A 60,948-nucleotide genomic window follows, 5' to 3' on the forward strand; every position below is an offset into this window, starting at 1 on the left:
ATCTCAGAGTAATCAATGTAAATACAAATAATAATACACAAATTAATAACGTTCTTATTTTTATGGATTAGTTTTAAAAGTAAATGATTCAGATGATGTTATAACCCGAGAAACGAACGAGGAAACTCGACACAGCACTAGACATAATTTTTCATGAGTACACAAATGATATTTGCTCACATTATTAGACATGATTGCAACGTATAGAGTGTTTGGGAGGGAAAAGGGGAAGAGCGAGGTTTCCCTACGTAGTAAGTAACTCCCCTACTATGTACAATGATGCAGATCACTTATACATTCATATTGCTTTCAATTATCGATGAATGTTTGTGCAAAATTAATTTAATGAAAGATTAATTTTTCATACTTCATTATAACGGAACAATATAAACAAAAAGCTTAAATGCGAAAAGAGTTCGATCAACCCTTTACTATGAAACGTAGTTTATTAATCAGATGCATAAAACAATTATTTGGCATTGAAAATTTTCTTTTGCATTGTAATCGATAAAATTATTTGTATTTATTTATTGTTAATTTGTAGTGGAAAATATGATAATTATTTCGTTTTTGAGTGAATTTTTCTCATCTTTCTAATATAAATGTGAAAGAATGAAAATGTTTGCATGTTTGTTAAAAATAAACGAAGAAACAGCTGAACGGATTTGAATGAAATTTGGGACACAAATAGACCCTGTCCTGGATAAAAACATAGACAACTTTTTATCTCGGTAATTTGCTGCCATGAGCAATCATATTTTTTTTTTTATTTTCAGATAGATGGCGCTAGCATCACAGGCGGCACTATTAATCGCTACAGTGTTCTGGATAATTTTGTACTAGCAAAGGCTTTTGATGCGGGTGAAGCCACGAACAACACTTAGTTAAGCAATAAATTTAGATAACAAAGGCCAAAAGTGCAAGTGAGCCATCTGATGGTAAGTTATAAACACCCACAATACTAAAGAAATTATTATGAGAAAGAAGGCTGTAGGCTTCAAAGTCTTTCACATTTCGGAAAAAATATATAATATAAAAACCGCGATAAAATCTCAAAATAGTTTTATTTCGATTTCAGACATTCGCGAAAACATAAAATATCATTAAAGAAATTGTTGTGAACACGCAGTCACCCTTAATAGATACGACTTTCACTGAAATGTCCCTAAAAAGGTCTATAACAATTTATTCCAATATCCTATCACAAATACCCTTTCGTACATATTTTTCTCAAGATATTCAGCTTGTTAGTAAGTTATATAAATCGTCATTCCAAATCTATACTATTATATAAAGCTGAAGAGTTTGTTTGTTTGTTTGTTTGTTTGTTTGTTTGAACGCGCTAATCTCAGGAACTACCGGTCCAAACCGAAAAATTCTTTTTGTGTTGGATAGCCCTTTGTTCGTGGAGTGCTATAGGCTATATATCATCACGCTATACCCAATAGGAGCGGAGCAGTAATGGCTCATCTCAGGAAATACCGGTCCAAACTGAAAAATTCTTTTTGCGTTGGATAGCCCTTTGTTCGTGGAGTGCTATAGGCTATATATCATCACGCTATACCCAATAGGAGCGGAGCAGTAATAGCTAATCTCAGGAACTACCGATTCAAACTGAAAAATTCTTTTTGCGTTGGATAGCTCTTTGTTCGTGGAGTGCTATAGGCTATATATCATCACGCTATACCCAATAGGAGCGGAGCAGTAATAGCTAATCTCAGGAACTACCGGTCCAAACCGAAAAAATCTTTTTGTATTGGATAGCCCTTTGTTCGTGGAGTGCTATAGGCTATATATCATCACGCTATACCCAATAGGAGCGGAGCAGTAATGGCTAATCTCAGGAACTACCGGTCCAAACTGATTTTTTTTTTTTGCGTTGGATAGCCCTTTGTTCGTGGAGTGCTATAGGCTATATATCATCACGCTATACCCAATAAAAGCGGAGCAGTAATGGCTCATCTCAGGAAATACCGGTCCAAACTGAAAAATTATTTTTACGTTGGATAGCTCTTTGTTCGTGGAGTGCTATAGGCTATATATCATCACGCTATACCCAATAGGAGCGGAGCAGTAATAGCTAATCTCAGGAACTACCGGTCCAAACCGAAAAAAACTTTTTGTATTGGATAGCCCTTTGTTCGTGGAGTGCTATAGGCTATATATCATCACGCTATACCCAATAGGAGCGGAGCAGTAATGGCTAATCTCAGGAACTACTGGTCCAAACTGATTTTTTTTTTGCGTTGGATAGCCCTTTGTTCGTGGAGTGCTATAGGCTATATATCATCACGCTATACCCAATAAAAGCGGAGCAGTAATGGCTCATCTCAGGAAATACCAGTCCAAACTGAAAAATTCTTTTTGCGTTGGATAGCCCTTTGTTTGTGGAGTACTATAGGCTATATATCATCACGCTATACCCAATAGGAGCGGAGCAGTAATGGCTAATCTCAGGAACTACCGATTCAAACTGAAAAAATCTTTTTGCGTTGGATAGCTCTTTGTTCGTGGAGTGCTAAAGGCTATATATCATCACGCTATACCCAATAGGAGCGGAGCAGTAATGGCTAATCTCAGGAACTACCGGTCCAAACTGAATTTTTTTTTTTGCGTTGGATAGCCCTTTGTTCGTGGAGTGCTATAGGCTATATATCATCACGCTATATTCAATAGGAGTGGAGCAGTAATGGCTAATCTCAGGAACTACCGATTCGAACTGAAAAATTCTTTTTGTGTTGAATAGTCCTTTGTTTGTGGAGTGCTCAAAATCATATATCATCACGCTACGACCGATAGGAGCGGAGCAATAATGGCTAATCTACGGAACTACCGGTTTCAACTAAAAAATTCGTTTTGTGTTGGATAGCCCTTTATTTGTGGACCGCTATAAGCTATATATCATCACGCTATGACCAATAGGAGCGGAGCAGTAATGGCTAATCTCAGGAACTACCGGTTTGAACTGAAAAATTCCTTTTTGTGTTGGATAGCCCTTTGTTCCTGGAGTGCTATAGGTTATATATCATCACGCTACGACCAATAGGAGCGAAGCAGTAATGAAACATGTTGCAAAAACGGGGAAAATTATTAGTTTTGAGAGCTTCCGTTGCCTGCGCTGCGTAAACGGTTAAAGTTATGCAACAATGATGTATGACGGGATTGTTCCACTTAAAAAGTTCTAAAAAATATATTATAAAACAAAGTCCCCCGCTGCATCTGTCTGTCTGAACGTGTTAAACTCAAAAACTACCCAACGTATTAAGATGAAATTTGGTATGGAGACAGTTTGTTTGGGAAGAACATAGGCTCCCGGGAAACTTCTACTTTTATAACGGAAAACTTTAGCCTGAAAAACTTTATAACGCGGGCGGAGCCGCGGGCAAAAGCTAGTCATTTATATAACCTGTTACGTCTTGGATACATTAAAAAAAATAATTGGTCTCTGTGTTAAGTAACGATAGAATTTAATTGTTAGTCTGAGGTTAGATTTTTGTTAGTTTTTAGTAAATCATATTTTGTTGGTAGCAGTAGCGAAAGGTCCATATAACCAAGTTCCTGCCGGCTTCCATTTTTATATATATTATTTCATATAATAATACATATAATATTATTTCATATTCTTTATATATATATTAATATAAAGGGAAGCCGGCAGGAACCTGGTTATTCCTACTGCATGTTGGACGACTTGAAAAAGGTGGTGGGTGGCGGATGGATTCGAGTTGCTCAAGACCAGGCTAAGCTCACTTAGGGAGGCCTACGTTCAGCACTGGACGGCGGCAGACTGAGTGATTGATTATGTAGAATCTTAGTATCTTTAGAACGATTTGCAGCCGAATTAATGCATATTAGTACCTATATGTTGTGTTGGATTCCGTTTCTGGAAATTTCACCTTTCGCCACTGGTTGGTAGGTCGTAGGAATTTTGCAAGACTAGTTGGTTTGGAATCAAATTTTGTCCATTTTTATCGCTGAGCAGGAGTGGGTATTGTTTTGTTAGCATATGCAATGCTTCGTTCTTTTAATGGAAATATGATGTATCAAACGAACAACCACAGCGCTCTGATTTTTCTTTACGGGCGCGGCTATATGACTCCATAGCACGTAAGCAGAGTGGAGTTGGTATAAAGAGTCAACTGACTAGAGATGGTTATCGCCAGTTATCACAATTATAGCGGCCTGCTTGAAACCGGTTATACTTACTATTACCGGATATATTTACTCAGGTTGATTCCAGAACGCGACATATACGTGAGCCACTATGACGAGTTTCAAATCAGATTGGATACAAATATCCTGCCACCTCCAAATGTGTAATTGTTGATTGGTGCTTATGTTGTTTAAAGAGCCAGACTTTACCAAACGACCATTTTTGTAATTGCTTTGATTGACGAGACGAGCTTGCCGTTCGCCTGACGATAAGCGATACAACCGCCCATAAATAGTAGAAACACCATCCAACACCGTGAATTACAAAGTATTGTTTGGTATTCCACTGCACTCGCACTGAGACATGAGATGTTAAGTCTTATTATTTTCAGTAGTCACACTGACTACAATGTCTTTCAAACCGGCACACAAGAGTGACTACACACTGCTGTTTGGCGGGCGAAATAGACTTTACGGTGGTACCTATCCAGGCGGACTCTCACATATAGACCTATTAGTACCATACGCGAGATGTGGACGCATTCTTCTTTTGCATGAATAGATAAAACAAATTCCATCGATCCATTGATTAGTATGCCAGTCACTAGCGACGTGTAAGCAATTAGTGATGGAAATACTTTTTTGCTCCACATAAATGATTCGTATCACGACTCTCCGGAGTTCGGTCGGCTTATTTATGGAAACTTCGGAGGGTGTCAACTCCGTGAAAGTTGGGAAGTAGATTTAGTTGGTGTTAAACTAGATTTGTTCTCTATGATTGGGGAATTTTAAGAGCTCTTCGTGTAGTCAGTTTTGGGAGAATCTTTGAAAGAAGTAAATCGGTTAATTTTTTTTTAAATGGTAGTATTTGAATTTAATAAATCAATAGATATTAGAATTCATTAGGTACTTATTACAAATTTATGGACGAAGCCGAATGAGAAAATTAATTTGCAATGAAATAATTTCGTCAATATTAACTCTACCATCAGTTCGGAAAGCAGTTCTCATCAGAGAAGAACGGTTAACAGTCTCTAATGTTGCATTTTCAAAATCTGTTTAATGTATAAACTACAATGAAAAATAAATCCCATACGAGTGCACAAGCCTTTCAGGAATCGTGAAATATTCGAATTTGAAATTCTTCGATATCGAAATAGCAGCCGAACGCTGATTCATCATCATTGGTTTATAATACAAGTAAAAAAACTATTACTGTATTTTCATTCAATTCTGAAGTGGTCTTCCAGCATAAAACCCAACATTCTAAAAAAGACAAAGTAAATGAAACCAAAACTAAGCAAAGAACAAACTTAAACAGTAACTACGCGATAAAGTGCGTATAAATTCTAAAGTCAACACCAAAAAGGCTCGTCTCGGTTTTTTATGAATCGTTTCGAATGATAGTCTAGCCCAAGTTCCATAAAGCAGCATCAACGATCGTTTCGACGCGAGTGATGGATTTATTGCAGATTTAGAGACGTAAACGTTGTTCGAAAATGTTCCCTTTTGCGAATGGTGTGAATTTGGTTTTTCATTGTAATAAAGGAAGTATAGAAAGTGAATATCTTTGTAACATTTGTTGGGTAAAAAGTACTCTTTTATCCTTTGTTCTTACCAATAAATTACAATCTTGATTGCTTTATTGCTCTTTACAAACGTTTAGTAACACAAATTTCTGCCGCACCATTAAGCTGTGGAAAAGTTTGCTAGCATTCTTATACATTCCTTTTTACTTGGGGTCCTTCAAGCGGATCGTGATGAAGCAGTTAAGCAGTATCGACCATCTGAGGATGTTTCGGCGTCTTCAGGTCGTGGCTGTCGGCATCTCTTCACTTACCATCAGGTGCAGCAAGGACACTTTTCTATGCTTTCACAACTCTGACAAAGTTTTACCCAGATAAAACTCCCGCTATATATGTATTTCCCTGGGATATAAGGTTGGTTATGTGCTATAGTAGGCAATAATCTACGTCAGTGCCAATTTCATCATAATCCATTCAGCCGTTCTGACGTTATTAAATAACAAACATCTAAACTATATTTCAACATTTACAAGCCTCCTTCTAAACACGTCAACGAAAATTATTTCACAAAACAAAGAATAATGAGCAAATGATTCCAAACAATGCCAATTATTGTAAACACGGACCCCTCTCGGGGGCATACTACTTTCCTCGTCCTAAACAAACGCCGAAGACAAATGGAGAACTTGTAAATAAAATAAATCAACAGGCTTACAAAAACAATGAATATAAATTTTGATTATTTGATGTAAATAATTAAATTTTGGAAGCAGCTGGTGATAATGGTTAAAGTTTGAAGATGGGCTTAGTAGTGTAGATGGTTACGAAGAATCTGAAGGCAGAGAAAAGCACTACAATAACGTCAAAATATTAGCCGCTTATTTGTTTTTAAATTATTTTTTTATTACTTTGAATGACGAGACGAGCTTGCTATTCACCTAATGGCAAGTTATACGACCGCCCATAAATAGTATAAACTCCATCCAAAACCTTCAATTACAAAGTTTTGTTTGGTATTCCACTGCGCTTGCCATCCTGAGACACGAGATGTTAAGTCGTATTACGTCCAGTAGTTACACTGACTACAATGTTCTTCAAACCGGAACACAACAGTGACTACACACTGCTGCTTGTTAGCAGAAATAGACATTGCGGTGGCATCTAGCCAAGCGGAGTGTCCCGTATGAGAGACCTACCACCAGTGTAAAATAGTACTGTAGCAGTTTGATGTAACGTTTTGAAGACGTATCATTTATGGTATGATGTCTTCAAAACGTAAACGTGGCATGGCATGGATTTACGAGACGGTATTATTTCAGCTGCACAATAAGACATCGATTGCACAAAACGTAACGCAACTAAATACGTTTATTGAATGTTGAGATCGAAGTTACCGCCATAACTAGATTTTATATAAAAATTGAAATCATTCGATAACCTCATGTTTATTCTGGGAACTCAATTAGAAATAGCTTAAGTAGATTCTTAGAATTCATCTCAAATCTAACAATATACGATAAACAACTCCGTCGATTGAAAATTGAATCGGATATCAGTAGGAAATTTCATATTTATGCAAACTGTTGCCGTTTCACCTAGAACCGTGACGCAATATTCCGTATATTGGAAACTTAACAGCAAATGCAGTTTTGTTTTTTTATATAAAGGAACCTCTGCAGTTTGTAATTTTACTGAAGTAAATGCAGATATTTTTGTAAGTCAGGAATGGCGAACCTTTAACAGTTAACGTGGCATTATTTATAAAAAAAAATGAATGAATCCTCCTATCCGAATTTTTTCGGCCAAGGCAGCCAATCTCAACGGAGATCAGCCAGGTACGCAGAAGATATAGTGCACAAGTGTGTGCGCAATACACAGGTGCAATCTCTGTTCCTTCACTCTGATAGTTCGGTGAGACGAAAAATAAAATATATGGCCTGTGAGGCTATACGGGTCATCCAGGACCGGTCTTATCTATCCGAGTGCCCCTTTTTAGTGACTTATTTTATGACCCGAATGTTTTTTTAATTTTTTTTATGGGTATCGACAATTTGGCTTCTCTGCACTTGATGTTAAGCGAAGTGAAACCCAAAAATACATCTACCATGTTTGGTATATTACTAGCGTGCCTAAATTATTTTGTCATGAGCTACCATTGGCACGCGTGCTATAAGTTCACCATCCCTGTTGTAGGCGTTTAGATCGCTTGAGTTCGTAGTAATAATTAAAGTTATACATGTAATGGGCGAGGCTATTGACAATAAAGTCATATTGGCCCATGTAAGTTAGCTGTTCTAGGATCAACCTTTTTTATCCGATATTACAAGCCAGCATCGTTGTGACTGCTGGCGAGGGATAATCTTTTCATCAATCGACACAATCTGATGCTTCCTCATTCATCCAGGTGCAGTGGAACCACTTTATTCTGACCGTATAAAAATATGTCGGACAGAAATATCAATCCTTACTTTGCACCTGGCCAGGATATAAAACTCATAACGTAGATTCGTAGACCGAGTATGATGCGATAAGACTTAGACGAGTCAATATTAAGTGTAGAGTGATTTTGATATTGCGTTAATGAATGAAACTAAATACTCGTCCTTACTCTGTACAAATTATGCCAAAAATCATGCATAAATAAATAGTATTTTTGTACCTTAAATCCCAGTTTTAGTTTTCTATTTTTTGATAATTTTGTAGTTTATTGCGAATATGGGGTGTGCGTGAATATATTTCTGACTGTAAGTATGATGCTGCCGCTCCAACAAATTCTCTTAGGGTAGTAGTAGTGGCATTAGAGCGTTACTTTTATTGATATTTTTTTTTCCGATGTAACTTCCTTTGTTATTGTACACATACGATTCGAGTAACTGATTGTTAAGTGTTATTTTTAAGAAAATAAGTATGTATTTTCATTTATTAACGCAATGTCAAATGACTCTGTATTTTAAATATTATCCAGTAGATTATAATAAGGATCGGAATAATAACAAATGTAGGTACAAATTGGAAAAACAAATAATTACAAAATTATTTGTACTTCACAAACAATAGACATTAATCAGAAGTTCAACGAACCGTTACATACATATAAAATTAAACAAATGAATGATTTTTTTCATTTACACGTGAATATTAATTGTTTTAACGTTTTCTCTTTTGTCTCATTTTTAACTTTGATTAGAGGTTTCTGGAACAATATCCAGATAAATTAGCGGGTGACGGTCGACACCGAAATATTTTTTACGCCATTATTAATAAAAAATGGTTACCTTAGATATGTTTAAAACTCATGACATTTGAGACCTGCCTTAAATAATCAAGATAAAGCTACACTTCAATCCACCCACTCACAAATTCTGAAACAAAGATTACGTTGCCTAGTAGAGAAAGAAGTAACGTGAGTAATAAGAAATCTAAATCACATTGAAAAATCCATTAGATATTATTAATAGGAATTAAACTCGCCCCCTTTTTAAGGAATTAAAATAGCAAAATGCGGGTGTGTTACCTCTAGCTATGCTAATAGTAGGATATATTTTACATCCGCCTGGATAGTGAGCACCGTACACAAGGTGCTAAAACCCGACATAGTGGCTCACGTAAGTGTGTTGCGTTCCGGGATCAGTCTGTGTGGCAGGTTCCAACAGGCCGGCATAATTGTGTCGACTGCCGAGTGGTAATCATCTCTCATCAGTCGACATTCTATTGGACCACACTCCACTTACCATCAGGTGCAGTGTCACTTTGCCGTGGTTGTAACTATCTTTAAGCCGAAACGATCTTTTTGTTAAATCTAGTTCTAGTTCCTATAATTATAATTGATCGCTGATATTATTGCGCTAAAGGTATGTTTTATGTTTATTCTTCGATAAGTGATGTTGATTTTTAAAAGATATTACGTTTAAATTAACTTTTTGTTGTGTTTTTCTTACCTATCTGGTGACATCCCCCTTTTCCCTATAAAAAAGCTGACAGTAGAAGCGGAGGCATGATATTTATTTGCAAAGTATTTATAAATTTTCCAACTAGTTGCTTAATTCATTTAGAAAGCTTTGGTTTGTCATGTCAACTAAATACATGGGCTTTAAACCACAAAGGTAAACTATATTGCTATATTAATTATATTTCCGGAACTAGAAAACAATATGTAGAGAATATAATAGAAATTGTGTTTGATATTCAGCAAGTTACAAATTAAATTTACATATAATTATATTTGATGATAAAGCCTGCACAAATAAATGACTGGATGCATAAAGCATTAGAACGAGCTCTGTGGCGTACCTTGGAGAGGCATATGTGCATTAATAGACTGCAACGGGCTGATAATAATAATAAAATAATAATATTAGCCCTGTATTATATACTGTCCCACTGTTGGGCATGGGCTTCCTCTACTACTGAGAGGGATTAGCCTCTAGTCCACCACGCTGGCCTAGTGCGGATTTGTAGACTTCACACACCCTCGAAATCCCTATAGAGAACTTCTCAGGTATGCAGGTTTCCTCACGATATTTTCCTTTATCGTTAAAGCAAGCGACAATTCACAAAGAATACATAGAAAAGTCTAAATATTTAGAAAAATCAGAAGTGTGTGCCATTAGGTTTTGAACCAAACTATCGCCAATAGCAAAATTAACTATAGTAAATACTTTTATTCCACAAATATAAAGTTAGACTTTTAATCCAGAGAAGACTAGAGCATATGAAATCGTAAACAGAAACCAATATACAATAGGTGTAAACCTATCTAAGCTATTATTTTTAATAAACGCTTTTATGGACGATGGACGAAGCCCAAATACGACCAGCTTACGCGCGTCCTACTTGATCGCTTAGGCCGATGTGATTTACCATCCGATATAAACGATACTGCATTGCGGCTATCATTGTGGCATCAATGACGTTATTGTAATGATAAGATGCAGCATGCTGTTCATTGGTGATTACATACTTTTATTCTGAAGAAGGTGCCTTACCAAAAATATTACTTTCTATGCATAATCATCATCCATAATGCTAAGTCCACTGTTAAATATCATCATCATCATCATCAGCCGCAGGATGTCCACTGCTGAATATAATCGCACTAAATTCATTCCAGTATTTTATAGCTCTAGTTTTTAATTACTAAAAATATAATATAAAGTTATCTGCTAGCGTTACTGGACACATATTAGACAAAAAAAAAAACAATAATATGATGACACAAAATTATCCCTCCAATGCTACTGAGAGGGGTTAAGCCTTATTCCACAATGCTAGCTTGTTGTAGGTTGACAGACTTCAAACACCTTCGAAATATAATTTTTTGGAGACCTGATCTACTGAACATGATCAATCTTACTTATAAAAATCGCACAGCTATGTTTAGTTAAAATACAAATTTACTTGATCAGCTGTAAGTCAAACCCGCCATCTTGCCTATTAATAAGGTTTTAAGTAGGCAACCGGTGATGTTTTTCATTCTTAAGCACTTCTTAATGCTAGAACAAGTTTATAAGTAAGACTGAATAAGTAGGTATAATTATTTTTTCAAGCCGTCATTGTTAATATCATGAATACGATTTTTGTATTGTACTTTAATAACTCTAATTAAAGTTTCCTCGACTCAAATCGACTAGAATTCTTCGTTTAATTCAAGGTCCTGGCCATCATTAATTATAAAAAAATATTCTTTCATAAATCCTCAATACCTTTCTCTTACACCTTCAAATTAAAAAGAAAATTAATCACGTCCCCAAACATCTGAAACATTTGAACATTCTCTATAAATTCAAAACCATTGGATCAATGGCTAACAAAAAATTATATTTATGAGGTAAATGATTTGGTCTGGGATAAAGGTACATCGCCCTTAAGGGTATAAATTTTGTTATAATTTTAATCTGCCACATCGTATGAGCTTCGGAAGGGGTCCCATTGGACCTATTCGGGATATATCGAGATCGACAACGAAATAAAATTGTTTTATCCCTAGCCTTGTAGCGAGCGTTCATCTCTTGGTTGAATTTTCGGCATCTTTATTATGTCTGAATTGCATTTCTAAAGTTGAGAATGTTATTTAGTTTTGAAATTTATTTCGCCATATCACTTTTCTTGCGAATCGAAATTGAATTTAACTGTGACATTCGTGATTAACTTGAAAAATATCAAATACACAATATCTTAAAGAGGTGAATATATTTCTTAGAGTTGCATTAAAATAAATGAGTCTATTAACGAAACATTATATTGCAAATCGTTTTCTCACGTTCCAAAAAACTTGACCGAAGCGCCTTCTGGGATTTGTATATTGGCCGATCACTTGTAGATTCGATTTCCACGTAAAATTAAACTTTGACTTAGGTTTTTATTTCTCGATTTTGATGGATTGGACCCAGAGGGATGATGATGCTTTAGCAAAATTCGAATTCCCTAATTATATTGTCTAGTCTTTTTAAAATGTAGGTATACTATTTTATATCTAGAAATACAATTATTTAGTAATATAAAACGACGCATATCATCATAAACAATACCCCAATTCGCAATACATTAACTGAAAAGTATAACATAACTGGATACAAACCTGTTCAGAGCAGCGGCACAGTCCATGCATAACAAAATAGAACATTATCATATGGAAACAAGTAACAAACTGATTCTGCTGATATTAATGGCTTTAATTTTTAAACAAAAGACGAGACGAACAAATTCGTTTGATGGTGAGTGATAACTGCCAAGAGTAGCTTTTCCACCTGAAATGTAAATTATTAAGTATTGCTTGGCATTACACTACCTTGTAAGACATTGGATGTTAAGACTTATCCTTTTCAGCAGTCTCCATGTACACTGTAATCGCGATAGATGCATATCAACTGTGTGTGTGTGTATTAATTGTATTTGGGTGTTCTCGACTACTAAATGGACACACTGCAGTTCCCGGTGATTATACTAACTTCATAAATAACATTCTGTTATCCGACTCAACAATTTATTATTATTTTTATATACTTTATTATTACAACACCATCGTTACATAATGTACAAGTCTTATACATAAAAGTACATTAAAGACATTAAAAGTACATTACTAATGGTCCTCGAACTAGGCATTGGCTGTATCATAAGGACCCTGCAATCAATCCACCTATCTATTAATTGACTAGCTTTTGCCCACGGCTCCGCCCGCGTTATAAAGTTTTTCGGGCTAAAGTTTTCCGTTATAAAAGTCACGCTATATATTTTCCCGGGAGCCTATGGTCTTCCCAGGGTCTCAAACTGTCTCCATACCAAATTTTATCCTAATACGTTGGGTAGTTTTTGAGTTTAACACGTTCGGGAAGACCGATGCAGTGGGGGACTTTTGTTTTTATGATATATTTTTGTAGAACTTTTTTAAGAGGAACAATCCCGTCATACATTATTGTTGCATAACTTTAACCGTTTACGCAGCGCACGCAACAGAAGCTCTCAAAACTAATAAATTGTCCCCGTTTTTGCATCATGTTTCATTACTGCTCCGCTCCTATTGGTCATAGCGTGACGATATATATAGCCTATAGCATTCCAGGAACAAAGGGCTGTCCAACACAAAAGAATTTTTCAGTTCAAACTCCTAGTTTCTGAGATTAGCCATTACTGCTCTGCTCCTATTAGTCATAGCGTGATGATATATAGCCTCTAGCACTTCTCGAACAAAGGGCTATCTAAGACACATTGATTTTTTAGTTCGAACCGGTAGTTCCTGAGATTAGCCATTACTGCTCTGCTCCTATTGGGTATAGCGTGATGATATATAGCCTATAGCACTCCACGAACAGAAGGCTATCCAACGCAAAAAGAATTTTTCAGTTTGGACCGGTAGTTCCTGAGATTAGCCATTACTGCTCCGCTCCTATTGGGTATAGCGTGATGATATATAGCCTATAGCACTCCACGAACAAAGAGCTATCCAACGCAAAAAGAATTTTTCAATTCGGACCGGTAGTTCCTGAGATCAGGCATTACTGCTCCGCTCCTATTGGGTATAGCGTGATGATATATAGCCTATAGCACTCCACGAACAAAGAGCTATCCAACGCAAAAAGAATTTTTCAGTTTGGACCGGTAGTTCCTGAGATTAGCGCGTTCAAACAAACAAACAAACAAACAAACAAACAAACAAACAAACAAACAAACAAACAAACAAACAAACAAACAAACAAACAAACTCTTCAGCTTTATATAATAGTATAGATTAGAGATATATTCTACATCAATCATACTAAAATAGATTGAGCGGATGCTTGAATGATCGAATTGAAGGACAAATCAATAAACACATTATTAAATACAATTTAAGTAAGGGTATTCCTGATAACTTTAGTCATCACTCATAACAAAGGAATTTCATTTTAATTCTCCATCCTCAATTCAGATAACACATAACAATCCATCTAAATATTCATGCGAAAATTTCAGCTCCATTATAATTCTAAAATGATTTTTTCCGTTTTGCATTATTCATAAAGTATTCCTAATAAGAAACTTGACAGGAGCGAGTCCATTTTATTAGAAAAACCTTCGGTATACATTTAATGTTTCTTTGTTATACAACGATTAAAATTATAATGAATTTTGTCTTCACCTATTCTTTCAGTTTTATTATCTGGACCTGCATAATTTATGAGTAAATGTTTAGAACAGGGCAAAAATAAATTTAATTTTGTTTTAAACGTTGCTAGATGGTTAAGTTTTGAATCAGCTCTGGCTATTTAATCTAGAGGCGTCAGGTGTTAATCGTTGTGTTGATCAATTGATTCTGTGGTAAAGAGTACTATAACTCTCGTAGGATTATATTGATTATTCAAAATGTTCCTAACTACCTCCTTTTTTATTTAATATTTGCTTCGACTGGCTGTGTATGACATGTGTGACATTTATTTTAAAATCATTACTTGCTGCTGCATTTAAAGAATACACACATAATTTTTTTTAAACTTAGAGGTGTATGCCCTTGTGTTCTGAACCTGCGGACATTCGTCTCGACAGTCTGTTCCATACCCAACTAAGCTATCGCTGCTTTTATAATTGCATATACTTCCATCAAAAACAAACAAGCACGTTCAGGCTTAAATGGAAAACAAAGCGTTTCGAAGCCCGTTAGATTTTAGGTCACGAAGGTTATGCAAAAAGTCGGCCGTTCAACAGTTATGTACATTTTATTGGTTTCCCCTCGATTTTTACGCCGCACCAATACTCAACGTGGCTTCGCATTTTCCACCAGTTTATCTAGGCCTCCCACTCGATGGCTTAGGCCGGTTCATTCTATACACTTTGTAATAGTTTTGATATTACCAGGGTAAGTAAAATTTATTAAACAAGATTTAAATAAATAAAACTTGAATACGTTGAATGAAGGTTGTTTTTTGAGTATTCTGGTAAAATGTTTTGCAAATTGGTACTCTAGAAAACAATATTTTCTTAGCTCTTCATGTTACTTTAATTTGGAGTCGACGACTTTATCCAGTTGTGGAAACGATTTGGAAAACGTTATTGCAAAAAAGACATAGTAACACATTTTGAGTCTTAGCTCCCTTACTTTCTAATATATAGTAAGCAACAAAATCCTTTACCATTGTTTTTTCTTCATAATTCTGTTTACCATCTGAAATGGAGCTTCATTTTAATGAGTTATTTGTTTAGGACACGTTGTTTTATTAACATATCCAATATGTTTGTTGGTTGACTTAGTATCAACAATGTATTCATATGGGAAACCGCAGATGTACTCTTGTTTAGATGTTTTTGAGTAATTAGAAGTCGACATGGGAATAGTGGTATATTTTTAAGAAACTAGAAAAAATATATAACACTTTTGAGAGGAGGAATAGCAAATGTATATTTTTAAATCAGATTTTTATTTATAATTTATGTTATTTTGTTTTATAAATCATATTATTCACAGACCCCATCGAAATAAGGATAAGCAGAGAGGGAAATAGTGCAGCAATAATTTTCCCAGTTTAATTTCGGCAATTCGATAGATGACAAACTTATCCCAATACTGGATATGACTAAATTCAAATGCCAGGATACCATGTCAGAGTCAGATAACTTAAATATATAGCCCACTTTTATCTTTAAAATACTTAACTTTTATTCCCAACACTACTAGGAAGAAAAAACCACGAGCAAAATTTAGCAGAAAACATAAAAGTCCCCTAGGATGATAAACGTGTATAAACACTATCCTTAAATGCATGCAGATTTACCGCATCGATCCTTAGGGAATTATGTAAAACTTTGAATAATGCTTCTTCGCTACTTCTAGAATGTTCGCTTGGAATCATTGATCTCGACCGTTTTACATGAATATCGTACATTTTATTCTTCTATCGTTTTATGAAAGTTTAAAACTTGCCCGAAGTTCGTCTGACCGCAAACGTGCTTGTTGAATACAATGCTGGAGTTAATAAAATCATAATGGATGCTTTTAAAAACTATTTAAATGCTAATGCATCAGCTACTGCCTACCCTTTGGTTGACGCGTGAGCTTGTATAAAGGAAATAAGGTTTAATACCTTGTAGTTTTGGATATCAGATACTGATAAAAGACAGTTAAGGTTGGTTGTCGTAATGATGAAACTTATCAAAAGAACCTTCAACTTTATGTTTTAATATTGAATTAAGATCCCATTATCGACTTTATTTCAAAGTAATATTTATCGTCCTAAATTCACTGGTAACTCGTGGTAATAAAAATTTTGTTACTTAAACATCCAAACCTCAGCTAAATTCGTTTCGACAATAAAGAAACCGAATTCCCCCACTATCTATACGTCATTTCCTCATCCCACTTGCATGAGTCTGGATCAACTATGTCCCACAAAGAAGCCGCTTACAAAAAGGAATTACCTCCATCCTTGGTATCCTTAGAATTTCAATATGACTCCTCCATTTACATGCGAATAAGAGGGAGCTGTTATCACACCGTTGTGTAACGTGACGGTCATTTTAAGTATGGCTATAGTGGGTATAGTGTAGGGATACCAGGGAAATAAAACACCTGCTTTGTGGGCGCTATTTTTGATTCTCGTTTTAAAGTTAACAGTAGTTAGTACAAGAAATAGTTCCATATTTTACTACACCGTGACGAGGAGTTTTAATTTCCTGGTCAGGACTTATGTCCTATGCTGGTTACACCAAGATTTAATTAGCCATGTCAGCTGAGGTAGCGTGCATAGCTGAGAAATTTGCAAATATTACATAGGTTAGTTTACAAAAAAAAACTTTTTTAGTAAAACGTGTGTTCTTTGAAATGTATATAATAGTAGAAATGCAGACTTATTTGATTTAAACATCCATCTGAATACGAGTTAAGAAAAAATACGTCAGCTATGCGAGATAAGCTAAACTCAGTTTTATTTTCTTGAATTCCCTTGAAAGGCTTCTCAAGGACATTGTCAGATCGATCAGGTCTTTAATTCCTTTGAAATACTAGTCTGCCCAGGGTTTCGCTAGCACGAAAATCAGTTGTGACAAATATTTAAGGTAGCCTATACCTTTCCTTAGGATTCAATCTAACCCCGTAAAATTCATCAAAAACGTTTCAGTTTAAGCCATGAATACACAACAAACAGTTATTTTCAGAAATTATATTTCTATAAATTGAGAAGATATTAAGTACCCAAAATAAATGTTCTAAAAAATAGATTAGTGAATGTCTGGGAATGGTTTAATCCGATCTCGAGACAAGGCTTATTTGCATGTTATTTTTGTAGTATAATATTTTTCCAGCTATTGACGAATTAATCTTAAAAAACCCCGGGCACAATAAAAACGTTCCCCTGTTTTAACAGTTTCGTCGGTAAGAGCGTAAAAAGAAGATCCTGCGAGGCACCGCGCGTGGCATCAGTAAGCGCGAAGACCCGGGTTGTTCGGTTCGCCTCTCCTAAAGGCCGCCTCTGTGTTCAAGAATAGTATTGGTACTACGTTTGATTTCATAAATACAGCATATGTTTTATTACTTCATATTATATCTATCACTGGATTGTCTGTTGCGACTGCCTTAAAAGAAGCCGAAACCGAACAAAATGGAAAGATCTTACACGTAAAACCACGTAGGCCTTTCAGGGCCACGATCTCCAATAATGAAGAACGCGGCCAAGAACAAGATAAGTATATCAACGGGCTAAAGGCTAATTGAGTTAAGCTTCATACATATTATACTTCATACATATATATTCAAACATTAAAATTAGCACCTTTTCTATGGTTTTTTAACGTAGTTAAAATTTTTCGAAAAATAATGTCGCATAAGTCAATTATCCTTTCAACCATTAATATGTCCACCAAGTACTTTAATGTTCAACTACAATAAACGATGTTAATAATTCTGATCGATCAAGATTCAAACCACAAATCCACCGGATTCCCAGCAGATCGGACCCCAAATTACGTGACGGTGCAAACCGCGCCGAGGTAAATCCCAAAAGACTGTTGGGTTATGTGCAATCCGTTCTGTCGTATACTTCAGCTTTTTATTTTCAAACTAAATGTCGGATACGGTTTGGGTATAGAAAGTATACAGATTGAATTAGGCTTGCGATGTTCATCTGGGAGGTTTTCTTCGTTCATGTTTTTAATTTTAGAAAGGGAATTCAAGGACCATGTGCAGTAGAGCGGTGAATTAGACTTTATTAATGTGGTCATAAGGGCCGTGTAGAGGCGTAAAAGGCCAAACCTTTTATGCGAAATATGTGAAAACGTGGGTTATTGCGAACTAACTTTGGAGTGGAATCAGGACAAGAGCTGAAATGGTGTTCTTCTTCCCTCAGACCGTTCCAATATTGGATAGACACTTAGAATTTTGCCTGCGTACCGCCATCGTTGTCCGAGGAAACAAGCCCGGGAATATAGTGTTAAAAAAACTGACAAAGTATTGCCCGATATGGTCTTGTACCTAACAAGGATAACAATGATGGTAATTGTAGAAAAGGAAAATTAATCCAAATAAAAAAAAATCTAGGATGGGTGATATAAATATAAATCTAGGGTGGTGATGCCAGTATCTTCTAAAGCATACACTACATTTTCGTCCACCCACTGACATTCCAGAGACGCATTCATCTTTGAAAGATTCAGACGTTGTAGAGGACTCGGCAAATATTTGTGCCATTAGTAAATATTTAAGCAAATTCTGTTTACTAAAATTCCTAGTAGTTTCCAACACGTTAATGAATCTAGGCATCATCATGATAATTTCAGCCGCGAATCGTCTACTGCTGGACATAAGCCTCCCCCATTGAGCGCCACAGGGACCGGTTCTGGGCCGCCCTCATCCATCGGACTCCGGCGACCCTCACCAGATCGTCGGTCCATCTCATGGGGGGCCTGCCTACGCTGCGCCTCCCGGTTCGTGGTCCCCACTCCAGAACTTTTCGAGAATCGAGGCATGGTATCAATAAAATAAATAAAATACGAATCTAAGAAGGTTATACTTCCATATTTGAACATAAAACTTTATTCTAAAATGTGGGACGCTGTCGCCGTTTCCGATTTTCGTTTGAGAGCGAAAAGTTGTGTTCCTCAAGCAATCTGTCAACACAGATGTTGCGCTTCGATGGTTTTTACATGTTTACTCGCGGGATGGCGATCTAAATAGCTTTGGATTTTGGATATAAATCATAAAAATTGAAGATGTTATGCTGACTGTAAGACATTTACTTGTGGTAGGTCTCCCATATGTGAGAGTTCACCTAGGTAGATACCACCGCAATGTATATTTCTGCTATCAAGCACTAGTGTGTATCACTGTTATGTTTCGGTTTGAAGAACATTATAGCCAATCCAATTACTGGACATAATAAGACTTAACATCTCATGTCTCAGGATAGCGAGCGCAGTGGAATACCAAACAATACTTTGTAATTCAAGGTGTTAGATGGTGGTTCCCCTGTTTATGGGTAGTCGTATCGCTTACCATCAGGCGAACGGTACGCTCGTTTCTTCATTCAAAGCAATAAAAAAACACATTTTTTAAGGAATGAGCAAAGTGTTTTGTGTCGGACCCAAAAATTTCAGTTTCGAAAATTAAAATCCATGATTAACTATGTTTAATAGCATGGAGAATACTGTTTTAAAAAAGCTATCCTGATAAAGTTTAAAAACATACATATTTATTATTGTATTTTTGTTGTAGTCATAAGTTTAGAAAACTTTCTGCATGAACCAAGTACAAGAATAATATTTTTCGAATAAACGCAGTCGTAGATAAAATTTATTATTTAACCCGTAAATGAATTATTCAAATATTATTGCATTCATGTGTAGCGTGCAAAGACCACGAAATGTATCTAATTTAAAAATATTTGTAGTAAACATACAAATACGGTATTTTGTATCATTTTTGGCATGATATTTTGTTGCACTACACTCAAAGGTCCCTGGAGCTAGATTTATATTCGTATTTCTGCTTTATATTTATTTATGTTTCATAAATATTGGTTTAGATTGAAAGAGTGAGATAAAGAAAGAATACAACAATGTTTTATTTTGCAGCGCAGTTTCCTTTGCATATTTCGTGTTGTAGTTGGATTCTTATGAATTAAAACAGAATTATTGGTGCTATTTTTTAACGAGAAATATTTACGATCCAAAAAATTATTTGCGGATAAGATTTTAATAAGTTTATTACCTACTATTTCTATTTTTAAATCATTGTGAAGTTCCTTGAAGAAATGGCGTTCTTTCGTAAAAGTCTGTTATCAGCAAAAACGTTTGTAGACAAAAGAAACTGTCATTTGATCGCGGCTCCGCTCGCGTGAAATAGTTTATCTGGTATGAAAGTTCCTGTATACATTATCCCGAGAAAAAAGTACTCCATGTTCATCAGAAGGTTTGAACCTATCCCCATACAAAATTTCGTCGAAATTTGTTCAGTGATTAAGCTGTGAAGGCGTAACAGACAGACAGCTACTTTCACATTTACAATAGAGCATGTATCAGGTGATATTATCATGATCGAAGTCAATATCATATAGTCCCTCTATACGCACCGCAGCTTACCAGCTGAATGCAATAAAATGGAATATCTAACGAAGACTGCTAGAAGAAATAAAACTAGAAGTAAGTGGAAATATGAATGCCTCTCGATTGGTTCGGAGTAAATTGTAAGTTATTATAGCGTTCGTATCGTGAATTCCAAGCGAGGGTTTACGAGAAAAAATTGTAATGGATTGCGTTTTTTTATGAATACGGCTAGCATAGATCGAAAGCTGTGAGGGTGCAACTAAAAAAATAAGGATAAATCATTGACGTATATTCTATAGACACGAACGTCCATATAAACTATTTGTTCCAAATTTGAACTAAAACGGCAACCAAAACGTCACTGCTATAACCTTATTCACTTGAACAACAAATAATTTTACTTATTTGACTATTATTTTTTATTCACATCCAGGTTTACACACACTCGAGTTCTTATATTATAAGCCCCGCTCTTACACAACCACAAGCTATCAATATTGACACCATACTAGTCAGTTTGAATAGATTGCAGGTCAATTCAATTGAACACAATGAATGTTCGGAACACCAAATCTAGTACGTAGTACATATATACCGATGGGATAAAAAAACATTGATTATAGTATAGTCAAGTAAGTCTTTCGTATATCATTAAAATAAAACTATTTTGCGAATTTAATCGCAGTTTTTATATTATATCCCGGCGCTTATTCTTTTGCAGCCTTTGTGCTCACGGGGCGGGCTGAGGTGTTGGTCATCCGAAAAGTCAGTTACAATACCTACCTACATATTACAATTATTTATTTTTTAATATTAAGCTGTAGATGTTCCGATCTACACAGTATGAGCTCACGGTGTCTTGAAGTCATCGTATATCATTGGCTAAGGAACGTATTCACTTAGCTGAGTACAGAGCAATGCTATGATAATAGTCAGTTTCTCAATGCTTTCGGCATTATCTTCACATTGCGTTGATATAACACTACGGGTGAATCCGACTACATACTACGTAAGTAAAATCCTTTTCTTTTCGATTAATTCAATATGTCTCGCGTAAGTTTTAATATTATATCTAGTGTGTTATCCAGTTGCTAATCAAGGAAATACATGCATGTTCCACTATTCAATGGTTCAAAGCTTACGAATAAAAGAAATATAGGAACACTACAAACATGCTCACTATTTGTACCTATATAGTCACAATAAAACCCGGCATGAGGATAACGATCGAGATCTTAATAGAGCAGTGCTGGAATTTGTGAGGGGAACAGCGAAACAAACTAATGTATTGTTTAGGCACTTTCTATGTTTGGATTTTTTTTATTGTTTTGAACGACGAGGCGAGTTGCCGTTCGCCTGATGGTACGCGATATGACCGCCCATATACAGTAGGAACACCATCCAACAATTTGAATTATAAAGTATTGTTTGGTATTCCACTGCGCTCGCCAACCTAGGCGTGAGATGTTTAGTATTATTATGTCCAGTAGTTACATTTGCTACATATTGGGTATTTTTTTTTAAATATTCTCTTTATGTTTGACTGAGAGTGAATCAAATTTATAGTTAGTTACATGAGCATCAATGTATTTTTAATCTAAATAATTTTATAATATTAACAATGTATGTAATAATACTTTCCTACTAGTCCGAACAAAATTGGAAATACCAAAATTTATTCATTGATTACTGCGAGGCAAAAATCCAAACAAATATAGACATGTATTTTAAAAAAAACGGCTACACAATCATAACATAGAGAACAATGAAATATTACAGCCCTAATAAGGAACTAAGTTAGTAATATTCATTACTACAAGGAGTAAAACGCTTGTAATTATGTCAGTACTTGATACATCTTCACAAACTGTCATATAAATAGTTTATATTTCTTTTTTATAGGAGAGTTTATTAGTGAGATATCTTGCGTCAACGTCGTGTGACATGACAGGTAATTAGTGATTCTGAAGGTAAAACCGGAGTCTATGCAGCGTGGGTAATGTACACAGTTTAGCCTAAATATCTCTCAGGTACACACAATATTCCGGTATAGAGAGGGGTAACCGGAACTTGTATACATTTTAAAGTAATCCTGATTGTAGTAGCCATGTTGTGTGGATATTTTTTTATTTTATTTACTTTCATACATCAATTTATAAAGGCGGATTAAATGCTGAAGGCATTCTTTACCAGGCAATATTTGAGTGATTAGAGATGAAACAATATATTATGTAGGGGTTTTAAAACAATATACTATGGAAAGAAAAATATACTAAAAATAGTATAGCATAAAAATAAAAGTATAACTACACGGACATACTGAATAAACGTTATAAACAAATACCATATAATTATATAAAAACAAATCGACGGTCCCTACGTAAAGTATCGAATCTGCAAAACTGTATTTTGCAGATGCAATACTTTACATAGGGACCGTCGAATATATATCGCATATTACCAATGGCGATAAGCACTTCGATCCTTATTGTCTTAAATAAATACAGTTTATTTTAATAAGGTTTAAATATCGATACGGAAACGTAGGGACCGTCGAAATATTAAAATATAAAATACATATAGCAAAATAATAGGACGATTATTGAGATTTTTTATTTGTTTTTATGACTAGCGCAGTGCAACGCCATTTTTTTAGACGTGCACGATTAAGTGACCCCACTGCACCTGATGGTAAGTGGAGTGGGGTTCAATAGAATGTCGACTGATGAGAGATGATTATCCCCCTGTAGTCGATACAATTATGGCGGCCTGTTGTAGCTGGATGTACACACGCTGATCCTGGAACGCGACATACGTATGTAGGCTACTATGGCGGGTTTTAAAATCTTGTACAATGGTAGCTATCCGTGCGGATATGAAATACTATATCCTACCATTAGTAAATAAAACGTAATTCATTACACTTAATTCAGATTTTGAGCAGTGTTGCTACAGTTTATTGGTAATAATGTCACTTAGTACATTATTCGTCTGACAGTTGCTGGGTAATCTTATCGCTTAATACGTTACTCGTCTGGTCCTTTTCTATTAATAGTGTCGCTTAGTACATTATTCGTCTGACAGTTGATGAGTAATCTTATCGCTTAATACGTTACTCGTCTGGTCCTTTACTGTTAATAGTGTCGCTTAGTACATTATTCGTATGACAGTTGCTGGGTAATCTTATCGCTTAATACGTTACTCGTCTGGTCCTTTTCTATTAATAGTGTCGCTTAGTAAATTATTCGTCTGACAGTTGATGAGTAATCTTATCGCTTAATACGTTACTCGTCTGGTCCTTTACTGTTAATAGTGTCGCTTAGTACATTATTCGTGTGACAGTTGCTGGGTAATCTTATCGCTTAAGGCGATACCTCTTTAATCTGGGTAACTAAACAAGTATTGGCAAGTAAAGAATTTAAATTCACGTCTAGTTAGTGATTAGTTCTCGCAGTTGAAGAAAAATGTAAAATAATTAATAATCATGGATATTTCTGCCTTTAAAATTTCGTCATATTAAATTTGAAAGGCCGAAATATCCATGATGTTTTCTTCAACTGCGGACGTGAATGCCAATACTAGTTATTTGTCTCGGTACTCGTCTGGTCCTTTACTGTCAATAGTGTCGCTTATTACCTTGTTCGTCTGGTAATAAAAAAATACAGACAAAACACTTGATCATGGCCACCCCAATCTGTGTATGTAGGGACGGAAAACAAGTGCTGTGGTCGCATTCATTACGCGAACAAACAAAGTTTGTAGCGTCGTGGCAAACTTATGCCCCGAGCAACCAGCACTGGCCTAATTAATTGGCGTATACATTCTGTTTTTCCTATTTAGTTTTATGTTTATTAGTTTGTAAGCCTACGAAGATAATGGCGGAACTGTTTGGGGAATGTGTACGGTTATGCGGGAACTTCGGTAATGTTTGGCGCTTGAGAATTTTGTGAATTAATTTCGTTTTATTTTCATACGGTTAGTGTTAAGTGTGACAGCGTTATGCATCATATGTCTTCACAAATAATGTTTCTTAACCGTGGAAGTCCTAAATCGTGCGTTACATTTTTTTTTTACTTTATTTGGAAAACTACAGAAAAAATCCTAACACTTATAATTAAAAACATTTTAACTAGCTTCACTAGCAATTTTATTGACTAATGTTTATTTTTGTTAGGCACCGACTCCAAATTTGGTAACCAGTATATAGGTAATTTAAATTATTTTTTGGTCTTTAGTTGTTCTGAAGGCGGTTTAATTTTTTATTAATTAATAATGAACAGACGACTGTTTTTTTTTTTATATCCTTAATGTAATATATAAATAAAAAATCATCAAAAAATCATTTTCGTATCATTTCGCGAGACAAGTTTCGCAGTCAAAACGGCTGCCAAAACGTTTTTAACAATTTCCCAAAAAGAACATTATTTTTTGTGTTAGGTCAATCTCTTATTGAGCGTGCGTCGGTGCGATGTATTGTATAGAATGTCTGAGAAAATTGTACAACTAATAAAATACATAAAAATAAAAATTAACTCTTTTATTATGTGATTACAAACTAAATTTATTATAACGACATCTTACGGCACATTCCGAAACTACTTTTATTTTAACGATGCTTAATCCTCCTCTCTATTAGATTCATACGTTACTATTAACAGTCTTTTTACAAGACAGCCGCCCATTACCTTAAATGAATGGCCTGATATACTCCGTAAGGATCCATTGCATAATGACACAGGGCCACAAATTGTCCAAATTTATGAGGGCTAAGGCTAGACCAGCAAAAAAGACGCCACATACGTCAAGCTTGGTGGACGGACCGGAGTTCTTTGTATAACTTATTGCGGTCGGGGATTAAAAACTAACTGTGTATGACATTATGAGTGAGATCATAAATTTTGTACTAGAATATAAATAAATATGGATAGCTTTAGAAATAATTATTCTTTAGACTCTGACATTTTTATAATGTATACCGTATATATATAATAGTATACTTACAGTTCTCGCTGAAGTATCTTGGTATTACACGCAGATTAGGAGTCTCGACAATATTATAATATAGTGGTACCTGGTGGGAAAACTCGTATAATGAACTAGGTGTTGCTTGCGGCTCCGCTCGCGTTAAAGGCCCCCTACAAAAGTCTAAAAATCACTGTGTCAATTCATTCTATCTATCGATATAGTGCTGCTTATATATTTTACTATTTACCTATTATCCAAGAAAAATATATTATAGATGTTTTATTCCGGGAAAAAATACACGTGGGTACACCCAGGAGCAAAGGCTACTCTAATAATAATCCCACAGGAAATCAAACCCCAAATATGATCCTGACAACTGCGAACGTCTGACTAATCGCACGAGTGTAGTTTTAGCGACTAAATCTAACTTTTGAACTCATTTTATATTTACAGGTGGTCAAGCGACAGGGTTGCCTAGCATTTAAACTGTATATTTATTCTGATGAGCCCCTCTCAAATGGATCGATATTCAGGTTATTTTGTATACGTGGACGGTCAAGTAACTCCACTACACCTGATGGTAAGTGAAGTGGGGTTCAATAGAATCTGAGCTGACGAGAGATGACTACTCCTCGGCAGTCGACGCAATTATGCCGGCCTGTTGGAACCGGATATACACAGGCTGATCCCGAAACGTGATACACTTACATGGGCCACTATGGCCGGTTTCTGCACCTTGTATATCAGGCGGATACAAAATATATACTATCATCAGCATATATGTGTTCGGATAATATGTACAGTGTGGCACTCTGTACCCTAAGACATTAGACATTATCTCTTAAACGAAAATTTCTCTAATAAGTTTCTTCACGTCGCTTTTATTTTTAAAATTGCGTGGGACGACGACCGAGAAATGTCGCTATTTCTTTAAAATGTAATCTTAGCATTTGCTGCACAGCAGCTTAGAGTTAGTCAGCTTTCTCAGCTTATTGTGATACTGTTTGCATTAATATATTAATTACTAGAATTTTCTTCAAATTTAATACCTTCAACTATTTGAAACATATTTTATTATGCTTACCTTACTCTTGTTTCTTATGGACAACTATATTTTTTTGGATATTTTGTGTGCTCTGCGTCGAGTAACGCTCGATGGCCGATTGTAGACAAATCTTTGTGCTTTTTCCAATTATTATTATAAAAAAGAAAATTTTAGTCAGAATTCAATTTATCTTATTTTACTCTAAATGCCTTTACAATAAGGTAACTCTTTCATAATATGTTACGGTCCATCTGAAAATCTCAATTTCTGTGGGCAAAACGTGAAGCAGTGTTTTACTTGTCTAAGGAGGCAAACAAGAAGCGGTCCTCGTGATGGGAAGCACTAAGCAGCGTCTATTGCATTTTTGGGTGGCAGGATATATTTTATATCCATCTGAATAGCGACCAGCGTACATAAGGTGTTAAAACCCGCCCTAGTGGCCCACGTAAGTGTCTCGGGTTGTGGGATCATCCTGTGCATATTTGGCTCCAACAGGCCGGCATAATTGTGTCAACTGTCCAGGGGTAATCATCTCTCATCAGTCGTCATTGTATTGGACCACACTCCACTTACCATCAGGGTTAGTGGGGTCAATATCCGTGCTCGATTAAAAAAATGCGTCATATCCTTGCACCCAAGTGTAGCTGAATAAAAAAAGTCGTATCTTTGTACTCAAATGTAGCTACTCTAACGTATAAAAAATCTCTACCAGAGGCAGTGTGTTCAAGTTAAATCAGCTATTTTACCTAGTTACAGGAATGTCTCAGCCAAATATGTTCCATATGAGATAAAAATACATTTGGTGGTATTACGTCCCCCCAGCCCCGCACGCAATATCGCGAAAAAAGACAGCACCGTTTCGCATTCAAAATGTGCTTAATTTGCCGTTTTGTCTGATTTTTAGTGAGTTCACGTATTTCACGTGTTATTGCTCGTTGAATATCGGACGGGTTTTGAATATTACACGCATAGTGAATAATTATGGCAGGGTTATAAGTTTTGTAATATTTTCAATTATAGATCATTTCATACACGAAGACGCGCCCTAATACTTTTCCTAATCGCTTACAGTGTACGTGAGTAGTATAAAACACACGCACACTTCGATGGCGAGCATCAAGGCTAAGGCTTGGATCAGATACCGTAACCTACTTTGATTCTAGATCATTTTATATACGAAGATGCACCCCACTACTTTCTCTAATTGCTTACAGTGTACGTGGCTAGCATAAAACACACGCACACTTCGATGACAAGCATCTAGACTAAGGCTTGGATCAGACACCGTAACCTATCTGGAATTTTAGATCATTTTATATACGAAGATGCACCCCACTACTTTCCCTAATTGCTTATAGTATGCGTGAGCAGCATGAAAGCACCCGCACACTTCGAACGTGATACTATATACATAGAATTAGATATATTTTTCTACAGAATTTCAACCTTTCCTGGAAAATGTCTTACTGATTACTTTCCTGGGATAAAAGTGAAGTTTATAATTATGTCAGGACCTGTGTGCCCAATTTTATCTAAACCCTCTTAGAGGTTTCCTTGCCCCCTAACAACCATATTTAAATCCATCGCAATGATAGTATTTAAGAGCTTAACTGTTCCATACTAAAGGAGATCTTGAACCAAAATAAATTAAACCACCATAAGAAACACTGTTGAAAAATAAATCTACGATGTCAAAGTGACAACCCTATGATTATTGCTAGCAAGTTGGTGCACTTTCATTCATATTCAGACCGCCTGCTCACTTGAGACATAAAAGGCAATATTAGAGAACTCGCATTTCACTGAAAACATGTTATGACGGCGGTGGAAAGGGATAGATGTTTCCCTCTTTTTCTGTGCAAATGAATGGGGCCCAGTGCTTATTTACAGGCATTATCGCTTTAGCACGAATTTTAGCGTTAAATTTAGTATTTTTTTGCTTTAAAAACAGCCCCGTTTACGTATTTGGACCAACTATACGGCATTATACTATACTTAATTATCTTTTTTGCTTTGAAAACCTCCCTATTTGCGTATTGGGGCTTAAATACAGCAACATGAACATGAGACGCGTGGAATTTTCGTATAATCGTGTAAACATAGTAATAATAACATTAAAAGGTATGAGAATCGGCAGGACAACAAACTTATTGAAAGCATAAAAGGATTTCAAAATGGAGTCTTTTTGATCACCTGATTTTTTGTATACTTTTGTATTATATCTGCTATTATTCGACATTGGAATATCACCGATGAATAAACGGTGGCCGCCATAATATTATAGAAGAAGAAGAGAATGGGCAGCACGAATCTCTTTTCACCCTGAAACAGGTATTGTATTCGAACCATCCTACTATTATTATAAATGCGAAGTTTGTGAGGATGGATGTATGTTTGTTCCTCTTTCACGAAAAAACTATTAGACGGATTTGGATGAAACTTTACTGTAATAGTGGTTATACATCAGAATAACACATAGGCTACAACTTATAATGATTTTGTGTAATTTGATCATATTAATATAACGATACATATCAAGTAAGTCGAAAAAAAATATCCCAAAAACTACTTCACACGGACGAATCCACGAGCAAAAGCTAGTATGTAAATGTATAAGTTTGTATATCTGAATAGGTATTGATTCGATTTTGTAAGTATTGCACGACTATATTTACATACTTAAGAGCTGACTTACTCGATACGAATACTGGGCGCATTTTTTTTCTTTTTGCACGGCGAAATGGCTTCTCTGCAACTGATGATAAGTGAAGAGATACCCAAAACCAATACAACCTGCAAAAGATAATTATCCCGGACGTTCAGCACAGTTATGCCGGCTTACTTAGTTTTCTTTTCCATACCTTAATTCTGTATTATCTTGTTTATTCTCTATAGACATATTTTACGAAGTTCTTTTTGAGTATAAAGTACCATTGAGGTTTGCTGTCCAGTATCAGCACGGACTATAAAATAGATGCCTGATATGAGCATAGGCTCCTTCCCTTTCATAATGGTATACATGGCGAAAAGTAGATGCACTGGTTGCGCCTCTGCTGACCCCTTCAGGGATAAAGGTGTGATGTGTGCTTTGTTTTGGATAATTTGTTGATACAAAACTAAACCAATAAGGCATAAATTATAAAATAATATAAGTTTATAAAGAACATCGTTTATTTACGTATCACATTATGAAATTTCTAATAATATCTAGAATATACTATTTGCATTTAAATATACAAATAACATTGAATTACTTACGATAAGCTTAGCACTTGTTTGTAAATCTTAACTAGTTATGAATTCAAATTAAAGTTCACCAATGTTGTTGATAATAAATAATTTGCGGCCATTTTTCGTAAACTTGGTTTAAATTCTACTATAATTTGTAATGAGAAAGTTTTTGAAGATCTTTCAATGTTTGTTAATGCGTCAAGTATAAACCTCTGAAATCTGAATGTATTTGGATATACATTGTAATGGCAGTGACGTCACTCAACGTTCCGCCAAACCCAAGCCGCCATATTGACGCTCACCTTCGGCTGAGCCTACCAGCGAGTTGGAGACCACTCTCACACCCAGCATTACAAGTTCTGTAAGCCAAGATTAGCAGTGGCACGCATTTTATGACAACGAGCGGTGAAGCTCGGTGAGTCTCAGGGAAACAAATTTGTCACTATCCCGCAACGAAGTTTATCAAATAGAAATATAGGGGGGAATCGGAAATATTATACCTATGAGACCGATAGTGAGGAAGGTGTTAATAAAAGTCATAACCCAACCCAATTTTTGTATTAATTATGTTATTATTAAAATAATAAGTGGATTTATGTCAGAATATAATTCTCTCTACTTCAAGATACATAATATTATTTACATAGACCTGGACATATACTATTTTATATCCCAATAAAGAGTGTAGGAAGAAGTTTATTTCAGCAAATTTTCACGCGAGTGGAGCTGAGAATTAATGCTAGTAAATAATAAAAAATTAAAGTAATTTCGTTTATTTTGGCTTCGCTTCGACGACACAAGTTCAAAGCACGATTTTATAATTTACAATTACTAACAAAAATAATCTTAACTTATTATGAACCATGAATTAAGTATATACATACTACGCCATAGGGGCCGTTCAAGTATTACGTAACGCAATTTGGTGGGCAGGAGGGGGTCCTGTGAAACGTTACGATGCGTGACAGGCGCGGGAGGGGGGTTCCGAGCAACGTGTTATGTAACATTGGATTTTTTATTTAAATCAATAATAAAGGGTATTTTAGTGGTATTCCGGTACTTTCCGAAAAAAAAAATATTTTAGAGTTACATAACTTTTGGGGCGGGGGCGTATAGGAAAACGTTACGGCGCGTTACATAGAGGGGGTGGGGGTGGGGGGGACAAAAATCTTCAAAAGTTGCGTTACGTAATACTTGAACGGACTCATAGTATGGGCCTACCATATCGACGATAGTGCTAAAGCAGTAAGTCTGGTGGTTCAACACGCTGGTGAGTGTCAGATCTCCATATACTTTGCCCTTTTCCCAAATCCCAAAAAACAAATTGGTATTAAGTAAATTTTATTATTTATTTTTTTGTACGATTCCGATAACTTGAGCGTATGGTGTATCATCATTTTCTTGTTCTAAGATGGTTCTAGAAGGTCTTTCGGATAGTTCCAGATCTGCATAAATTACTTGATTGGAAACCTGGAATACATGAAAAACATTAGTTAACGCGTTTTGAGCCGAAAAATGGAGGCAAAATTTATCTGGCAGTTAACAAGAAAATTAATGACGTCAAAAAGATGGTCATGGAATAACTCCTAATTGTCATAATGAATTTATTATTACCATGTACCTGTTGTAAATGCATTCATGTTCGCCTACGTGATTATTATTAATTTTATTTTACGAAATAAAAAGTTACATGTTATTTAACAACTTTTAGCACACTAGTCTGTGTGCCAAATTTTATCCAAATCAATACAGGGGTAACTACATTTATCCTGTTCCTGAGAAAAAGGGTCTTGACGGACAACAAAGTGATCCTATAAGGGTTCCGGTTTTCCTTTTGAGGTACGGAACCCTAAAAAAAACAATTGTTGTAGAGAATTGTATGATCTACAATTTTTGTCTGACTTATTTTTCGATAATACCTAGTTTCAGAGAAAAATGGGAAAAACCGGAATTTTTGACATTTGACCTTGAATAAAATCTTTTGCACACACAGGATCGATGGGGACTTTTGACATTTTATTGATAATGACGTCCTGTACCAATTTTCAGCTCTATGCGAATTTTTCCTAACTCACAGTTTTTTTTGTCTATTTTGACTGGACTATTAGTAAGATCACTCACACTATCTCGGTTACGTGGTGGTTGAAGCTTGGCTCGTCTTTTCTTTACCACATATAGAAGACAAACAATGCCCATCAACACGATACATACGGTTACACCCAATCCGATCCCAATTATACCTAAAAAAGCAAAATTATATACAGGGTCATTTTGACATTGCGTTACTAAAATGAAATCACATACTTATCTACTTGGAAACAACACTTTACATTAAGTTATTTGCGCCCTAGAGACAAAATAAGAAAGTTTAAGTTTCGATCAAAGTAAATATTAATAAAAAGTAATTTTAATTTTACGCGCCCTAATGCCACTACTAATACTCTTAGAGATCTCATCGCGGTGGTAACATCATACTTGCAGTCAGAAATACACTCACGCACACACATAGTCGCATTAAACTACAAAATGACAAATAAATCAGAAAACTAAAACCGGGATTTTTGGTGAAAATGTTCGTTATTAAAAGATGATTTTTGGCACAATGTCACCAATGATGAAGACGAGTATGTGAATTCAATTAGTAACGCAATGTCAAAATCACCCTGTATATAAACAATGTTTTTATCGCTGTTTAATAAAGAGACGAGCATAACGCTCCCCCTGTTGGTAAGTGACCGCCCATAGACAGTAGCAACATACAGAACTTTCAGTTGCAGATTAGCTGGTTGTAGGATATATTTTATATCACGATCACTGTAATAAGGTATTAAAACATATAGTGGCCCATGTAATTGTATAGCGTTCCCGAATCAGCCTGTGTATATGCGATTCCAAATGGCCAGCGTGTATCGACTGTGAATAATTTCTCGTCAGTCGACTTTCTATTGGACCCCACTCCACTTACCATCAGGTGCAGTGGGTTCACTTTGCTGTGAGCGTACAAAAAATAGTAACTGACATTCTATCGTCTAACGGTGAAGGAAAACATCGTGAGGAAACCTGCACATCTGAGAAGTTCTCTATAGGAATTTCGAAGGTGTGTGAAGTCTACCAATCCGCACTAGGCCAGCGTGGTGGACTAAGGCCTAATCCCCTCTCTGTAGTAGAGGAGGCCCGTGCTCAGCAGTGGGCAAGTATATAATACAGGGCTGATATTATTATTATTATTATTACTCTACCATCACTCTGAGACAATAGATGTTAAGCCACATAATGTCCAGTAATTACGCTGGCTACAATGCCCTTCAAATCGGAATATAACATTGCATTCACACTGCTGAGTAGTAGAAGAAATGATTATTGAAGTGATGCCTAACCAGACAGCAAGTCAATAAAAGGTCTACCATTTCATTCCCATACAATTTACCCATCAATTGTCAAAGTAATGCGTACCGAGAAAAAAGTAACATTAAAATTGCATCTGACCTGGCAGGATCCATTAAGATCCCATCAATATTTATATTATAGTTTGTGTTGTGATAAAAATAATCTTGCGAGGGCAATGACGTATATTCTATAGACACGAACATCTATATAAACTATTTGTTCAAAATCGGAACTAAAATGGCAACCAAAACGTCACTGTTAGAACCTATTTATTCACTTGAACAACAAATTTTACTTATTTGACTAATATTTTTTATTCAAATACAGGTTTAAACTTAAACTGTCATTTTTAAATTAGGAATGCCACTCAATACACAACCACAGGCATCAATATTGACACCATACTAAAATCAGTTTGAATGGATGACAGTTCAATTCAGTTGAACACAATGAATGATCGAAACGCCAAATATAGTATGTAGTACATAAATATTGATGTATGAAGGTATTTGTGATGCTTTTTGCTATGAAAACATTGAGCGTTAGACCGGAGCAGTTAGTCCTTGACAGTTGTAAATCGGTTGGTTGGTGAAATATATAAAAGTATTTCTGTAGTCAGTGATAATATTTATTTTAACAAAATTCGCTTCACTTCCTATCTATATATTCTAATTGTGAAAGTATATCCATTGAAGTACTTACTAGTGTTTGATAACTTTGAGGCATTGTGTGTATTATTTTCCTTTTGCATCGGAATATACTTGAATATAGTCTTATTATAAATTTCTCGTGTATAATGTGCCTCTTCTCCGCTCTCGTTAATTTTGTTGATGATTACACAGACATAATATGAGTTAGAATCGGTGGCCGGCAGAATTTTCTTTCCTTCATAGGAACCTGTATTCGTTTCATCGTTAATATTAATATTGAGTCCAAATACAGATTATAGTCAGCCGCAAAAATAGCTGAACAAATCCGAAACTTCAAAATGCTTCGGTGGATTAAATTCAATCGATTTTTTTTCTTTATCTAAAATAAAGTAAACTATTTGGAGTTAATTTTAGCGAAGAAAAATGGATACGGAGAAATAAGTATATTTAATTTTGAATTTGTTCATTTATTTTTGTGACTGTACTATCTAGGAATGATTAGTTATTTTTTATTATTTGAAAATGAAGATTTTTACTTTCATGGAATATCTTTTAGTTTTTCTATTTCTATTGACATCTGAAATACAAGATTGTGGGGATCCAGCATATCTGGTGCGTAAATGGTATTATTTTGCGTTGACTTAAATAATTTAAACCAAATTCAAACTTACCTTTACAGTTGCAAGTAAATGTAGGGTGTTCTTCATTATATTCAATAATATTATCATCAGATTTCGAAGTCCCTGAAATGAATTATATTATATATTATTAACATTATGGAAACAAACAGAACAATGTATTCACAAAGTAAGGGTCTTTGGAAGTTCACTGCTGGATATAGGGCTCCTTCAAAAACTTCTAGACCGACCTGTTAGAACTTATACTTAACCAACCTGGATTCATGATCAATTCCTTAATATCACTTTGGAGTGTATTTATATTCTCTCCATCCATTGTACAGTATATACTAGACTTGTTGTCTAAATCATCTGCTATAATATTAAAGTCGAATTTCCGAATCGTTCCTTGTTGTGGTATTATGTGTTGATGTCCTGAAACTAAATTATCATTTTGCAACTTAAAACTATACAAATTCACGCCTTTATTCCCAAAGGCGTAGAGGCGGATCTGGTGCAACCATTTTCTGTGGTATACTAGAATATGTGGCACATTTTGGGACAGATCCCATGATGTGATAGGGGGCGATCTTACCGTCCTATTTGGCACAAATTTGGAAATCCGGGCTGATACTTTATTGCTTAGAATGACGAGACGACCTTGCCGTGCGCCTGATGGTAAACAATACGACCGCCCATAAACAGTAGAAACACCATCCAACACCTTGAATTAAGCATTGTTCGGTATATCACTGCACTCGCCAACCTGCGACGTGATGTTAAGTCTTATGTCCAGTAGTTACACTGACTACAATGTTCATCAAACCGCTGCTTTGCCGTTTGGCGGTAGAAATAGATATTGCGGTGGTATCAGGCGGATTCTCACATATGAGAGACCTACCAGTTTTCGCTTGTGACGTCATTTCACGACTATTAAAAAATACTCACTCCACTGATGGATGATTTTATTACGGTACACTACGTAAACCGGCTCATGTAATACATCACAGGAAAAACGCAATCTATCGCCAACATCATAATAGATGGTTCCTAGAAAAAAAATAAAAATTGTAACGAAATGCAGAATTTCACTGTTAAAATAACGTGCGGGATAGAGAATAAGGCCCCAGGTATCCTGGAATCGAACCCTAAGTAATATTTAATTTCATAGCCCATAATAATATCAGCCTTGTATTACTTATATACCATCTTGATGGACACGGGTCTCTTCTACTACCGAAAGGGCCTTAGTCCACCACGCTGGCCTAGTGCGGTTTGGTAGACTTCACACACCCTCAAAATTCTTATACAGAGCTTCTCAGGTATGCGATTTTCTTAGGATGTTTTCCTTAACTGTTAAAACAATCGATACTTTTATGTCGAAAAAACTCTATTACTTATAAAGTTATTTCCAAAGAGACAAATTTTCCAATCACAAGAATCAGAACACACACTATTTTGAATAATATGATGGTATATGTATCTAAATTTCAGCTTTCTTACCATTGTAGGTTTGTTTGTCATTTACAAACACTTGCAGAATTAATTTCGGTTCCTCTGTAAAAATGGAAACACTTAAAATTGTAATCTAAGTCAAAATTTTATTAAATTAAAAATGTTTTCATTGGATATAGTTTTTCATGTTAATGCAGAGTAAAATGTATTCTTAACTAAAATATTACTTTATTTTGATTTTGAAGTTGCTGGAAGACGTTCGTATAAGCAAGCAAAAACTAGATCGTGCAATATTAAAAATTATTATTTCCATTCGACTACACCGTTTTTGGAAGTACGGAATGGCAAAAACTACTAGTTGGATTATAAATACAGATAGACCAAGTCCTGAATTTACTTGAAGGTTACTTTACAAATATTTTTTTAAGCTTATCAACAATGAAAAGTCGAGAATATGTTAATATAAAAGCAACTGAAAATAATGATTTCTTATGTTTACGCGAATGTAAGACATTTAAATTAAACTATTATCGGATTTTATTGCGATTTTAACATTCTTTAATTAATATTCTTTGAAACGTTGGGACAAAACTAAAATATTAAAACCGCGATACATCCGAAAAATACTTTAATTTTAAAACATCTGCAAATATATTTAGACATTACTAGGATTTTCTTGCGACTCCATGGGCGTATTTGTTCTTTCTGTGTTTAAAAACTCCTCTATGCGTCTTCTCGGGTTCATTCTATGTCGCGCATGACATGTTAATCCGTGACTTCCATCTGTCAACCCATTTAACCCAAATCAGTTCCAGTGTTTACACTAACAATTATACAAGGTAGCGTTGACAATGCGTTGCTAAAGGACACCACAAACTTATCTTGAAAACAACACTATAATAAGTTACTCGAACCGTAAATGTAAAATAAAAAAGTGTTTGAATAAAATAGATATCAATAGAAAGTAATTTTATTCTATGCGCCTTAATGCTATTACTACTATAAGAAATTTCGATGCAAGGGCAACATCACACTTGCAGTCAGAAATACACTCATGCGCAATTCGCACTCAACTATAAATTTATCAAAAAATTAGAAAACAAAAACTGGGATTTTTGGTACAATGTTCATTATACATGGATAATTTTTGGTACAATTTAGCACAGGTAAATTTGAGTATGTGTTCCCACTTGTTAAGAAAAATGACCCTGCATGAACACATTAATAAACACAACGTTTACAATATTAACAAGAAAGCATAGTACATACCACAAAAAATAGTCACCCAAATTATCCATTGTGGTAAATATTTTAGTGCAGAACACATATTAATCAAATTCATACACAAAATACTAATTTAACTGATTAAGTAATTTTCAGTAGCACAGTTATAAAGGCGTGTATTCACTAAACATTGTTTAATATTCAACATAAATTTGACACATACACCAACATATTTTACACCAATATTTTATTAATGATGTCGCTTGATCGCTTGAAAACAACTTAATTGGTTTCGTCCCGGCGCCTGCACGAAGCAGCATTCGATTTAATCGCGCGATCGAATTGCTCTAACAATTTACTGAATATCAGATATGACAAATATCGTACATGATCGAGAGTTCATCTGAACGATTGTTGACTACCAATAACACTAACAAAACAAATACAAATGTTCCGAAAAGCAAGCAAGCACTTTGACCATGCGATACAACACATAGATAGCTATATGCGTAAATAATAAAGGAACTTATATTCCGCATCATCTATCTCTTTTAACATATTCTCTCTTTTATTAATAGGTTTAATCCCGTTTTCCTTGTGCGCAATAATTGTTATTTATTAATAGATTTATGCATTTAGTAGAACTTTAATTTGTGCTCCAAAGGACACGTTATTGCTAAAAACAATATCGAACAAAACATTTGTATACACTGCCGCAAGAATCGATGGCTGAATGAATAAATCCCTTCCATTTGAGTTTTGACCGCAGCGGCCAATCTCAGCGGAGATCAACCAGGTACGCAGGTAGCCCTGCAATGGTATCGTACGATAGAAAAAATGTCCGATCTACTGAGCAATAAGCTATACAATTAATTTAATTTATTTATAATAGATATAACAGGGATAAATATAATGTTCGTCCGCCACAAATACTTATGTTATAGAAATAAACAATCAAATTTTCCTTTTTTGATAATACAAATATGACAAATAATACAAATATTCACAGCGTCGATGGCGTAATTGTATACATGGTACGAGTTGGCCCGCCGCGCCGAGCGACGGCCAGCGCGGCGCACGCGCATGCGTTTCGGAAGGAACAATTAGTCAGCGCTAATTCGGTTCCGACGCGAGACGCTTATCGCTTGACGCCTTACAATTCCTTGTGCCCAGCTAATTCGCAGCTGCTTAATTTTGTGTTCACTTCTTTTCGTATTTATTGTTATATGTACTATCGCTCTCTTCTCCTTCTATTTTTTGTGTTGTGGAAAAATAAACTCTTTGTGATCGTCATACGGACTGATTTTATTTTACGACCCGGCAACGTATATTGGACTTACGATCATCATTTCACACTTCCCCACATTTTATTTTCATACAAATATTCCATAGTAGGTACTTGGAATTATGTATTTGTTTATTATTAAGGGTCATTTTGATATTGTTCTAATAAATAAAGTTTCAAAATCGGTTCAGTAGTTCCTGAGATTAGCGCGTTCAAACAAACTCTTCAGTTTTATATATTAGTATAGATAAGAACTAGTTGGAAGTACGATAACCTTCTGTGACCTAATAATTGCTGGAATGTCTTTATTTGAATCTGAATGATAACGTATCGGTTTGATATATCTATCTAAATATACAAAATATAAATGTGTATGTTCCGTGTGGACTCGAAAATGGCTGGACCGATTTTAATATTGGACAAGAGGTTCCCCAATATTTTTTTCTCACAGACCACTTTGAAATTTTGCTAGTTCCAGTGGACTCCTATAAATAAATTTCTACCATATTCCCCACAATATGAAGGTTTTTACATATACCAAACGCTGAATTTCTTAAAATATTATCTACCTACATCGATAGGCGAAGTCAAGCCAACATTTTGGTTATTTACTATCAAAACCAGATAAATTTTCGCACACCCCCGGTTACGGATTGTGAATCCCCATTTTTTGCTCACGCTAACGTAGACTCCCGTCTCCCACGGGCCTCTGGGGGTCCACCTGGACCACTTGAAGAATCAATACATTAGACATATGTCTGAACCTGTGAACTTTAGTAGCGATCTGATCAACACATTTTTTTTGCTTTTTATCATTTTTTGTGACTTCATCGGCAGGTGGCTATAGATATTTTTTTTAGGGTTTCCTTGCAGTCAGCACTGGGAGAAACTTGCGAGCGGGATACTTCAATCCCTCAGCTTAGCGAGTGCGAGGGCCTGATGAAGAGTAGGGAATGAAATGAGGAAGGAAGAGCGGGAGAAGGATCGGAATTTACTATGGGATGAGCAGATTGGAGGAGGAGAAGAAATGTTCGCGAGCTCACATAGATGTGAAGTTTAACAATTTTTTTTTTTTGGGAATTTAGTATAAATGTAAAATGTAGGTAGATATTGTAACGTAGATTTTACGAACGAGTAACACTGCAGTCGTGACCATGAAGAGCTGCAGAGTTCGAAACGTCAGAAGAAAATTTAAACATAAGTAATAAAATCCAAAAACTAGTTTTATTTCGAAGTCAACATTCGCGTAAACATAAGAAATCATTATGCAGGGCTGATATTATATTCGCCTTTGAGTTATAGCAGTTTTTATTATCTTCAGGTCTACCGGTTACATTTATATCTTATCGCACATTAATAAAACGTTCAACTCACCGTTCACGTATCAGTTGCCGCTTTGATGAAATATGATGTTTAAATCTAATTTAATGTTTTTGTTATTTATAAATTTTAATACTTCGAGGATAAGAGAGTGAGTTTGTATTTGTTATCATATCATATATTAACAGCACTTTTAAGAAACAAATTTATCGATAGCATAGCAATGTGGTTTCTATACCTGGGGCTGTAGCTAAGATGCCTACCTGCAATCGTTAACGCTAACGTTATGTATGAAAATTATATATGGTAGCGATAGACTCATTGCTGCGTATGTCATTCACATTTTAATTTTCTGTTTTTTATCAGCATTAATGTTTGTAGAACGGTATAGTAGCTACAGCCTCTGATGTTAAGTGAAGTAAAGCCTAAAATAAATATCGACTGACAAGTGATAAACTATAACAGGTGTTTCCGCCGCAGCATGAAGAAGCATCTTAATAGACCGACATGATTGTGTGGAATGACAAGAGATAGCCAGCTGTTTGTATTCGATATTCTATCTGGACGGCATCGTGCTAACCACCAGGTGCAGTGCAGTCACATTGATGTACCAAAATATGAAAAAAAAGTTGTAGAAAAAGAACGATTGAGAACAAAGCTTCTTTGACATGCTTAATTTTGCTGGTGGTTGGATATATTTTATACGCACCCAGATAACAACCACCGTACACAAGATATTAAAATCAAGGCTCCGGGATCAGCCTGTATGTATCCGGTTTCAACAGGCCGGCATAATTGTATCGACTGTCTGAAGCATCAATAGGCGTTGGTCAACGACAGACTGATTTTTTGCAAATTTACTTACTACTACCCGCCACCGTATTAATATAGTAGGGGACCGGCCTATGCTTGATTTTGTACATTATTCTATGTGTAATGGCTTTAAATACGAAAAGAAGCACTTCTGCGAAAACAGCATAAAAATTGGTTAAAAAAATGAACGAGTAATTCATATTTAAAATATTGTAATGTGCAGGAGTGGGCGCGATGTGGGGATATCGCTTCATCTCTTTCTTTCGCACGGGTCGTAATTCCCGATGACGTCACATGTGGATATTTTGTCTCTTTTCTGTTTCTTGTTAATTACCCCTTCCACCGAAATTCAAATGCTTATAACTTGTTAATTTTTCACTGGATTTTAATAATTTCTTTGGTGTTATAATTTATATTATGTAAATATTTGATAATTGTTAAGAACAAAAATGAGTCCGGTACCCTGTTACGCGCGATCGTCACACTGTCAAGGGGTAACCATCTCTCGTCAGTCAACATTCTATTGAACCCCACTCCACTTACCATCAGGAGCAGTGGTGGCCTCGTATAAAGAAAAACTTATCTTGATTAGTTTATTCACGGAATCAGATTTAGATTTAGATCGTGTGTTAAAAACTGCTGTTAATAATTAACCACAATGAAACTGGAGTAGACTGTTATTATATTCAAATTGTGTTTGCGAAGGTTTCGGTTGCATGCGCTTGCGCACCGCAACCTTCGATATTAGGGAGAGTTGAATGGCGGAGTTTTAGTCAGTAGGAGTTATACCGGTGTGTCCGGCAGAAATTCGTAATGAAATAATTTATTTGAACCCGTAAAATGTTATACATGTTTATACACTGCGTGTGCTCAATGCTTTGTCCAACCAGATTGATATATTTTCATGCTCTTTGACGGAATTCACATCGGCCGCTTATGTAATAGTAAGTAATAATAAAATATTATAATAACTATTGTACTACACTATTGTATTGGGTATTATCTGTAAAATAGTTGTATGTGGAAATAAATAAATAAATAAAATTAAAAAAAAAAAAGATTCCGTCCATATTAACCCTTAACACCAATAAACCGTAAACCACCGTAAACGGATTTCTCCGTGTTAAAAAAGGTTCAAGTCGTGTTATCACCGTTTATTGTTCGTGGTAGTCATTTCGCTTACTAAGTAACTTGCTGTTTTCAGTTGCATAAAAAAAAACATGTGTAACTAGATAATATAACATCCTAGCAACTGAGATCCTTGTTTGACGAAATTGAATCGCATTGAGTAAAATTATTATCGCAATCAGTTGTCATGAAGACTTTGAGATTTTCATTCGGTATTAAGTGTGGAAATTAACTGCCATTACGACTTGAAGATAACATTGTATAATCGAATCAAAAAATATTGTCGCGATGATATTTTTTTGGCCATGGATAAATGAGCCCCCTGTTGCTGATGATAAGCGGAGTTCAGATATCAAGTTTTAGGAGATGATTACCCGTCGCCAGTCGATACAATTATGCCGGCTTGTTTGAAACTGGATATCAGGTCTATCCCGGAACGAAATACGTGGGCCACTATGGCGGGTTTTACCATATATTACCATCTTATGTATGGTGGTCCCTATACGGGCGGATACAAATATTCTTCTATTAGCTTCCAAGAAAATATTGAACGGACTGATGAAATAAAACAATATAATATAAAAATAAATTGAAAATAAGTTAATATATCGTAGGTCTAGAATTAATAATTAATGTTTGTGTTATGAACTAGTTGTATTGGGACTTTTTTTATTGCAATATGTTTCAAACTGCTATTACAACTTTGTACGCATCAATTGTGTGATGTTGTTAATATAATTATGACATTTAGATTGCCTGCAAAGTTGCCTGCCTGGGTGGCGTAGTTGTATTATAGTACAAATGCAGTACTGAGGTCTCAGGTTCGTTCTCCTGGACGGGCAAAGTGGTATTGGTTTTTTTTCTCAGTATCAGCCTGAAGTCAGGAATTTATAGTGTATGTGTATAGTCTCGGATCCCATTACATCATGGATATACACACAAACAGGGTGTTCCAGTTGCGCCTCTGCCTACCCCTTCGGAGATAACAAGCGTGAGGGTGACATTGGCCGTGTGTGACATTTGGGTTATTACACAACGGCAAGAAAACAGCTTTACTCAAATAAGTCTGTGTATTTGCAGACAACACAAACGTGATCATTTATCTTATAAAATAAACTGATCAAGTTCAAGTCGAAGCTGGGCCCTTATTCTGTGTGATAGTGTAAACGCGTAACGCGGCCGTGTCATGTTATCTTCGAGAAATGTGTGTGGAATGGTATTCTGTAAGCCAAATTTCTATAGCACTAAACATGATGGGTTGTGTTAAGTGCTTGTTACACACTGTCAAAATAACGTGCGGGATAGAGAATAAGGCCCCTGTTCACACTGGGTTCCGTAACACAACACGATAAGACATATTTTATTATTTTCATTAAAAATAACTTATAAAAATATTTTAAATTAATGGACACTGGAAAACTAATAACACTTATATACACTATTTATATTTATAACAATGACGTCAGTGCATGCAATACAATAAAAATAACCATATTAAATGGTACATATAATACTTCAGCAATTCATAATATTAATATGTGTATAAAAATGACGTCACTGCCTACAATACGATAACGCGTACTAAATGACAAACATGATACTTCAGTAGTTTATAATATTAATTTATGCATTATTTTCGGTTCATGACGTCATTTTGTATATTTTTCAAGGGAATCGTGTGATTTGTCCACCCTTGAACTATTTTTATGATATCTTTATTTTTCATATGGCGCTATATAATTATTCAAAAGTGCCGTGTGTGTGGTAAGGTTTTCTAAAAAGGGCGACAATTCTTTGATTTTGCTTGGGCACCATCTTCTTCTCTTTTTATTATTATATTTAGTTTTGCTCGCGATTTCGCCCGCGTCGAAGAGTTTTTCAAGATAAAAGTCCTGATATATATTGTTCCTTGGACAAAACGTAGCCAATGTGCTTCCCAGTATCTAAAATGATCTCCATAACAAATTTAATCGAAATCCGTTCGGTAGTTTTTGAGTTTATTGTGTACAGACAGACACAGTGACGGATTAACACATACTAACTTTCGTCTGCGGTTCCGCCCATGTAATTTTTTTTTTATTGATTTGAAAGACGAGACGCGCTTGCCGTTCGCCTGATGATAAGTGATACGACCGTCCATAAACAGTAGAAACACCATCCAACACTTTGAATTACAAAGTATTCTACTGCGATCGCCATTCTGAGACATGAGATGTTTTTTTTCACGTCCCCCTATCCATGACAAGGAATCTTTGTATTTGTTTTTTAATTTTTTACTTTTTATTTTTATATTTTGTCTTTTACTTATATGACATGACATGAGATGTTAAGTCTAATTATGTCTAGTACACTGGCTACAATGTCCTCCAAATCGGAACACAACAGTGTCTACACACTGCTGCTTGGTGGCACAAATAGAAAATGCGGTGGTAGGTACCGCCTGGTTAGGTAACCAGGCGGACTCTCACATATGAGATACCACCAGTAAACAGCTCCGTAAACGTCACACAGACAAACGGCTTACACAACATTATTCTCTTATCTTATAGCATCAATACACGGATCTCTAAAAACAATACACTCAGATGATACAATACAATACAATAATAGATAACCATATTAAATAGTCAGTTGACGACAGACGGTCGCGTCCGATATGTACAAAATTATATTGTTATCAGTGTTCATTGTAAATGTATCGGCTTATAATGTGCTTGTTGCGTTCCCTTACCCTGGGAAAAGCCACTCCATCCTTGGAGAGGGATATGTGAAGCTACTTCTGGAAGCTGGACATGATGTAAGTCGGATTTTAATATTTAATGTTAGTGCAGTGTTGTGTTTTTTTAAGTTTTGTGACCGGTTCTATATATAACCTCTGTGGATTCAAAACAGGGAACTTGTCATGACTTTATCACCGATAGGGTAGGCAGTGGGGAAACTAGAGTATCTTGTCGTATGTGTTCCGTCCCATGATGTGATATAGATTATGTGAAGAAATAGATAAAGGTACTGAGTAGAAAAACCAATATCAGTGCTCAACCCGGTATTCGAACCCAACACCTCGAAGAGTAAGGGTGTCATGTTCCAGGATCAGCCTGTGTATATCCGGTTCCAACAGGCCGACATAATTGTATCGACTTCCGAGGGGTAATCGTCTTTCTCAACTTCATCTATCAGTCAACATTCTATTGGAGCCCATTCCAGTTTCAATTTACCATCAGGTGCATTGGGATCACTTTGTCATGTACGTATAAAAAAAATAAGAAATTGACAAAGTGGTTGTTAGTTATTTAAAAAAAAATTGATCAAATTTATTTATGTTTCTAAAAGCTCATTAGAGTTATACGGAATCGATTCTACTCTTTAGACAAAATAGTAGCGTTGGTGTTATGTCTGCCCTGTATTATATACTTGCCCACTGCTGAGCACGGGCCTCCTCTACTACTGAGAGGGATTAGGCCTTAGTCCACCACGCTGGCCTAGTGCGGATTGGTAGACTTCACACACCTTCAAAATTCTTATAGAGAACTTCTCAGATGTGCAGGTTTCCTCACGATGTTTTCCTTCACCGTTAAAGCGAACGATAAATTCACAAAGAATACACACATGATTTTTTAGAAAAGTCATAGGTGTGTGCCCTTGGGATTTGAACCTGCGGACATTCGTCTTGGCAGTCCGTTCCACACCCAACTAGGCTATCGCCGCTTCCATATAATGTATTGTCAATACTATCTTAATATTTATTCTGAAACGCAAGTTTTGGGTTATAATTTATAAACTGTGGATAATGTAGTTAGTTGTACGATTATCTTCAATATATATGTTATTTCACTTTTATGCAATTTATTGTACAATTATTTTTTAACCCAAATAAATAAAATAAAAAAATAATTATGTTAAAAGATCTTATATACAACTTGTATTATATTTACTCAATAATAATATGTTTTGTGTGAAATAGAATAAAATAAAATTTAAGTTAATCTTATTTTTGTTTTTGACTTGTTTCAGGTGACGTATATAACGCCGTTTTTGATAAAACCATCACATCCGAAACTTCGGCAAATTGACGTTTCGTCTAACATAGAATTGTTTCCTTTTGGTAAGCTAAAAATATTTTATGTATATTTCTCGAAACGGATGTATGTGACGAAAAGACTTTTAAGAAAAAAAATTATAAACATCTTGTCTGATCAGTTTTATTGTTTAACAATTTTATATGTTTATTTGTTTTTTTTTATAAAAATATATATATTTTTTTTTATCTTTGCTCAAAGTTCCGTTCGCGTGATCAAGTTTTTACGGGATAAAAACTAGTATATAGTAGTGGCGAAGCGTCCACACAACTTGATTCCTACCGGTTTCCCTTTTTAGGTTTATTTACGTTTGTCTTATTTTTTTTTACTATTAAATTGGCCGCGATGATTTTAATTTTTTTTTGCCTCGGGCTACCTTTTGTAAAATTTCACCTTTCACCACTGATATATAGTATGGACTAATAATTTCGTTTAAAATAGGTTTTTTTATTGCTTACTGATATGACATTGGTTATGTAGTTCCAAATATGAGCCCATACAAACCAACAAAAAGCTCACAAAAATTTCCTTTTTATAATATTAGTACAAACTGCATAGAATGACATATTAAGACAAACAAAAACAAAGAGGACAATATTTCGTAAAAATCTTTTTGCTCATTTAGTTTGCGAAACACTTTTTTATTAGATTTACACGGTCCGTGTAAAAGGCTTTCCCAAAAAAAGCCCCGCTGTACATATCGCTTGTCTGTTAATCAAATTAACATACAAGCATAGCATAACATACATTATTTAAGATGAATTTCTTCAAAATACACCCAACAGTCCATGCTTAGCTTCTAATAAATTCCCAAATATCTTTCTTTTTATTGTAGACCAGCATCTCAAGAACTAAATATTTTACCCTATTTTATCCCTTTATTAATTTTGTATTATGTGCATGCTGTGACGAACGATTCGTAATTGAAACAACATTTAGCTTTTTGTTTGAAATCTTGTATTAATTAGGTATCGATGTGTGTTTTGTACGTTGTTCCTTTTAATAAGTAAAAATGAATAAATAAAAAAAGATAATTATGCAATAGTACTAATATGCAAACCTATTACAAGTGTATACAGCATTGACAATATAAAATAACGCTATAAAATACAGTAGGCGTTATTATAAGCTTAATTAATAAAAATATCGTTACAATATTTCATATTTACAATAGGTTTATATAAGATTTTTTTAATTACCAAATCATTACTGTTTTTTATTTATATTGTTTTATTTTGGTACTTTATGGTTCGTGCCGAAAAATACGTGGACAAGGGTGCAAATACTAGGTACTCTTAATCGATTTGTACCAAATTGATTTAACATTACGAAATTAATAACTAAAATCGAAATTAATTTCAGAATCAACACTAGATATAAAAAAAATTATAGATGGTGAAGTAGACTTCAGTGACATGGGAATGATGTACAGTTTAATGCATGATATAGCTAATGATGCGGTGATGCATCCGAATATTCAAAATTTATGTCAGACAGCAACGAACGGTTCGATGTGGCTATAGTCGAATGGCTGTACTCTGACGTATATAGTGGGTAAGACTTGTATATTATATATTTTTATATTTAACTAGCTTTTGCTCACAGATTCGCTGGGATGAAAGAGTTTTTCAGCAATAAAAAGTATCCCATTATCTTCCCAGGGTATCACAATATCTCCATACCAAATTTCATTGAAATCCGGTTGGTAGTTTTTGAGTGTATCGCGTTCAAATATGGTAGGGGACTTTGTTTTATAATATTATGTAAGGATTACCTACCTGGGAGTAGTAGCGGGCTCGGTGTTCACTAACCCTGTCACCGGGCTGGCGAAAGGGGGAGTGGTCCCTCTTTCGCCGCCGCCAAATCTCGTAACCCCAAACATGATCAAGTGTCTCTGGCGTAAGCGTCAGACACACTTGATCTACGGGGACCGAGGGTTCACTGGCTTAACTGCCTGGACCGCGAGGAAGAAATCCTCTATAAAAATTACCCCAAATCCCCAAGCGGCGGCGCACCGTGAGGGGGGGTTGTAACAGCTAATGGGTAGCTTGATTTAGTCGCTAGTGCGAACCACAGTATTTTGAGCCAGTACACAAAGTTTTTACTCGTGGGAACAAAATGGATTCACAATTAAAACCTAAGACGCACAGGGGAGGAGAAAGAAGGAGCCGGGAGCAATAGGTGCCGAGGAGGCCCACGTCCCGTAGGGGACAAACAGTCCGCCGAGGACTCGCGCGGGCGAACTCCCAAGGTGGGGAACGTCCGCGTGATGAAGTCGCGGCCGAAGAGCGAACGCGGGGTGCTGGGTCAGACTCTGACTCAGCATCCAGCATGGTTAGCGGATGGAGCTCAGTCGCGGGCCCCAGATCTATGGAGGTCAAGACGGCAGCGGCGGAGTCATTCCGGAAGCGGATCAGGTGCAGGATCGGGGATTCGTCCTCCGAGGGCGGCGGGGCAAAGGCTTCGTGCGTCGCTCCCCGGAAACGGGGCGGATCCCACTCCGTGTCTCACGGAGCGAAGGTGAAGGGTCGGGCCCTCAAAGAAGCGAGGGACAGCGGGAGGCTCGCCGAGGAGGGGCGGCACCCGATCGCCGCACGACCTCAAAAGAAGCCGAGAAAAAAGGGCCAAATTTGAGGAGGTCGTGATGGCGGCGATTGCGAGTGTCCGCCAAAAGAAATTGCGGTCCTCGAAAGAGAAGGCTGCGCAAGAGGCCGCGGCCTCCATTATGGCGGCAGCAGCGGCCACCTTCTTGGAGTCGGATCCCGAGTCGGGTAACGAGGGGATGAGGGCCGATATCGCCCGGCTATCGACGGAGGTTGAGCGTCTCTCTAGGGAGAACGCGGAACTGAAGTCCAGCCGGGCCTCTGCCCTCGTTCAGTCCTCTCGTCCTGTAGAGACGCCTCCAGAGGTGAGTGCGGTGCAGCCGGCGGACAGGCAACAACTCCTGAGCCTGATACGAGAGGGCATCCGCCAGGAGATCGGTGCCCTCTCTGCCCGGTTTGCGGTTCTGGAGGGCATTGTCCTCCGGCCACCTCTGGCGGGCTCCAAGAAGGCTGCGTCCTACGCGGCCGCCGCGGCTCCGCAACCCACGCCGGGGACGTCCGGCCCGACGAGCCAAAGCTCAGGGCCATCTACGAGGCCAACGAAGCCGTCGTCGCCTCCGCCGCCTCCGCCGCCTCCGCCTCGACCCGACGCACGGAGCGGCGGAAGGCGCAGCGGCAGCGCGCCAAGGAGAGGAGCGTCGCCAATATGCTTTGCGCCCCGAAGTCCGCAGCTGTAGTTGTCACACTACAGCCGGAAGCGGTAAAGAAGGGCGTGACGTACGCGGACCTCCTTTCCAAGGCAAAGGGGTTAATCAACCCCGCGGAGCTTGGGATTGCTGGGGGGTTGCGGTTAAGAGTAACCGCAACCGGAGTCCGGAAACTCGAGCTCCCGGGAGCCAGCAGTGGCCCGGCCGCGGACGCCCTAGCTGCAAAGCTACGGGCGGCGTTTGATGCGGCCGAGGCTAGAGTGTCCAGACCCGTAAAGAGCGTAAGCTTGCGCATATCGGGTCTGGATGACTCCGTCACGGTGGAGGAAGTGGTGGCCGCCATTGTCGGGACTACGGGATGCTCAGCTGAAGAGCTGAAGCCGGGAGCCCTACGTCCCGACTATGCGGGTATGCTGGCCATCACGGTCAGCTGCCCGTGACGGCGGCCAAAGTGGTGGCTGAGGGCCGGAGAGCTTTTGGTGGGCTGGGTGTCGGCGCAGGTTAAGCTGCTCGAGCCCCAGCCTCTGAGGTGTTACCGATGTCAGACCGGACATCACGTCGGGGTAAGGTGCACCTCGGAGGTCGACCGCAGCGCGCTGTGCTTCCGCTGCGGTCAGCCCGGTCATAAAATCGGCTCGTGCATCGCCGACAAGCCGCACTGCTTAGCCTGTGCGGCGGTTGGCAAGCCAGCCGAAGACCGGGCGGGGAGTAGAGCCTGCGCCGCTCCCGCCAATACCGGGGCAAACGCCGGCCCACGGCCTCCACTGCCGCTTCCGCCGCGGCTCCCGCTAGCGCTGCCGCTGCTACTTCTGGAGAGAGCGCAATGGAATGCCATTAATGGCCCCATTGCGCTTTCTCCAGGCGAACATCAACCACTGCGCCAGAGCTCAGGATCTCTTGCTCCAGAGCATGGCGCGGTGGTCGATTAATATCGCCGTGGTCTCCGAGCCGTACTTTGTCCCGCCCAGGAATGACTGGGTGGAGGACCTGAGCGGCTCGGTGGCCATCATCGCGTCGGCCGCCGCCGGTACCCTGACCCACGAGAGGGCGAAGAGGGGCCAGGGTTGTGTCGCAGCTCGGTTCGGAGGGATAGTCGTAGTGGGGTGCTACTTCTCTCCGAGCCGAACTCTCGCCGAATTCCACAACTCCCTCAGGGAGTTGAGTGACGTCGTCGTCGAGTACGGTTCGCTTCCCGTCGTCGTGCTGGGGGACTTCAACGCCAAGAGCCAGGCTTGGGGTTCCCGGTACACGGATGTACGGGGGCGAATGGTTGAGGACTGGGCCTTGGAGGTTGGCCTGGACGTCCTCAACAGGGGTTCCGTCGCCACGTGTGTGCGGATGCGAGGTGAGTCCGTGGTGGACATTTCGTTTGCCAGCCCCGCATTGTCGCAGCGTGTTGTCGACTGGCGAGTAATGGAGGCGGTGGAGACGCTGTCGGACCACCGGTATATCCGGTTCGACGTCTCCACCGATCCCTCGAGCGCGCCAGTCCGACGGGCCCCAAGTGGTCCACGTTGGGCGTTGAGACAGCTGGACAGGGAGCTCCTCCTGGAAGCCTCCATCGTCCAGTCCTGGGTGCAAGCACCGGTCAGGCCGGACGATGTGAATAACGAGGCCGACTGGTTCCGGGAGGCTATGTCCTCTGTCTGCGACTCGGCAATGCCCCGAGTCCGCCGAAGCCAAGCGCGGCGCAAGGTGTACTGGTGGTCGCGGGAGCTGGCATCGCTCCAGGCGGCGTGCTATGCCGCGCGACGCCGGTACACCAGGTACCGCCAAATCCGCATCCGGCCTGTGGATGCGGTGGCTCGAGAGGCGGAGCTATACCAGGGGTACAGAGACGCAAAGACGCTCTCTCGGGCGCGATTCTAGAGTCTAAGAATCGCGCCCACCAGGAGTTGCTGGAGTCTCTTGACGCAGACCCGTGGGGACGTCCTTACAAAATGGTGCGGAGCAAGCTCCGCATCTGGGCGCCCCCACTGACGCAGAGTCTCCGGCAGGAACTGGTCGAGGGCGTCGTTGGCGCTCTGTTCCCTGCACTAGGGGAGCACGCTCCTCCGCCCATGGCTCCGCCTTCGGCGGCGCCCGGCATGGACCACGACGACGACGTCACTGTTCCCGCGGTGACCGGGGTAGACTTGAGGGTGGCGGTGGCCAAGATGAAGGCCAAGAACACCGCCCCAGGGCCCGACGGCTTGCCTGGAAAAGCCTGGGTCCTGGCCTTGGGGCTCTCGGGCCTCGACTTCAGAGGTTCCTCACGGCATGTTTGGAGAGGGGCCAGTTTCCACTTCGTTGGAAGACGGGGAAACTGGTCCTCATCGCGAAGCATGGGCGCCCCGCGGACAGTCCGTCCGCATACCGGCCCATCGTCCTGCTCGACGAGGTGGGCAAGCTCTTCGAAAGAGTTATTTCAGACCGCCTCGTCGAGCACCTGACGAGGGTTGGGCCGGATCTTGCGGACAGCCAATTTGGCTTCCGCAGAGGGCGCTCTACTGTGGATGCCATCATGCGCGTGAGGTCTCTCGCGACGGGGATGCTGTTTCCCGGGGTAGGGGTCGTCTTGGCGGTGTCGCTTGACATCGCCAATGCCTTTAATACCCTGCCCTGGAGTTGTATCAGGGAGGCACTCCGGTATCACCGGGTGCCGGCTTACCTCCGTCGCGTTGTCGGGGCCTACTTGACGGATAGGGCCGTCATTTACCCCGGTCGCCAAGGGAATGGATCAGGCGAGATGTCGTGCGGTGTTCCCCAGGGTTCGGTTCTGGGGCCGCTCTTGTGGAACATCGGATACGACTGGGTGCTGCGCACCGACCTCCCGAGCGGCGTCAGCGTGGTATGCTACGCTGACGACACGCTAGTTTTGGCTCACGGGGGGTCGCATCAGGCGGCGGTCGACGCGGCTACAATTGGGGTTGCGACAGTCGTTGAGAGAATCCGGCAACTGGGACTCGAGGTGGCGCTGCACAAATCCGAGGCCATGTGCTTTCATGGCCGGGGGAACGCGCCACCTCCGGGTCTCCAGATCACGGCAGGAGGGGTTCACATCGGCGTCGGGTCGACGATGAAGTACCTGGGACTCGTCCTCGACAGCCGGTGGAACTTCAAGGAGCACATCCGCCTTTTGGCTCCCAGGTTGGTAAAATTCACCTGCATAATGCGGCGTCTTTTGCCAAACCTGGGGGGCCAAATGCTCCCTGCCGGCGGCTCTACGCAGGAGTCGTGCGGTCCATGGCCCTGTACGGTGCCCCCGTATGGTCCGCAGCTGTGGCGCGGCGGCAAGGCCGCTTTCTGAACGCGCCACAAAGAGCGATGGCCATACGGCTGATACGGGGATACCGCACGATCTCCTGCGAGGCGGCGGGCCTCCTTGCCGGACTACCGCCATGGGGTCTCGAGGCGAAGGTCCTTGCGTCACTGTATGTGTGGCGCGGGGAGGCGCAGAGCCGGGGCGTAGCTCCGCTACCGCGACAAATTGCCGCGCGGCGGACGGAGCTCCGGCAGAACCTCATGGCGGAATGGCGACAACGACTGTCGCAACCCTTGGCTGGGCACGCCACGATAGCGGCGGTAAGTCCCTCTTCGAGGTGTGGCTGACGAGACGTCACGGCGTCCTCTCATTCCGGACGACGCAGGTGCTGACCGGTCACGGCTGCTTCGGCAGGTACCTGTATCGGATCCGGGTGGAGGATACGCCCGCGTGTTTTACTGTGCGGATCGGCCGGAGGACACGGTGGAGCATACGGTGGAGGTGTGCCCAGCTTGGGCTGAGCACCGCCGTGTTCTCACAACGGCCATCGGTGGCGGAGACCTCTCGCGTCGGGGCCTGGTAGAAGCCATGCTCCGGGGCGAGAGAGAGTGGGACGCAGTCACCTCCTTCTGCGAGGACGTGATGCTCGCAAAGGAGGTGGCGGAGCGGATACGGCGCCAAAGCGCCCAACGTCCCATCCGCCACGGCAGACGCACAAGACGCTGGCGGCGAACGTCTGCTGAGGATCGTCGGCCTCCGTAGGCGCGGACCGTCGGATGACGAGCATTGGGTAGCTCGTCGCCCGAAACACCCCAACGGCCCGTGTGTACGGCGCGTAGTGTTCCACGCGCGCCTCGAAGAGCAGTGTCAGTATAATTTGCGGGGCCCTTTAGGGCCGGTGCCTGCCTAGGTCTCAATGCCACCGGATCTTGGACCTAGGCACATAGGCAAAGGATGGGAACACCGTAGGTTCTTAGTCGGTAAAAAGTCTGACACGCCCTCCCGCCCATCCCAAGGCGGGAGATAGTCAACTGACGATTTACCTACGTAAAAAAAAAGGATTACCTACCTACTTTAATTTATTAGAACAAATTGATGATAATTGTTTATGATTGACTACAGTAACTACTGTAAAATGATAAATACTTTTTTTTATCCGTTTCAAATAAAAAAGAATTAACAAAAAATAAAAACGCAAAAACCGCTACAATCCAAAATTATTATTACAAGATAACATTTGCTATAAATCGTAGGGTTTGATACCTACGTATAACCAAAACAAGGATCGTAGCCCAGACAATAGGATATGTTATTATCATACGATTTTTTTGTTTTCTGTTAGCGTAAATTTTAAAAAGGCTTTGGGCTACGACCTCTGGTGTAAGTTTTTGATATACACTTGATTTCTCTGTAATATCAATTTGTATCTAAGTAATATTGAATTATGCACTTGATTTCTCTGGAAAATGAATTTATATCCGATATTTTGGAGGATTTACCTATGAAGTATGATCTGGAACGTATGTGTCAGAGAGCGGTTGATAAAGTAGATGCTGTAACCACCGAGTGTTAGATAAAATCGCACAAACTAATCTGATCTCTATTTGAAAAGTTTAAAATCCATTTCAGGTTCTCAACTGTATTCAACTGTCCGTTCATTTGGTCATCATCTATGGAGCCTCATCCAATGATCTTGAGGCTAATTGATGATATGCCGAATCCAGCTTACACGCCAGACCACATGTCACCCTTAAATCCACCGCTGACATTTCGGCAGAGAGTGGAAGGACTGTGGAATATACTGAAGGTCTCTTATTCCAGATGGTGAGTTTTGTAAAACAAATGAAAACCGACTTTAAAAACTAAAGTGAATAATATGCTTTAATAGTTCTAATAATGAGCAAACACTACACTCTCACTACTCATACAAGTCTAAGAAATAATTATACGATATGAATTTTTTATTTAGACAGTTTAGACAGTTTAATGAATGTCTGTAACTGCTAATAGATTTAATAGGTTTTGTAAATATATTAAGCTTTTTAACAACGTAGTCTCGTGTCAGTCTTATATCAAAATTAATCCCATAATTTACTAAAGGTTCTTTCGAATTTGTAATCTATACTATTATATAAAGCTGAAGAGTTTGTTTGTTTGTTTGTTTGTTTGTTTGTTTGTTTGTTTGAACGCGCTAATCTCAGGAATTACCGGTCCAAACTGAAAAATTCTTTTTGCGTTGGATAGCCCTTTGTTCGTGGAGTGCTATAGGCTATATATCATCACGCTATACCCAATAGGAGCGGGGCAGTAATGGCTAATCTCAGGAACTACCGGTCCAATCTGACAAATTCTTTTGCGTTGGATAGCCCTTTGTTCGTGGAGTGCTATAGGCTATATATCATCACGCTATACCCAATAGGAGCGGGGCAGTAATGGCTAATCTCAGGAACTACCGGTCCAAACTAAAAATTCTTTTGCGTTGGATAGCCCTTTGTTCGTGGAGTGCTATAGGCTATATATCATCACGCTATACCCAATAGGAGCGGGGCAGTAATGGCTAATCTCAGGAACTACCGGTCCAAACTGAAAAAATCTTTTTGCGTTGGATAGCCCTTTATTCGTGGAGTGCTATAGGCTATATATCATCATGCTATGACCAATAGGAGCGGAGCAGTAATGAAACATGTTGCAAAATCGGGGAAAATTATAAGTTTTGAGAGCTTCCGTTGCCTGCGCTGCGTAAACGGTTAAAGTTATGCAACAATGATGTATGATGGGATTGTTTCACTTAAAAAGTTCTAAATAATATAACAAAGTCCCCGCTGCATCTGTCTGCCTTAATGTGTTAAACTCAAAAAACTACCTAACGTATTAAGATGAAATTTGGTATGGAGACAGTTTGAGACCCTGGGAAGAACATAGGCTCCCGGAAAACTACTATTTTTATAACGGAAAACTTTAGCCTGAAAAACTTTATAACGCGGGCGGAGCCGCGAGCAAAAGCTAGTTATTCATAAGAAGCTATGGTTTACGAGAATTGTATTTAAAGGCCGTCTTTATTGGTTTCTATGCTTTCTAGAGCATGAGGTTTTTGAAGAGAAATTCTTTGTATGATATGTTTCTCTTATATACGAGCATGGCAAATCGACCCTACTGGCCCTGATGGTATGTGGACTGACAAGAGATGATTATCCCTCGCCAGTTGATATAATTATGCTGGCCTGTTTGAACCGGACACATGCGCTAATCCTCGAACGCCACACACTTTCGTGGACCACTATTGCGGATTTTAATATCTTGTGTACAGTGATTGCTATCCAGAAGGATACAAAAAATATTCTAGCACCAGCTACCACATGCAATATTACGTCTTCTTTATTTTTAGGACAATGGCGGACAGAGTGTTAAGTTCTTATAACAATGGTTACGGCCCAGCTATGGCTAAGAGAGGAAGACGGTTACCGCCTTTCGACGAAGTGAAGTACAACGGCTCTTTGGTTATAGGAAATTCTCATGTTTCATCTGGTTTGGCGCTACAATTGCCGCAAAATTACATTCCTGTCGCAGGATATCACATCAATCCTAAAGTTGTACCTTTGCCTAAAGTAAGTTTGCATTTTGAATTTTAAGGAGTTTTGAGCGATTATTCCACCTTCATACCCTCTACTGTAATTCCCGTTAGCTAGGATCAGCAGTAGAATTCATTTTATGACACTGAGCAGTGAATCTCAGCGAGTCACAGGGAACACTAATTAGCCTTAACCCGCAACGATAAAGAATAGAGTCAAATAGAAAATATGAGGAGTTGAAAAGGTGTTTTAGGAGTCTGCCCAGTACTTCATTGATACAATTACTGTGGTTGAAACGTGTCGGGCGCAAAAAATGTCGTTTGTAATTTGTATTGAAAAATATAAGACTGCATAGAGTGGCTGGCATGTTTAGAAAAATATTGTTTTCGTAATTCATAACTGAAAACTTACCCACTTAGTTCTACCGTTGTTTTTAAATACAGATTTGTTTATTTCATGAATAAGTTAGTTTTTTTTAAAATTTATACATATAACCAGAAACATCGATAGTTAATAAATTTTAATTAATAACGAACAATAACATCCGAAGTTATCAAAAATTCCCTTGACCTGGTAGATTTTTTAACAGCACACAAGAAGTGTAACAAAATCTACTTATATGACGTAAACAATTAATATATTCTCAGAATTTACAAGAATTAATGGACAAATCCAGCGAAGGAGTTATTTACTTCAGTATGGGATCAATGATGAAGGGAAAGACAATGCCAAATGAAATGAAAAGGCAGTTTCTGAAAACGTTCAGCGGTTTGAAACAAACAGTCATTTGGAAGTTGGAAGAAGATTTACCGAACTTGCCTAAGAATGTTCATATTGTACAGTGGGCGCCTCAGCAGAGTATTCTTGGTTGGTTTCAATTGTAATGATAGCCACAATTTTTTTGACAAAATATTTTTTAATAGCTGTCTGTTATAATATAAAATTGTCTTTATTTCTACTACTCAAATTTAAAATTTAAACTTATACATCTAGAAAATGTTGTGCCTTAATTATTAATTTCTAGTAATCGCCTCTGCGGCGTAGGCCTCTCCTAGTTTTTTTCATACCTCTCTTACTCGTGCTTGTTGCATCCTCCACATTTTTGTTTAAAGACATATCTTCCTCTGATCTTAGTTCTTTCTTTTTTCCTTTAGCTATCTCGTGGTATCCACTCTATTAAACTTTTGCTCATCTACTATTTTCTAGACTACATTTGTCTCCAACCCTGTGTCATCTGTTATAATTGAACAAAAGTCAATCTTATCTGGACTAATGGTAATAGAAAGTTAGACGAATGCACTAACTGCAATGTTCAATGGAAACACATCAAATTCTTGTGCACAATTGGTTGATTGACAAAATATGACAAAATCTTTTTAATCGATAAATTTTCTTTCTCATCTTTATCTATAAAAATTCTGTGTTCATTTTTAGCACATCCCAACTGCGTTCTCTTTATTACCCACGGAGGACTTCTTTCTACAACAGAGACTTTACATTTTGGTGTTCCCATCATTGGCATCCCATTATTTGCTGATCAGTTCATAAACACCAAGAGAGCTGTCACTAAAGGGTTTGCTATTGAAGTTAATATTGGTTATGATACGCCAGCGAAGCTCGGAGGTGCTATACAAGAAATTCTTGGAAATCCTAAGTAAGTCAATTTTGCATACGTTATATTATATTAGAAAAGACAATAATTATAATTCGTTTATCATTTGCAATTATTGGAGATTTTTATTAGAAAGACAGAATTATGTGATATACAATTCAATGCGTAAACCAAATATAACAGAAGCTTGTTATCGTGAACCAGCGAAATGTAATTTATTTAAATCTATTTTAATTCTTAGTTTTTTAATAGCCGCCAATAAAAGACACCTATCACACCCTAGACCCATCTAAATCACCAAAGTTAACTTTATACCAGCAATATGTGATACTTGTTTGACCAAGGATATATTTATGAATTTAAAAGATTAACTTTCACAAATTTTTAATTTCTAATGTCGTACCTGTTGTCTTCTCTTTTTCTTTGTGATATATTTTTCCGTCCACCTTATAGGATCTCTTTACTATCCTTGGTTTACTCGGAGAGTGTATGCTAAAATTGTATTAAATTTGTAAAATACAAAAATCCTCTCTTCACAACATGATAATTGTCTTTCAGATACCGAGAGAAAGTCAAAGAATTGTCGCTGATTTACCACGACCGTCCAGTGACACCAGGTCAGGAGTTGGTGCATTGGGTGGAACACGTAGCCAAGACTCGGGGCGCGCCGCACCTTCGCTCACCAGCTCTGAACGTGCCTTTGTACCAGAAGCTGTACCTTGATCTCCTAGTTGTTATCCTATTAGTAATACTTGTTGCATCAAAAGTTGTAAAGTCAATTGTAAGTGCTGCCTTTGGAAAGAAAGTTAAAGCAAAGCGTAGTTGATTCGGAGTATTAATAAAGGTATTAATTGTTGTATTCAATAAAACAATAATGATTTTTTTTTATCACGGTCATTTGTTTCTTTGTGTAGGTATTTGAAAGGTCCGTAGTATATATCGTGACTCTAAACACAATCTGAAGCTTATATCATGTACTAAAAATACATTTGAAACTCTAATAATCGCTGTTTAACATTATTTTACTCTTCGATATATAGTATGTACTACGTACCAGATTTGGCGTTCCGAACATTCACCGTGTTCAACTGAATTGAACTGTAATCCATTCAAACTGATTTTAGCATGGTGTCAATATTGATGCTTTTGGATGTGTACGGAGTGGCGCTCATAAAATAAAAACGCGAGTCTAAGTGCAAACCTGGATGACAATAAAAATATTAGTAAAATAAGTTAAATTATTTGTTGTATAAATGAATTTATAGGTTATAACAGTGATGTTTTGGTTGCCATTTTAGTTCAGATTTTGAACAAATAGTTTATATGGACGTTCGTGCGTATGTGTCTTGTCGTGTCGTGTCGTGTGTAGAATATACGTCAATGATTTTATTACATATTTAAAATATTAATCGCTACGGACACTACTCAAACATTTAAAATACCAGCAGTATTACAACTATTCAAAACCACGCGGTTTAATTTCACAAAACACTGAATGGAAGCGTTCCATTTTCCCGATTACATCTGAGTGAATTTTAAAATACGCCACTTCAATTTCACCGTTAAACAGCTAAAACAAATTCTCGTATCTTTTACAAGCTACTCCGTTTACCCTCTAAACACCTACTTGTATGGGAGTACTGAACGACGGTTCAACCCTCTTAAAATTCCTTTTAACATCGCCGAACAAAGTTCTTGGCGGAGTTAACTTACCGTGGATTTTGAGATTGACTGGAAATGCTATGGTCCTTCGAGCCGGATACGAATGTTTGTAATACAGTAACGTATAAATCTATTGAGTTGTCAATTTGTGTTATAAATTTTATCATTTCAAATAATCGGGTTCACCCATAGACTCGTATGAGTATGGTAAAGTATAATATTTACATTTCAAGTAAGATGATTGTTGTATTATACTTAGTTTACGATAATCCGTTAAAATGCAATAAGTCTTTATTTTTCAAATTAACGGTATTTATATTTATTATATGTATAAATGAGAGCGTTAAGAAGTATGTGTGGGGTGACTATGAATGATAGAGTGCGGAATACTACGGTCATGGATATGTGTGGAGTGACAGAGGATGTAGTTACAAAAATTGAGAAGGGTATGCTAAGGTGGTTTGGGCATTTGGAGAGGATGGATAATAAGAGACTGACAAAGAGGGTTTATAGGGCGAATGTGGATGGAAGAGCCGGTAGGGGTCGACCGCACCGAACCTTCGAATGTCAGATATCTGACATTCTCAGTAAAGGCCAGGTCAAAAGTACCCGGAACCGGAGGGAATGCATGAAAGGATTAATGAAGGTTGAGGAAGCTCGAGAAGTATGTCAGGACCGTGCAAAGTGGCAATCTATAGTCTCTGCCTACCCCTATGGGATAAAGGCGTGATACTATGTATGTATGTATGTATATTTATCACAGTATTGTTTTCTTTTTTTTTCATCGTAGCTCGGCAAAGTGACTTTACTGCACTGTTAAGCGAAATGAAGTCTAAAGAAAGTGCTGAGCGGCATAATATACAGGCATTCTCAGACGGTCGGCACATTTTATTTTCTTGTCGTATATAGGATGTCGATGGGGGCATGGTTCTGCTATTTGATGACGTAGCTCGCACCCCTACTGACTTTAATTTTTAAGTGATTTTTATCATCTTTAAATTATAACAATACTAGTAAATTGGATGACATAATGAATTTTAAAAAGGGATATGGGGATTAGGATTTGAAAGGAATTTTTGCATGTTGTAACCCCAAACGCAACACACTGTTTATCAATGAAATAATGGCATTAGTACATGACATATCTAGTATTTGACTACTTAAAACAACATCCATAAACTTATCCGAGGCACTTGATTAAAACAAGTTTCCTTTTACACACAAACGACGGTAAAAAAACATTTACCGAAAAAAATTAGTCCAGCTCGCTGAGCAAACAGAGTTGTATAACTAACCTTTCGTTTATATTTGATTGAAATAATTCATGTTGATGTTAATTTCTTTTTCTACGTAGCCTCAGGTATTTTTCCCTTAGTAAGCAGAGGTATAATTACCATCATCAGCCGTAGAATGTCCACTGTTGAACATGGACATTCCCTAATTTCCAAATCGACCGATTGGAAGCGATAGGTCGCTTCCAATCGGTCGATTTGGAAATTAGGGAAGGCAGAAGATGTAGGCATCTAACGATCTTCTGCGACTTTTATTAGGGCATCTGTCCATCTAGTGAGGAGCAGTATAGGTACCACACCTTTATTTCAGTGATTCCAGAATTACTTGGGTTAATAAACCAAGATCACTTTTCTGGTACCGGGAATTGTACACAAGACCTTATGGTATGGTAGTCATGGTGCGTAGGTTACGTCACAGTGATATTTCATCGAAACGGTACCG

The 60,948-nt window shown here is 38.0% G+C and overlaps 1 protein-coding gene and 1 pseudogene across 4 annotated transcripts; one reads left to right on the top strand and one right to left on the bottom strand.

Moving 5' to 3' along the window:
- Window positions 1–30,679: 30,679 nt before the first annotated feature.
- On the bottom strand, window positions 30,680–37,763 carry LOC115451981. 4 transcript variants are annotated; one of them, XM_030180406.2, is made up of 9 exons: window positions 37,479–37,762; window positions 36,698–36,814; window positions 36,080–36,133; window positions 35,525–35,626; window positions 34,853–35,017; window positions 34,631–34,702; window positions 34,012–34,206; window positions 32,044–32,162; window positions 30,680–31,392 (listed from the first exon to the last, which is right to left on the bottom strand). In XM_030180406.2, the coding sequence occupies exons 1-9, from the start codon at window positions 37,573–37,575 to the stop codon at window positions 31,267–31,269; spliced, it is 1,047 nt and encodes a 348-aa protein (XP_030036266.2). In that variant the 5' UTR covers window positions 37,576–37,762; the 3' UTR covers window positions 30,680–31,266. The 4 variants fall into 4 exon arrangements, with proteins under 4 accessions (XP_030036266.2, XP_030036267.2, XP_037303352.1 ...); XM_030180407.2 differs by having other exon boundaries at window positions 37,301–37,761; XM_037447455.1 differs by lacking the exon at window positions 36,698–36,814 and having other exon boundaries at window positions 37,301–37,763.
- A 6,677-nt stretch (window positions 37,764–44,440) lies between these two features.
- On the top strand, window positions 44,441–58,447 carry LOC119193757 (annotated as a pseudogene).
- Window positions 58,448–60,948: the final 2,501 nt, after the last annotated feature.

The sequence above is a fragment of the Manduca sexta genome, chromosome 6 (genome assembly GCF_014839805.1).
Source record: "Manduca sexta isolate Smith_Timp_Sample1 chromosome 6, JHU_Msex_v1.0, whole genome shotgun sequence".
Classification (NCBI taxonomy): domain Eukaryota; kingdom Metazoa; phylum Arthropoda; class Insecta; order Lepidoptera; family Sphingidae; genus Manduca; species Manduca sexta.

Coding starts and splice junctions, on each gene's coding strand:
- LOC115451981 (XM_030180406.2), bottom strand. CDS start 37,575: ATGCTGCTTCGTGCAGGCGCCGGGACGAAACCAATTAAGTTGTTTTCA. Junction 36,134..36,697: donor GGAGTCGCAAGAAAATCCTA/GTAATGTCTAAA, acceptor CCATTTTTACAG/AGGAACCGAAATTAATTCTG. Junction 35,018..35,524: donor TAAAATCATCCATCAGTGGA/GTGAGTATTTTT, acceptor ATGATAATTTAG/TTTCAGGACATCAACACATA.